The sequence below is a fragment of the Manacus candei genome, unplaced genomic scaffold (assembly GCF_025592945.1).
Source record: "Manacus candei isolate 608988 ecotype Guabito, Panama unplaced genomic scaffold, ASM2559294v1 h1tg000141l, whole genome shotgun sequence".
Lineage (NCBI taxonomy): Eukaryota > Metazoa > Chordata > Aves > Passeriformes > Pipridae > Manacus > Manacus candei.
Window position 1 is genome coordinate 12,937 of NW_026138189.1, and position 72,089 is coordinate 85,025.

A 72,089-nucleotide genomic window follows, 5' to 3' on the forward strand; every position below is an offset into this window, starting at 1 on the left:
TATTCTCTGCAATTCCAAAGATCAGATCCAAATGAGTGGAGTGTTGAGGACTACATCCTGTTGCCACCGGCTTCAGCAAGAACTTGTCTAGGCCTTTTATAGTTCACAGTATTTATTTTAGATGGGCCACTGGAGTAAGGGATGTGGGGGTTGCAAGAGGAATTAAACTGTTAAAATGCTCATTCTAAGGGAAAAGGGATTAGAAGGATCCAATTAAATGTACCTTGAATTCTTTAAACCATGCTAATTTGGAGGCCTGCCAACCTTGCAGTGTTCATTTAAACACATCCCTCTAGACCCTGAAGTATTTTGATCAGTGTCTGTTTAACTCCTTAAGCTCTGTGCTGACACTATTAACCCTTCACCATTGAAATCCTAACTGCATCTTGCTAAGGGTGTTTTGAAGGAACACTCAAGGGACATTTACAGGCAGAGAAGACACAAGGCCTAAGGCTTGATCTTCCAGAGCAACCAGTTGACTCAGCAGCCAGAGCTGGGAGTGATCTAACAGCTCACAGAAATGAGCTGGAGCATCTCAGCTCTGTCTCCACAGGACTGGTGAGCTTCCGAGGGCTGAACCCAACAAGGCAGGAGGGCGAGACATTGTTGGAGCAAAGCTGAGTTCAAAGCTGTCAGTCTTGCCAAAGCAAAGGCAGCACTACCATATTCTCAACTCAAATAGTCCTGCATATAAATTAGAAATGCAATTCATGGTGGAATTGAATCACCATCAATAACAACAAGAGAGAGATTTGAAAATACATATTTCATAGGAGGGTTCTGCTGTATTTCCTAACCAGTGCTTAACTCTATTTCTTTTTAAATTGAATAATACAAAGTAAATCACTATCATCAGTTTACAAAACAGCAGTAGTTCTAAACATGCTGATACTGTACAAGTAGGTATTTTACATTTGACAGTAAGTGATTTTAGCAGGACAGCAGACAGGTCCACACTATCATTTGCTCATGAGAATCTGATATGAGTGTTAAGAGCTACTTAAATTTGCCCATAACTATATATCAAATATGCTCCCTATGCTCATTTTTCCTTTTGATTGCAGACAGGGAGTGTCAAGCAAACTCCCTTGAATGACTCTTCTGGGCATGTGGAACCCTGTGCTGGGCAGAATAGTGTTCTCACTAAGATTTAGTGAGACAAGCCAACTAAATAAAAAGAACAAACAGGAGCAACGAGGAGCTACCAGTTCTAGGCTATGGACAGATAAATGGGTGAGAAGACAGAATAAAGATAGAATTATAAAAGAAACTGAGATAAAAGCTTGGGATAATCAGGAAAAATGCAGTCAAACCGTGTTTCTCGCTTCTGGTCGACTCAGCTCCATCACTGTGAACGAATAATTTACAGAAACACCACAACCAGCTCTGTGTGTGCCAGCATGGGCTCAGCAACAGTTCAGCAGCTTTGTCAAGCAAAACAGCTCTCTGGACCTCCCTGATGGCAAGGGGGGGTTGGTGACAGGCAGAGGACATGGATGATGACTCTGGCACCAGTCACTAGCTCTTGGGGTTTATCCTTTGCCATTCATTTCATGTTTGAGGACTAACCTTACATGTACTTTATTGTTATCTGTGTGGTTTTGCCTTATATATGCAACTCCAATCAGCCATTACCTTAAGTTGAGCATGTATGTTAGAGTGGATTAGATTATTTTAGAAAAGCCAACAGAAGCCCCAGAAGAGTTGAGGATGACTTTTGGTCTCAGCAATATGACAACAGCAAGCAGAAAGGGAATTGCTTTTCAACAGTTTAACAACATTTGCACAGCTGAATCTGTGCAAATTAAAAGATTTTGTTTTGTTTTTCAAATAAGGGCAAGGAGAGGGAGTTAAATGATATTTTCTGTGTCCATCAACTGCTTATAGTTCAATACTGGCATTCTTTGCCTTTGAGACTAAACCTGGAAAGTAAATAGATTTAACCATTTAATATCTAAATTAGGCAGCAAGACAGAAAAAATGTTTTACTTTTTCCTCAATGAATAGCATACTATACTATTAATCATACGAGACTTTGAAAAGTTTTGCAGAGATTAGTGACAACATGCCAGGCAGACTGCCTTAAAAGGCTCTGATCCACTGAGTCAGCTGTGAAAAAGCCAGGTAAACACTTTGGAAGGGAACTATTGGAGCGTTTATCCTCCCATTACAGCTGATTTACAGTGAGGTGCCTCAGAAGGAATACATATTCCTTCACAGTGCTTATAAAGTGAGGAATCAAGCAAGGTATTTACTCAGCAACAGAATGAACACTCCTCAGAAAAAAGGATTTGGGGACTGTTTGTCTTACAGCTGACAACAATGAGAGTCTCAAAGGTTTCACATACGTAAAGAGAATAGAGAAAAAACGTCATATACTGTTTTCTGTGAAAGAGAAGTGATCTCCTGGCATTTAATTTTTAAAATAAAAAGACAGCTATTTAATTTTTATAAACATTTCTGAAAATGACTTCTATGTTCTAATCAGTTTAAAACACAATTTCCCCTCAGATGGCTTATAGCCCTAAGCCCTACTATTCTGAGACGTTCTTGTGGCACTGATACAATTCAGTGAAAAAAGCAATGCTTGGATCTACTTACCCATTTTCCGAGGGCAGAAGGATGTATGTGACCAAATAACACACAGGAAATAAATTTATATTTCAAAGTCTGACAGTTGGTAATGTCAAAAATACCAACATTTTAAGAGGGATAAAGGGTAGGTAAATAACTCTTGAGATGATCAAAAACAAGTAAATTAACATTAAGAGCCAAAGAGCAATTCTTCTGGACATGTCATTATAGGAGTATGGAAAATAAAATTTCTTTAACACAAATAAGGAATTTAATGGCAGGCTTGCATATCAATTCTTGATATACGCAGTATTAAGAAACATGATATAAAGGAAAAATAATCACTTTATCACTCCAAGATGGAAAGGGAAAAAAAAGAAGCATTTTTCAGCTGACTGATTGTGGGAAGTTAAGTAGAATCATAGAATGTTAAGGGTTAGAAGGAACCTTAAAGACCATCCAGTCCCAGACACATCACACTATCCCAGGTTGCTCAAGGCCTTATCCAACCTGGCCCTGAACACTGCCAGGGTTGGGGCATCCACAGCCTCCCTGGGCAACCTGTGCCAGTGTCTCACCACCCTCACAGTAAAGAATTTCTGCCTAATATCTAATCTAAATATTCCCTCCTTCAGTTTGTACACATTTCCCCTTGTCCTGTCCCTACAGTTCCTGACAAAGTGTCCCTCTCCTGCTTCCCTGTAGCCCCTTCAGACGCTGGAAGGTGCTGTGAGGTCCCCACACAATCTTCTCCAGGCTGAACAGCCACAACTTTCTCAGCCTGCCTTTGTAGGGGAGGTGCTCCAGTCTCCTTATCAACTTTGTGGCCTCCTCTGGCCTTGCTCCAACAGTTCCATGGCCCTCTTGTGTTAGGAGCACCAGAATTGTGCACAGCACTCCAGGTGGGGTCTCAGGAGAGCAGAATGGAGGGGGAGAATCCCCTTCTTCGACCTGCTGGCCACGCTCCTTTCTGTTGGCTTTCTGGGCTACCAGTGCTCACTGCCAGCCCATGGCGAGCTTTTCATCAACCATCAAGTACTACTCAGAATGTGTGAGAGACCTTCCAAAGATTAGAGGCTGCATAGGCAGTTTGGACAGAAGCGAATACAAGTGAAAAATACCCATAGGATCCTAAAGACAGAGGCAGAAACCAAACGAGACCATCCTCCATTCAACCTCCTGTCAAAAACAGGGTCAGCACCAGATAGGTTCCTCAGGACCTTGTCCAGTATCTAGGAATATCTCCAAGGATGGCATTCCACCCTCTGTTTATTAGTATTTATTTTAGGTGCATTAAGGACATTGAGATGAACTGAAGGAGAGCATTGGCTAAACAAATCTATGGCCTATGAAATATGAAAAAGTAAGCTGTTAAAAGTTTTGCTGATGCTTTTCTCAGCAGAATATTAGGAATTCTACAGAATACAAGTTAGCTAAGATGTTCCTAAAAAATTAGTAATTCTCCATGATTAAATGCCTAGGTACCTAAACCACAAAAGTTCGAAGCTAAAGCTGGAAAGACATACTTTTCAAACTCCTCCTTTCTTTTTGAGAGGGGAGAATAAACAGAACATCTGAAAGCTAAAACTTATTTAGCTTTTACATTTTCTCTCTCTTTTACATTAGTTCAGTTTGAGTTTCAAAGAGATGGGTAATTAAACTTGGTATGCTAATGAATTATAAAAATGAACAAAACCAGTCTCTCAAGTGGAAGAGATGTGAAGGATGACAGAGCCCAGGATCAGCTGAACTGGCAGCTGTTGGCCAAGCCAAGGTTCAGTGTAGTATATCCACCTGCAGCCCAGCAACAGGTGGGCTCCCAGCAGGACCAGACCATGGGCAGAATGGTGACAAAGCACCCAAAATATTTGGGACAGGATGGATTTCGGTGTTACATAACAGAATGACCTGAATACTTGTTCAGCACTGCTACTCAGCTGTTCAGTGCCCATCTCCTCTCAGAAGGCTCTCACAAACTGCTGAATGTGCTGACACATGAGTGCTCGTGAGCCTCAGTGGCTTCCTTCATTCCTGCGGGGCCTGACCGGCACTGGGCAGGGATGAGCAACACCACCTATTACACAAGAACATCTACACACACTAATGTTCTACATGCCTATTTCTCTCCCCCTAATAATGGCCTAATCAATAAATTCAACTCAAAGTTTTGAATAGCTTCCCAGTCAAAAACTGTGCATGGTATTCCTCGGTGACCAGAATGTAACTGCATGATTCATTTTTATTTCCCACAAATGCTGTTTTCCTTCTCCATATTCCAAATTACTTTAGACTATCACCTCCCTGCCCAAACCCCAAATGTTTGAACAGTTATCTGGTTCAAAAGCATAAATTAAACAGTGTAAGTGAATTAAATGAATTGCAATCAGACTGTTGTATTTGTATCATACTCCAAGTATCCTTCCCCGACTCTGATTCTCCTCTAAAGCGTTTTCAGGAAGTACTGAGTAACAAGTCTCTTTTTTCCACAGGCAGATACCTTTACATTGCTCAAATCACATCACAGCTGTGCAGAACAAGTGTTATTTATACAACAGCCATGCTGATCAAATAAAAACAAAACCCCACAGATACTTGTACATACATTAATATTTTACTTCTGAATAACAAATGCATGAATTTTCAGTACAATTCTAGTGGAGGCACATTAATAATTTTAACAATTCAGGCTTGTAAGAAAAGAATATTTAAAAACACTATCTGTAAAAATCTACAGGTTTAAAAGAACTTAGTTCTAGTAACTAAAATAGTCACATTCTTTACATGTTCAAATGCCAGCATTTTCCACTGTCCCTTGATATTAACTTTTTAAAGATATAAATGAATGTGCTGCTTTGAAAATCTGAGATACCTAAATACATGAATCCTTCCTTTAGCCAAGTGTAAGTAATTCTTACCTACTGCAGTAAGTCCTTCAGATATTGAGGTCAGAATAAGATGTGAGGTTCCAAACTGGTAATGAAACTCATATGATCTTGGGTCAGACATGTCAAAAGTGGGTAATAAGACTGGCTTTTGATATTGCTGAAAAAAAGAGTATACATTCATAGAAAATACAGATATTACCACTGACTAATGTTAACATTAACAGATGACAGAAGAATGATCTTAGAGATTTTATGATATGATAAATTTAAAATTAGTCAATGAATCAGAACATTTATAGAGCTAAAATATTTTCCTGTCTTCAGTAGATTTCAACTTTTCAAATTTATCATTGGATGTAACTTGCTATCAGTTTAAAATACGCTCAGGATAGTCCAAAAATGCTACAGTGCTTCACCATCCAACATGCTGTCAGTCTGGGAGGAGCAGGATAATGTTCTGCCCAGGACTCTGGGTATAGCTGACCTTCTGCAGGAAATCTCACTAAGATTTATCATGGATTTCCCCAAACCATCTCAGAGATAGACTTTTTTTGCTGCTTATGTGAGCTCCTATAACAGCCTTTGCTCAGGCAAAGACACCTGCTTGAACGCATCAGCCCAATCCAACCCGCATTTTCCTCTTAAGGACTCTTGTTTCGGGAATTAAGTGTTGGGTAGTTGGGAATGTGCAGTTAGGCCAATACACCAACTTTAATTCAGAGCAACTTTTCACTTCCATGGACTTTCTTTATGTGGTAAAAATAAATCTAGGTATTAACAATTTTTAATTATCCCAGATTTGTCCCTTCCTGCAAGACAGTGACAGCTCTGAACCAAAGAATCATGAAGAAAAAGGCCCAGTTCAAATTCAGGCTGATATTACTCTAGATCTGTTGTCTTCCCATAAAGAAGTGGGAATATGGTATACTTTAAACTTTTCCATTTTATGGGGAATACACGGTGACAATTTGCAGATTGAAACTAATTGCTGAGTAGCCGGATATATGAGGATGCTTTACAGTGCACGCAGACAATGAAATGGGTTTGCGAGTATAGAAAGGGAAAAAACCCCTGCATTTCTCTCTTTTACAAGCCTAGTGAGAGTTCTGGAAAAGCTCCCATTTCACAAGGCACTTCAGTCATACCTGTGTTTCAGATGTCACTATATAAATAAATTCAAGTAATTGAACTGAAAACTCTGTTTGAGCTGTTCCGGATCCCTCTGTCTCATTATACCAATACAAAGCCTGTGGTGGTGTTATTTCACGTTTCACATAAAGACTCCCAAGATGAGAAATTGCTTGCTAGCAGGTCACTGTGGGATACTGAAAGCAGCGTTTTGACAAAGGCCTGAAGTACATTGTCAAAGTGGTTGTCCCTGTACAACTTGAAGATGCCGAAGCTGACAGAATTTCCACATAAGGCAGAGTAACAGATGGAAATGCCCTTGAGTTTCAATGGATAAACCCGATCTTTTGACAAAGTCCCAACAGAGAGGATCTGATTAGCTGTTTTCATAGAAAGAAAGAAAGAAAGAAACTTAAATAAGCAGCTGCAAATCTAAAATATTTTGATGGCAATATCTAAAATTATTTTTGTCTTTATTTTCATTACTATTTGGAAGAAAAATTGTTTCTGCATTTGATGTAAAAGATCTGTTAAGTAAGCATGATTACAACTTAAAAGTCATTAAACAATTAGTATGCAAAATTTAAAATACAGCTCTGGAATTCCTATTATTGACGTACGGCCAGATCATGACTGGGTCTATGAGCATGAATTCCTTAATCTGAACAGAGTTGCAAAACATGGTTTTATAGTTTCTCAAGCTGCAGCAAAGCCTGGTTTTGATCCATTACCATAATGCTCTCTTGGGATGCTTGCTAGTGTATACACACACCAAATATATTCCTCAGAAAACAAATATGTTCATTACAAAAGCCTCTATTTTACCAGTCACAGATGGGAAAAACTTTTTAATTCAACTCCATGTTTATAATGTAAAAATAACAGCTACTGGTAAATATTTGTTGTTGCTATTAACAGGCAATAGTAACTTTGGACCCACCATGCAGCAGAACCCACTGCAATCCCCTGTACAAATCTCCATGTTCACAAGGTCTCATTACCAAGTTTTCTAAGTATCTTTATAACAACTTAAAGCTCATCTACACAGCACCCCAGAGTGAGTTTGTCTTCCTGACAGTTTTTTTAAACCTGAAGCAATTAATGACAGTGAGCAAAACAAGTGGTATGAGCCCAGCAAACCGAGGCACTTGTCCTGCTGTGACACAGCCTGGCTCAGCCCACCCCACCTGATGCCAATCTTGACAGGCTTGGCCTGCACAGAACCCAAGTGCCAGGTCTTTGCTTTGTTACTACTCATCATTCCTGGTAATTTTAATTAGTGGAAAATAACACAGAGCTGTACATTTTAAAAAACATTCCTATAATCAACAGCACAACAAACGAGACATTTGACTCGTCTGCTCTCAGCGTGTAATCGCCTTGTCCTGGCTCTGATCTCAACTTGGATCAAGGAGCAGTGAGAAAAGTGAGCATTACGTGTTTACAATCCAAACACTGCCAGCTGGGAAAGGGAGTTATGATGGTGCAGTTTTGATTTGAGGCAATTAAAAGAATGCCCTAAAACCTTGCCTGAGATGGCACAGATGTAGTATCATTTAGGACATATTGAAGCCTAATATTAAACTGGGTCAGTCACTACACAGCTCTCCTTTCTACCCATGCAAATTTCCACTTGCACATCATCTTCCTAACTCATTTTAATTCTTTTCCTTAATTCTACTGATTATCAGCAATGATGACTTTACATCATATAATTAGAAAAATGAGGGGGAAAAATCTTGTTTCTAAACACCTAATGCATCAAAGTACCACCCATTTGGTGTCATTTGATGCAAGAATGGAAAGACATAAGTTACTGCTTAAAACATTCATGTTTTTCACCACTTCTAGCAAGTACAAGGTAATTTATCTATCAGGTTGTAAAGGAAAAGTAGATTTACAAAAAAAGACTGGGAGCATGATTGGGGATTGCATAAAAGAAGAAATTAGGGTCTGTAAGAAGACAGAATGGTGAATTAGAATTATGGAAGGGAAAAGAAAAGCAAATATTTAGCTAGGAAAGGTGGTCACTTAAAATCAAAATCAAAATCAAGCCTTCTTAATAAAACAACAAAAAATTTATTAATGAGAATATAGAGTGGTTTTGACATTTGTAAATGGTCATGCGAGCACCTCTCTTACCCAAATGCTGCAGTGTAACTGGGGAAGAGGTACCATCCAAGTGACTGGTGATGCACAGTAATTAGCTCCAAATGGTGTTAAATCTCTGTTATACTAAACAGGACTGGTATCCAAAACATCTTTGAAAAGTAAAAACATAGCAGAAAAATAAGAAAGTCTCCTAGTGTACCTGGATATTATTTTAATACTTTACATTACTGCGAAATTACACTTACAAAAAATTAAATTCCATTTAGCTTTGCACAGTGCAGTATTTTAATATATCCTAGACAGATCATCTTAATTAGCATTAACCTTTTTGACAAGTCCTGTTCTAGTTATTGAGAAAAATCTGTGAATTCCAAATTCTATGAAAAAAATAAAATGAAATACAAAATTCTGTCTGTGAGATCAAGTGGGAAGGCACACACTGTTTTTGGAAACCACTGTTGAATGGTACAATTCTCAGGGCACAAACGGGACAGAAAGGTAAGAGTGCTGTAAACTAACCTGAGCTGGTCTTCACTATTAAATTCACTGCTGCAAATCCCAACTTCATTAACACAAACACATACCTGGCTTCAGAAATGACCAAAGTTCTGGATCCAAGAAAGGAACAGCCTTGGGTTTGTAGCTGAGCTGTCCAAGCATGACATCCTACAGTCCCTGGTCAGTCAAGTACTTGCTGTAATAAGCAACAACAGATGGCAAGAGCTTAGTAGTTTGTCAAGAAGGCAATTATGTACTTAATATGGAAATTAACTGGAATTCAATGTGAAAAATGGATGATGAGAAAAGAAGCTGGAAAAACCTGAGGAGTCCCTCAGCATGGGAACATGAATTCTAGGAGGTATCCACTAGTGTTCATACTCCATCATTTTTATTACTTCACTAAAGCCTCACCCAATAATTAAAACCCACTGATGAGCACAAAGGACTGACTGTGGGAAGGCCCAGCCCTGGCAGTGGGGGAATTCGAGGCCTGTCCCTCCTCAGTGAAACACTGAGCAGAGTTTGGGTCTAGCGTGCCATTAAAAGCTGTTTTTTGCAAGTGGACAGAGTACACAGAGAACTGTGCTGTGTTAATGGACTCATTTTAAAAGGGCTTAAGAGTGGGAACTGCTGATTTCAAATGAGCAGCAGAGGTGAAAGACCAGGTGGTGCCGGGTCCCAGCGCAATGCAGAGGTTGCAGTGCTCCAACACAGTAGTGGTTTAGCATTAGTTATTGAAAAAAAATATGAAATAAAGTGCCATCCTTGACTAGATAAAAAAACAATGATCTACTTGCAACATTTAGCAAGAGCTTCAGGGGAATATTTTTACACACTATGGATACTACTGAACATAAACTAATTTACTGAGGTACTTGGAATCAGGTCAAGAACAACTCCTCAGCTACTGAGGATACGCTTACATTTATAATCCCTGTAGTGGAAGACCAAAATATATTTTTATAAACTGTTATTGTTAAAAGAAACAATTTGAAGAAATTAAATCAACACAAAAGTGACATTTGACATGTTGAATTTAAAAATTGTGTTTGAAATCCATAGCTCCTGTCAAAATGAAAACTCTGTAGAGACTAATCAGGGCAGTCCCAGTGTTACTACTGAGTTAAAAATCACACAAAAAAATCCAGCTTGCATCAATTTCTTCTCAATGTGGGAGAAATTGCATCACACAATCTTAAAACATACTGACTTTCAAAATTCTCAATAATTTCCTTTAATCCAACTTTTTGCCCTGCATTTGACAGCAATGTCACTCACAAAAATTGTGTACTCTGAGCCTCAGAGGTGATACAAAATTCTGACAGGAATAAGAAAAGGATTTTTAAAGATATTGGTGAAACTGCTGGAGAGGAAATATAGTCTTGAATTTGGCTGTGAATTTTAATGAGTTAATCACTGAAAGACTCCTTAGTACAACCAAAGGAGCTGGAAAAAAAGAAGTGTGCATATGCAGAGGGAAGTACTGAGCCAGCCAACAGCAGGCTGGGCTGCTCTGCCCGCAGAGAACACCCCCACGGCTCAGCACCCCACAGCTCAGCACTCCAGGGCCCTCCCAGCTCCTTCTCTCACTCCCCCCCAGACACGGGAGCACGTCAGGACACACAGCTTTCCTTTCAGCTCTCCTCCTTAATTGCTTTTACAGGAGAAGCTATAACACAAAATGATTTCCTTATGGCTGAGTTTCATTTCAGCAGGGCTTGTTCTAGACTTCAGACCAATAAGCACTTTAGATAATAATACAACTAAATCATATTTTAACATGTGTGAATTAGACAAAGACTTTGGTGAGATTAAACAAAGGTTGTGAAAATGTATCACATTTATAGAGAAAAGTGGTTTTTGCCTTTTCCCCTTTCCTATTTTTATTATTCACCACTACCCATAAAGATGGTTGAACATACACCTTCTAGGCATTTGGAATGCTGGGCAGTGCAAAGAAGGGGCCAGACAAAACAGGAAAACGTGAATTATAAAGATGAGAGCTTCAAGAAATGATTTTTTTAAAGCTTCCACAACAACAAAATGTGCATAAACCCTCTCAAATCAGCCCAATGAGCACACCCAAGGTAAATTTGCCAAAAGAAACTGATTCCAAAACATGAGTCCGTAATGAAGTGCAATATATTCTGGAACCACTGTCACAGGAGAGAGGAGGGCAGACAACACAGCTGAGAGCACTGAGCACTCCACTGTCAAGCTCAGCTGCTGCTGAGAAATACCTGTTAGACAGCAAGAATCAGTTTAACCAAAATTTTGAAGAAGACTCGTTATCTTATGAAGTTGGCACTGAATGGATTACCACACTAAGTTTTGAAATACATGTTATGGAAGCAATTTAAAGCTCATTAGAAATAATTGTGTCTGGCTGCTGGAAAATGTGGTAAAATTTAATCCACATCCAAATGCTACCTGGGCTGTGAGCACAGGAAATTGTTTTGTGCTACTGTGGCTAACCTCATCGCTGACCCTGAGCAGTAACTGCTACAGCAGCTGAAAGCTGAAGCAAAATTAAAAACTTACATCAAAGTACATCATGACAGAATGTAGATAAATAAAAACAGCATATTGAAAATATTATTTTTATGTCAGCCTCTTCTAATGAAAGGGAAGAGGTTTACTAAAATGTAAAGAAACCACAAAACAAAAATGGATGGTCCCAACATGCATTGCATCGTTCCTATACCACTGGGAGTTCAAAAACATACAGTAAGGAGACTTTTACACGCAGAATTAAAAGTGAAATATATTGGGGATGAAGAATAGGGAACTACACTATTCCAACTCCTTTCAATTCTCTCCTCTCAGATATTTATTTTAAATCACTCTATCACTCCCTCAGACCAGCTCCAGCCGTAATGGATAAGAGACAACAGCCCTTGCCAAGAAGCTGTGGAGCCCCAACGAGGATAATTGTCTGACTAAGTGCTTCCTACGCCAGGCTTCCCATCTTTTGAACAGATAGCATTTGCAAAGGCATCTTAGACCTGTCTGCAGCACTGTATCAGTGATAAATGAGCAGGAGAGGACACACTGATCACACAGCAGAACTAAACACTCGCTGAAGTGCTCCTTTTCAAAACTACAAAAAAATTCATCTCTCAAATTTTATTCCCTGACAACTGACAATACTTAGCATATCTTAAAAATCAGCATTGCGGATTTTATTTCTGATTTGCACTCAAATATATGAAACCCCTATATGCTAGTCTAAGGAGAAAAGAGGCTACGCTTTAATCTAGCATTAAAGATTTCAGCATCCATACTCACAAGCTATTGCCTACATTCCCACCCTCAACACAGTTCTACCTTTTTCTTCTCCTTCTATTTTCAGCCCAAGCACAGACCTCACAGCTCATAGAGAAAGGAACTGGATGTAGCACTCAGACACAAATAGACATCACAAACTTGGGCAAAACTGAAGATGGAAAGTGGCACACTAGATGACCAAATGTTTGTTTCAGAGTCATTTCCACAGTAATTTCCCACATAGAACAAAGCCACATATAAATTCTAGATGATTTTCATCACCTGAAGAATATGTGTGAAGTATCTGTGTGTTATCCAAAACTGCTTGGATTGGTGTAATCCAGGAAGAATCTTAGGAAGAATGATGTCAGCAATCACCACTGTGCCCTGATGTGGGTGAGAAGAATCACCTGATGCCACCTCACTTCAGACACTAATTCCTTGTCTAAGTATTGACTGGACAGAGGCATATCTCAGATCACATTTTTATGTACCTGTAGGTTTACATAGTAAGAAAACTCCCAGTTAACTTATGACTTAACCAGACATTTTTGTGGTTTATTTGGTGCGAATGAAATCTCTGTAAATACTTTTACGTGCATTTTCTGTATATCATTACATGTGAGAGAGGAGGAAAAATCCTGTTCTAAAACAAATTTAAATTTCACTTCCCAATGAAAGCACAATACAATTAAGCCATATTTTTGTTTATTGATTTATGTTATGTTCTTCTCAAAAAAAGGAACAGCCAGGCTAGGCTGTCTGTAGGAGAGGGACCAAGTCTTTCCCTACAGAGCCAGAGGCTGGAAACTCTCACTGTCAAGGGCACAGTAAGGAGGAGAGGTGAGAGGTAACAAGCAGAGCTGGAAGCCTGATGTTCAGACAGGAGTTTGCCAAGAGGAGCAAACACAGCCAGGTCTCCAGGTGGTGGAAAGAAGAACTTCTCAGGGATAAGAGGAGCCTGGGCAGAGTCTATAGCAACCCACTTGGTCAGTGGACTGAGACAGAGACTGAAAGGAAGGATCTTCCCACAAGGACAGTGTGATGACAGAAAGAGATGTTCACTTCTATTTATCCCCCTCTGCCTCATGCCATCACTTTGTGTTTCTCTCAGTTTAAAAAGGTAATTATTATCATATAGATTTCAGTCAAATCTATTCTGAGTTAAAGTGTCTCTTTGATCAGCTCGGAGGAGCTCATCATAAGCTGCAGGCATATACAAGAGGTCTGTCTGACTTGGTAAGATAAATGGGCACATACTGTCTGTTGTCATCTCCCGACATTTGCTGCATCTTCTGTTCTCTCTTCTAATGCTTCAGCCATAAAATCATGCTGAGTGAGAAAATCTCAACTATTTATGCAATTTTAAGTTACTTGCAGGAATGGTACAGAAGGAGACTTGAAAACTGAGCCCAAGGATTAGAAGGCATGTATGGATTAATTCTTTTATCTGAATCACACAATTTTTCAGAACTGGAAAATTCTGGGGCTGGAAACATTGTTCAAGAACACAATTTTATGATCATCATTTGTTTTACTTGTTTAGTTTTCCTCAGATGTCTGCCAAGATTACCCAGGCTTAAAAGACAAATAAATTTTAAAAAGGGTATAGAGTATTATGGATTACAGTTTTCACTAAAAGAACAACTATTAAAGATTTTCAAGAACGCATTTGAAAAGAATGCAAAATCCCTTTATATCAGTATTTTTATAGGAATTTGTATGTTCAAAAGATCATACATAATTAATGAATCCCTACAGTTGATTTCCAGAAGTTACATCTTTCTGTACACTGGAACAAAAATCTCATAAACTACTACTTGGTGATAAAAGCTCAAAATGTTAACAGCAATTATTCAAAGCTGATCAGTTGTAGGATCTTGAAATACTCATAGTGGGCAGTAAAACGTTCCCAGAGTGTGAGGCAGTGAGCCTTCAGCAGCAGGGGCAGCAGTGACACAGGGCTGAGCTCATTGCAGCGCCCAGAGCTGAGCAGGGGCTGGCCAGGCCATGCTCCCAGCTGTGCCTCCAGAGCCAGCTGCATCCTGAGGAATCCCTGCTCCCACTGAAGGGCTCACAGGGACTCTCCAGAGAGGCCAGTCCTGGGATAAATACTGCTAACCACTGAACAGAAACCCTAAAGAATATCTCTAAATGTCACACCTAAGCAGAGGAAGGATCACTGATGGGCCCCTTTTGGACACAGACAGCAACGTGCATGTGCTTTAAAAGCAAAATACCCCCCCTCCCCCAGTTACTGAATGGAGGCTCTCTCCCACATCTCCATCTTTTCTCCACTCTTAACTGATAGCTGATTTTAAAGGTTTCTTCTGGAGCACATTAAGTACAGTTCTCTTAAACCTGTGCTGAGTCACATCCTTCCACAGGAAAACAGTTATGAAATACATGGAATAGAAGCATGAGAGAAAGCTCTTATGGAATGATGGAGCTGAAGATATCCTTGCTCACTGCAGGGGGGATGTACTGGTGACCTTTAACAGGTCCCTTCCAACCCCACCCAGTCTACAATTCTATGGCCACTTCAGTTCTTTCTGTGGCACACATCTCTGGGGAGATGCTACACATTCCTAAGGATCTTTCACATAATTTAATGAAGAGGGTGACAGGAGTTTGGACATGGCTCCACAGCTCTGCTGCTTGGTTCTAACTCTTAGATCTGCACTGGGCTGAGAACCCCTTTTGTGTTGCACAATTAAATCCCAGCACGAGTCAGAAAATGTTGTCTGGTCCTTTTGTGCAAGAGTTACCAATACTTTAAGGCTGAGAATTTTATGAACTTCACATACACACCATAAAAGCTGTAAATGAAAGCTGAATGGGTTTTTACAAAGGTTTTTTTGTGGGTTTTTTTAGGCATGAACTAGAAATTAAGCAGGTTGAAACCAACTCATTTGGTTTACTCAGCAAGGTTTAGAAACTTGATGCCAACAACTGAGCTGAATAAATGCCCAGTAATATAGTTATGTTTTTCCTAAGTGCAGAAAGGATGACAAAAGCTGAATGAAATAAATTAAAATAAAAAATTAAAAAGGAAAATATGTCTGCAATGGGATCAGGTACCATAAGACATGCAAGGCTGAATCATCATCATGACTACATTTGATTTCTTTTTAATCATCTAAAGATTTACTTTTTATCTTTTCATACATTTTCAAATCCTATTTTTATTTTGCTTAATTGTTCTAACAAATTTTGTAACATGCAATTTTTAGACCCAAAAAGCAACCTGAATGCAGTAAAAGTAAATTTGACGCACCAATTTCTTTCTTTAAAAGAAACAGGCCATCTATGGCTCTTCCTGTTTACATGAACTACAAATGACATTTCTCTACAAAAACTTGGTAATGTTCCTTTCAAAGTATTTAGAAAGCACAATTGTCAGCTACAAAGTTAGTTGTAGTGTAATATAAAGTGCTGGTGTCAGAGACCTGTTGCAGTTGCCTTCATGAGTGGGAGTAGTAAAATGCAGCAACTTATTATAAATACTTCTAACAGTGCTTCAGGGTAAAGCTGTTATAGTCCTATTATGTTTTGGAACTGCTGGAATATAATTTGAATACATTAAACCAACCCACACCTATCTATCAGCAGCCTAGATCAAACACCTCATGAGTATTTGTGTCTTCACTGAAACACATTTGCAGCTGCCAGAAGGCCTTCAAGTTAAAAAAGTGACACAAGCAACAGTGGTACATGAATGAACCCTGAGGTAGGAGACGAGAGCCCCCTGGGCTGCCCCGGGAGCTCTGTGCTCCCAAGGAATGGCACTGGCAGCTCATTGCAGACCTGCTACAGATCCCACAACTCCAGCAGTGCTCAGCAGCTAACAGGATTTTATATCACAAGGCAAAGAATTACAAGTCAGAGGAACTGTTAATGAATACCTACTATACGTACAAATCATTTTACTGGCTTCTCTGAAGAGCAGAATTCCATTTGGAGATGATACATCAAAACTTAAACCCAGCGATTTAAAAAAGAACAGCAAAAATATTCAGATGGTCATCAGAGCACAAAACTGCTATGGATTCATTCCTAAAACAAAAGAAAACCCCCAACATTTGCAATTACAAAGTACAATTATTTGATAAACTAACTCTAGCTTTCAGTCCATGTGTTGCTGGAGTAACAATCATGTGACAAAAGACAGAACAATTTTAGCCAGGAAAGGTGACAGGTAATACATACACAGTTTTCCATGTCTGGGGAATGCCTTGTGGCCTGAACACAGTTCAGAAAATCCATAACCCAAGTGGTCAGGCTAACTTTGGTCTGCTTTTTCATCTGTAGGGTTTAAAAATAAACCAATCCCAACTGGTTATTTTGTTAGCTAACATCTGTGGCAATCCCAGGGCAGTTCTCCATATTTAAACAGTAACAGATGCTTTCTAGGAACATTCAGACCTGAAGAAGACTGCTCCATGTTGTTTTACCCAAATCACAGGTACGAGCAAAGCCAACAAGAACCACTTTATTCCCAATCTGGAAACACAAGAGAGTCCTTGCCAAAGATCCTTTGCCTCATTCCGATCTGTTTTTATGATAAGGAAGACTCCTAGTTCAGGACTAAAAATTAACTTCTAATATAAGTCTTAAGCTCCTAAGTAACTTTAGAGAAACACCCTTAGCCTTTATTTGGACTGAAAGGGAAGGGAATCATCATTAAGTGATGTAAAGCACAGCTGACAATGCCAAGGTCACAGGATCCATCCCTGTATGGGCCATTCACTTAAGAGCTGGACTCGATCCTTGTGCATCCCTTCCAATACAGAATATTCTGTGGTTCTGTGACCTACCTAGTCTCATCTACCTCTGATCAACTGTGCATTCTGCTGTCTCCCCTATCCCAGAGACCAGGATGAATCTTCTTTGCAGCAAGTCTCATTTATTGGTGACTGAATCCTTATTTGCAGAGTCCTTTGCTACAAACTCCAGAGTAAATCTGGGTGTTTATGAATGAATAGAACATCCCTGCTATAAAACATCCGTGTATTCCATACATACAAAATGATAATGGCTGGCAGAGGCAGAAACCCCAAAGTAGCCCGTTATCTCCCTACCAGAGGGGCATAATGCACAGTCTGATACTCTCAAACATATTTTAAATGTGTCACAGTATACTGTGTAATGTACCCCAACCTGTACAAGCTAATGCTTGTGCAAACACCCAGGTGATGTCTGCTAAAGAGAACAAAGCAGAGTCTCTGAAGAGCAGTGGGTAGGAGAACACATGAACAGGGAAGGTGGCTTGAAGAGCTCTCTCTTGCCTAAGAGTTACTGCACTAGTTCGTCCTGGATTTTGTTCACTGTTACTTGAATTCTGTGTTTATGCTTTAACAATCTCCTCCTCGAAATAAGCTGCAGCACTATTAGAGTGCACAAGCAAATAAAAACAGGTTAACCTTTTACACTACTACTACCAGGATAAAATACCTAACTGGCCGACACAAAGCAAAGAGGGAGCCACAGCAGGGAAGTCAACACAAACCACACAGGGGATTCTATCTTACAGCTTAGGCAGTCACTCAGGGACTAAGTGCACATCCTACACACTGGTGTTTGACTGGCAGCCAGGTCTGAACATTTAGACACCAGTTTCCTGTGGCTTGATTAAACTCTTTTTTTTTTTTTTTCAAATTTCAAGTATTTCACCGTTTTCCATGTGAGTTTGACTTACAAGGCAAAGTGAGAAACGATACCTCCTTGCTGAAAATTCCAATTACTTTGGTCATGAAGATACACAACACAGAGACTTTATTTATCAATTTTACATTTAAAAATCTGTTTTTCCTTTGGGCAGGATACCAAATATTTCCGAGTGTAATGATTATTTCCCAAAATAAATTGATCTGTTACCTGTGGTAAACCAGGAATTTTGTTCTAACTACTGTAATGTCAAGTATTAAAATCACCTCCCAAATCATGCTGAGGCCCTTTTGGTGAGCCCACAGAGGAGAGTTGAGATGCAGGAGGTGTCACTACATGTTGATTATAAATACTGCTGTACTACATACTACACTTTCCCTTTTTTGGCTGGAAGAGTCGAGTTGCAAAAGGAACTGCGAAGGGAGTTGTGGTTTTACAGGCACATATGTGTGCTGCTTGGCTTAGGAAGAAATTCTGCCTGTAGCACACCTTGACAGCAGACATTTCCTGATATTTAACTATGTAGTCAGTATTTATCCCTGGTTAAAGTATGCACTTTCACTAACATTGGATATAAAATCACAACAGTCTCTCACATATTCCTGTAACTAACCCTGACCAGCTCATTTTGTACCATCTCCCACTTCAGTACAACACCACAAGGACACTGAAAACTGAGTCCTGTTTGTGAGTTTTGTTCCAAAGTACAAAAGGAACAGCCTTAAAGGCAAGGTCAGACATCATGAGGATAAGCAAAACATAAGAATGGAACAGAAATCACACACCCTTGCAGTACTCATCACTGATCCAGTTTTCCCGTGTTTCTTACCTGTTTTGCATGACTTCTGCCACCAGCTGCAAGATGAGGGTTGTGCAGGCTGGTTCATGGTCCCACAGCTCTTTGTAGGACAGAAATGTCCGTGGGGATCTTCACCAGATCAAGTCAAAGAGCACCGTGACAAACTCACAGCTCCCAAACCACTTCCCTCCCACGGCACCACTCCAGGGGGGGCAGGCCAGGCACACCCTAACAGCTCCTTCCAATACAGGCACTGCCAGAACCTGCACAGTCAGGCAACTTTCAGCTTAGAACACTAAATCCTTTGGAAACATTACTGGTTAAGTGGGAGAGAGTTAATACAGCAGGAAAAGGAAAGAAGTTTGTAAGAAGCTAACCTATACATATATATATATTTATATATACATATAAAATTAGCTCAGATTTTTACGGAATGGCCTAAGTCACAAATGGCAATTTAATTTAAAACATATTTGCAAATCCTGGACCCCAAATTTCAGTGCCACCTGATATATATTTGGTGCATTTGATTGTATGAAGCTGTTTCCAGAGCATTCAAGAAGAGAATTAGGCCAAACTGTGTAGGGGAGACCAGGAAAGTTAGATTTCTAGGAACTTTTTCAGAAGTGTTGTTTGGTCATCAGCACCCAGAAGAGCTGTTCTTTCAAACTAGGATTTCAAAAAATGCACTACAGGAAAAAATAAATGAAATGGACTCTACAATGTAATTATAAAGTATTCTGAGTTACTGACAACATCAAAATACTTTATGCATCAATTTGATACAAAGCTGACCCCTAGTTTTCCCAACATGTTGTAAAAGAGTTTATTTGGACAAGAATGCAGACTGGTAAATGGAAATATGGCAGCACAGCCTGGCAAAGAATTAAACAGGTTTTTTATATGGAACCAACAGATTTGGTTGGTTAAAACATGATCTAACTAATCTAGTCAGTGGTTTTGTTTAATAATAAACTAATTTTAAATTTTCAGCTTTGTCTCTTGTCATATAATTCTGTTTTGTTTAAACAGCAGAAATGGTGACTATCCTTAGGAAAATGCCATTGCCCAGTCAGCCAATAAAGGCTGGTCAGTCCTGTGCCAACTGCTCGAGGCTCTGCAGTGGGAACTGTACAGAGTGGAAGAGGCTGACATGACTTCTAGGCCTTGCTTCTTGCTCCTTTATGGGGTTCTTTATATTGCAAATCAAACAAACTGGAGTTAAACATACCATGGAGAGTTGTCCAGCAATAAACTGAGATTTAAATTCAAATCTCACTTACCTGTAACAGCCTCAAAGGGCACAGATGACCCATGCCACCTCACACCTTTAAAAACTCACTAATGGCACTTACATTCTTGCTGAGGTGGACTCCCAGCCCAGCTCACTGTCAGCAGAGGATGGTCCATATTCTCCAGATGGAGCAGATGCCACCTAAGGTACAGAACTGAGCTGTGCTACTAATTCTCCTAAGTCATCCCTAATCCTCAACCTTCCAAGTAGCCCCAGGAACACTGCAGGAGATGGTGCAACAGCCCCACGGTGGACTGTCATGGGACAGAAAGGAGTTGCCTTTTCAGATCTCATGGCAAGGAGAGTAACTTGACAGCCAAGCCCTCCAAGAAAAAGCCAGCAATATCAAAGGCTGCTCATACACCCAGTATGATTCACTATCTTAATTCAAAAACTTAAAGTATTGAGTCCTATTCATTGACCAGGAAAGACTAGAAACTATAGTCAAATTTTATAAAAGCCGGGGTCAACAGAAAGGCTTCGGCAATTTATTGTTTCTTTTACAAATTGAATGAAATGGAATAAATTGGTTTCAAGCACAGTATAATTTTTAACCACAAAATTCAAGGAATCTGGCTAAGTCATGAACTTAACCTGAGCAGTCAGTTCAAGCTCAAAGGAATTTGAACTGCAAAAAATAATACTGAGGTTTGAATCCCTGCAAACAGGCAATGACTGCTCTTACAAACAGATTACTGCTTCATGAGAAAATGCATTCTCTTCTTGTGATTAGGAAACTTCAACCTCTACAATGGTTTGGCTCTTTCAAGATTGTACCTAATCCTGAACAGCTAAAATACATGACTTAAAAATTTAGTTCTTCAAAAACAGAATAATTTTGAAGAAGCCATCTTATTGTTGCCCATGGTTTTATTTTGTTAAGAAATATGATATGAATTTGGACAAATATGTAACACTGGTAGTTTGGCAAAAAGATTTTATTGCTTATTCTGGTGATCCACACCTAGAGCAGCACAGGATCAGCCAACCCAATATCTAGGTCAACTGGAACTTTTAAATGACCACTAGATGAAACCCCACTTTTCTCTGAGCTCAGTGTCTGTATGTCTATAGATGGATATTTTCTATAGGCAGTTTCATACATTCACCCACAGATATCAGGTGCTATTGAGCTGACTGCATCTCTGAGTAAACCTAATAATTTAATTCTTGCAACCCATTTTCTTATTGCAACCTTTTTCTTTTACAGACAACAGAAATCATTAAATACTAAGAATCAGCTGGGAGGAACACAGGAAAAGATTGCCTATGGGTTACCATCTAACTGTAAGAAACACTAAATGAAAGGAACAAAAAGGTGGATATTACCCTGAACTCACAATTGAAATCTCCATGGACATGTGGACCTCTGACTGCAGTCTGGTGTTAGTATGGAAAAACTGGATTAAACAATCAACATCTTATCCAGGCAGCCTGGCAGTAAATAGCAGAATAAAATATGTAAGGAGAAGCACCACTGTCAGGGAAAAAGAGGTTTTGACTCTATACCAGTGGGTACTCAGAGTTTTCCAGGCCACACCTGCTCGCTCAGGACTGACCTACAAACTCCAGAGTCCACATGTTCTGCACACAAAAGGCAAATAAACTTTCTCAAGCTGTGGTACTGCAAGCGTCATTGACAGCTTGACATATCAATATTTCAGGAAGAATAAATGACTTTCATATCCAGGGGTTTGGGTTTTTTGTTTTGTTTTCTTTTGTTTGTTTGATGGGTTTTTTTTCATCGTTCATTACCAGATACTTTGGGAAGATGCTACACTTAAAACCTGAAGCTGCTTAAAATATTTGGAAATATTTTAATGAAGTCTTTTGAGATATCACCTAATACAACTTTAAAACAAATTTTACTATTATTATAAATATTTTCTCTTCATCCCTTGCCAGAGGAAAACTATAAATCTTGTCTCAGCTGAATGAACACCATTTATCATATTCATTTTCTTGTCAATACAATTATGAAAAGCCTTTGGCCTTTTTCCAAGGAGCCTGATTTGCTGGAGAAACTCAATTAGTATAAGCAAGGCTGCTACAAACCAGCCCCACTTGGCAATGTAGCACAGCTCCAGCATACCTGACAACACACCTCTAAACCACGAGCCATAACTCAATCATAATGGTAAAATACAAGATACAGCAGTGTCCCCCGTGCCTCCCCTCTCCCTGCCCTGGACCAAAAGGACATCAAAGAAATTATTTCTGCTCATTTTTGCCATCTACTGGACAAAGCTTAAATCCTAAGTGCTGCGATCAGGTGAGAGATTACCCAGTGCAATTTGTTTTGTTATGGACAGGCCTAAAACACAAAATATTTCCTGAAATCACTTGAAAAGTTTATCAAGACATTCTTCTGCCAATGATTTACAAGTGACTATTTCTGACAGTATTCAATACAGAATAAACATCATCTTATATTAAAAGCTTAACTTTTTATCCCTTGCCTCTTTGTATTGTTTATTTATTTAACAAATATAACTAGCAATTTATTTTCGCTAATATTCTGTATTTGCCATTTTCAATATTGAAATACTAGGGCCCCAAACATAACAGAATAAAACATCTTTGTAAAACAGCTTTTCTTTGCTATTAAAACCATTTTCTGATTATATATTTGAAACTACAAAAGAAATGTGTTAATCAAAGGGTATTTAAACTAGATATGATAGAACTGGCACCTGATCCTCCCTTCCCCTCCCGTTTACCTTTCTGTCTCTATCTACAGTAAATAAGAGTTGTGATTATAGCAGCTCATTCTGCTGTAATGCTTGGGATCAATACCTGGATGCAGCTGGGTTCATCCAAATGAGGAGAAATCCACTGATCAGAAACATGCACTTATCCTTTACAGCCAAAAGTGAGGAAGAAAATATTTTGTATCTGTACAAGGGAAAAGGAACTGAGAAGGCCTGAGCTTTGAATTCCACACAAAGCTACATTTCAATCTATCTTTATTGCAAATATATAATAATGAAATCCAAAAGTTGGAGGCTGTTTTTCTTTATTTGAAGTAAACTTAATTCATAAAGTATAAGGAATAAATAAATTAAAAAGAAATCAGGAGAGGGTCCAGAGGATTATATATCCTGCATCCTTCTCTAAAAAGCCACCTCCATGGACGCATCTATTTTTTTCAAATGGAGAGGAGGTAAGTCTCTGCTGCTCCTCCCACAGCTGGAGATCTGCAGTTCTGCACAGGAAAACAACACTTGTGCTGTACTAGGAAAAACAAAGTAAAACCAATTTGAAATGGGAGCAGCACTGATCTCCTTTTGCACATCTTCCTGTTTTATTAAGTTTTAGGGTAACACAAGCACGAACAGTACTAACAAAGTTAAATGTACCCAGTGGTGCCCACTAGAAAATGAGATGCTAATTCACAGCCTGGCTGCAGGACTTGAGTGGTTTGGTGGTGGTGGGGCTCTTTCTCTTTAGTCCTCTAAAGCGGAAAATAAGGGATGCTTTCCACGGATTCTAGGAGAAATAAAGATTACACTGCTTTCTGTTTTGGACTTACTTTCTGCAAGCTGAGCCTGCACACAGATAGAATCACTGAAAGCTTGTGAAGGTCTTTAATAGGGCTTTTCTGAATGGTCATCAGGATCCTAACTCCCCACCACCCGAGGATGGCTTTGCTGTACAGCCTTTCAGTCCTGAAAGGGTAATTTCCTAGTTGCAATTGCATTTCTCTTTCTTAACCAGGAAGATTATTAGTGAACAGTAGAGCTTCATAATTGACTTAAAAATATTTTTAAAAGCTTGATTTCTTGTAAAGTGTGTAATTGTTTGTCATTAATAAATTTTATGCATATAAGTGCTATTTGATTATTCTTAATGGACTAAAACTAAAACTAATTGTTCTTGAATGTTATTTTTTCTGTCCATAAAACAAACACATAATTAATTTTTATAGTTTTGTGAGATCTAAATTATAAAACAAAAATTTTCACAACGTGTACTTCAGCAGTTTATTACCAATATGACTGTGTGCCTGACAGAGAACTACAGCCACTGTTTTCTTAAAAATACAAAACATTTCTCTGTAGTGTTAAGAAAATACCCAGGAGTATTATTATATGTGTCAGCTTAAAAATGTATACAATATTTAAAGCAAACAGAGTTCATTATCACTACCTATTGAAGAAAACTACAATGTAAAGATTTTGGTTTTGTTTTCAGATGTCTGTTTTCTTCTGGGTTAAGATGACTGCAAGTGTTGTGATATTAATAGAGCTGACATAAATAGAAAGTAACTGACTAAATTAAAGACATGATTCATACCAGAGAAAGAAATCTCCCCAGATAGCACTTGTATAGTATTTTTTAAGCACTTCTGATGTTAAACCAAATGTAGGTACATTGTGTTTGGAATTAAAGACATGGCTTTTTTTTTTCTTTTTATGAAAGCGTTAGGGAATTATGAAGGAAAGAAACCTCCTTGGATACGTTTGCTAGATTAGCAGTGTAACACAACAGAAAAGTGACCTCTGCGTGGTCCTTCCCAGTTAACTGCACGGTGTCCGTTGTGCTGTAATTTCAGCTGATTACACATTAGTTCATTTAGCTTTGTTTCCTCTTCCCCACTGTGCCACACTATTAAACTAATGCGAGGGGCCTGGCATCCCCGCGTGCACAGAGCGGGCATTGTGCGGGCACAAAGGACATCCCCGAGCAGGGAGGAGCTGCTCTTTGTGCTCGGCCCGGGCGAGCCCGCGGGCCCGCCAGCGTGCGGGGCCAGGGCGGAGGGACCCGGTAATTGATTTTCACGTTAGCACGCAGCAGATGGGTAATAATCAGCCAATGATGACCACAGACCTGAGTTTGATTCATTAGTTTAAATGTCTCGCTCAAACCTTTTTTTTTTTTTTTTTAGAAAAAAATCACAAAGATCCTTGGACAAACGATTTACACAAGTTTTCCAGTGCTAACACTGGCAAAATGCTTAGGAAATGCTTTGGACTATTTGATATGCTTTCATAATGAATAACGCATATTAAAATATAATATATGAATACGATGTATTAATGTTTAAAAGTGCTTCCTGTATTAATATATTTAAAGTAATAATAACAATAAAATGTTAATTTAAGCTTGTAATATTTTGAATGAGGTGTAAGACTAACTGATACTCAAAACAAGCTACAATTAAGGCTGCACTAAGACTCCCATTGTACTGTTATTTTAACATACCTTTTGTTGTTCTGTTTGGTTTTCTTAAAGTAATTTTCCAAGTTAGGTTTCTTCAAAAAACCACTTTGTTTAGAGAAGACTATGCAAATCTATCTGTGTTAACATTAGTTCTGAGAAGCATTTTTTCCCCTTTTAATGACTAAAGTGTGGCTTCAGAGTCCTTCCAGCTCAAATGCAGTCAATACTGTAAGCATAGACAATTAGCCCCTACTAACAGGATGTTTTCAGGATGATTAATAGACATCAATAAGAAACACTAGTGAATGAAAAATATTTTAACAACATAAACAAACTTTTCAATTTACTCAGACCTAAATATTCTTTTTGACAACTCAGCAGTTTTAATGAATTTTATCCATGTGTTGCAGGTGGGTTTTGTACTTCTTTTCACAATAAAAGGACACAGTTCTGCAGTCTGGAAAAAAAAATAATCATAGAAGCATGGCAAAAAAATCAGTAAGGAGTTCTCTCTTTAAACCCAGAGTTTTCAATAATGTACTACCATGTGGTGCTAACACTGTAATATTTACAGTGTTGAGAAATACAGAAGATAAGATTCACATATTCAGTCCAGCTGAATTGGGTGGCACACAAATAGATTTATCCCAGGACAAACTGAGTTCTCTAGCAAACACCAGTGAGATAGCTGGGAGTATTTTAATATTTGCATTTCCTTTCTGTTGTGCATTGAAATGGCCTGAACTTGCAAAGATGCTCAGAGGTCTCAACTCTCATTAACTTTAATGGGACTCTGAAATCACTAGAGAGGAAGTGTTCAATACTGAGAAGATGCAATATAAAATTGTAACTTCATACTCATCTGTATTTTCATACTTGGTGGGTGTGCTGCTTTGTCCACACAGAAAATAACTTTAGCAGACAAGGTGGCCAAAACATAAAGAATTAAAAGAACTCAGAAGCAACACTTGATACTTCTCTCTCATGGGAGAGATGCAGCAATAGATACAAGGGAGTGGAAATATTCCAGACTGATTTGGGTTCCTTTGCTCATTCCAGCCACAAAAAAGGAGATAAGCAAGGTTGGACAGAGGAGGTCTGGAGCTGGGAGAAGGGGAGCTACAGCCCCTGGCAAGACATGGACTTGCCTTTGCTTGAGCATGTGCTCAGGGAGAAAGAGCTCCCCATCCTAGTGTGGCTTAGAATGTGGATTAGAAAAGGACAACCCAATCCATATTCCTCCAACACGCTTATTCTATCTTTATAAAAAAAACTAGTTGCAAGAAAACGCTTTTGCAAATAAGAGTGAAAAAGGAACAGTTTGGTTGTGAGACTTTAAAAACTATTAATAAAAGTATATGTGCAACTTCCTTTAAACTCTGGCCCCAGATTTCTGAGAAGCTACAAAAACACCAGGCAACTTCAGACACCATTGGACCTCAAACTCTAAAGAAAGGCGACCAGCTACTATATAAACTACATTTCTTGGTTTTCTACTACTTAAATTCAGACGCTGTTATTAACAAGCCCATACCATTCTTAACCCACACTATTCTTAATAAATTACCTCAATTTACAAGGCACCATAATATTCTTGTCCTGTAAAACCCCAGCAAACCAGTGGTTTAGATGGGATCCATCAGACCTCAACTGTGTAAAATAACACTGCCACAGTCGGTGCCAGACAAATAGCCCATTGAATAGCCTCTAGAATCCTGAACAAGTCCTGATCCATTTAAATCACCGGTAAAAATATCTTTAAACTCTAATAGAAGCAAAAATCACCCTAGATTCCATGCTTGCTTAGGTCACAGTTAGCAAGAACCTTCCCCCTAAAACCCTAAGACAATCTAGTTTTAGTCCACTAAGAATAATCAAATAGCACTTATGTGCATAAAATTTATTAATGACAAACAACATTATACACTTATACATCTACTTTTTGTGTGTCATCCTGTGGCATCTGGAGTGCCTTGCAGACTCACCAGCAAAGTGAAGAATACAAGAAGCTACTGTGTCCTTCCCAGCTGCCCCCCAGCCCTTCCTGGGGCAACGGGACAGGGAATGGCACAACCAGCAACAGCCAAATGAGTGAGATGAGAAGTGAAGAACAGTAAATACAAGAAAAACAGCAAGAGAAGCTTGTTAGGAGCATGGGGGTTTATACACTACTTTTCTTGATAATGAAGGAATTTTGTTCAGATTTAATTTTTGAAATATCCTTCCCTGAATGTCAGTGATAGGTTTACTTAAGATTTAATTATAACAAAGCCCTTTTAAAAATAAATTCAAGTATTTTGTTTCAAAGTCCAGAATAACATTTTTCAATGGATTTTTTCAAAGGAAAGGAGCTGAAGATTTAAATATCTACAGAAAATCCCCTATAATTTGCCAACATGTGCCAAGCATCTGACTAAGACAATCTAAAACAGAGGAGCCTCCTCACGCCCCCCACCCCCAAAATGGGGCTCGTAATGAAAAGTCTGACAGACCCTTAACCATAGTGGCACTACTGGGTGCAGCTATAATATTACCCTCATAATTCTACTATATAATAACAACAAAGGAAAAAAAAGGTGAAGGGTCATTGTGCTTTGTCTTTAGAATTAAGATGGCTGTCTTCATCCTTACAGCATACTCTTAATTCTGGAGACACATCTTAATAACCTCTAAATAGTTCCAACAAAAGAGCCGTGTCAGAGGAATGAGCAGGCCCCAAGGTGTTTCAACTGGAGTGTTTTCATCTGCCTTTATTGCTCTATCCCTCTCCAGAATTAAGGCAATAACCTGTGATAAATTATTCAGGAACTGCTACAGGGATCAAAGCAAAATCATTCTGTTAAAGTGCTGTTTGCAACATTTGGCACTTAGTGTGAAAACTTTTAATGTGTGCAAGCTGAAAATCAAGGATTTTAAATAATTTAACAGCATGGAGTTTCTACAAACCAGCTAAAGATAGCAAGTTGCTATTTAACTGCTTTTTCTTCAGATCCTTTTCCCAGGCATTTCTAGCAAATCTGATGATGTCACAACTATAAACAAAGTACTACTGAGATTCCAGCTGCCCAGGCAATAGATTGCTTAACCACATTGTCAAGAGAAACCTGGATATTCTTAGGAGAAAATTAGGCATTGTTTTACTACTGGAAATTCTTTCTATTAATACAAAAATGTGAAGAAGGAAGTAGCAAAAAAAAAAAAAAAGGAATAAGAAAAGAGGAAAGCAACACACATACACACATAATTACTTCAGCCATCCTCAATTACATTTGAACTCTCTGGAAAAGAAACCTAAATATATGCTTTATATGCAGATGTAATGATTACAGATATATTTTAAAAAGAAAGAGTTCCCTTGTTACAGTTGTTTTTCAGTGGTGTATTTCAGAAATATTAAAAACCTAAAAAACCACCTACCCAGTAAGAAAGTCCTAGTAAAATCCACAAATTAAATGAGTTTGGCAGTCCTGGACCATTTTCGTAGTGATATTTTAACAGTGTCATCTCCCCATGGATTGTAATACTAAGCATTTTATTGAAGAACTGAACTGTTTTTGTTTTTCAGTACGTGGAAAATGAAGTACCTGAAAGCATTTTTGCATGTATTATTTATTCATTATGATAGAAAAATAGCTTTAACCTAATAAATTGTGTTTAAGGTAATTTAGAGCAAAAGTTTTGTTTATGATAAAGCAACAGATTTAGTTCTTTATCAGTAGCTTAAAGCACCAAGTTTTCTTTATACAAATTAGACAGATGGTGCTTACAGTAGAATTTACTAAAGGTCTGTCACAACAAATGCAGCCAAGCTGCATATTTAATCACTGCAGAACCTTGTCTACCTGCAGCTGCCAACTGCTAATCCAATTTCCCTGATAAATGTGGCAAGAGACACGATCAGCAATAAAGAGCATCTAACTCCATTTTCCTGCAGGGCGTCTTTTGATGAACATTTAGGACGGAAGCAGGAGTGCACTGTGTGGCCCTGGCTGGTGGCAGCTGCATGCATTTTGAAGACACAGTTCTCAGGTTACTCACTTAATTCTGCCACTATCATTATGTTGCTATTGATCTCAGTAGCTCTTGTCTACACAGCATTACTCTAGATGAAGCTGAATCAGGCAGTTATCATGCATCAAACTTGCTCAAAAGCCTGGAGATTTCCCCTTAATTACTTGTGATTTTATTTGCAAATACCGTTAAAGTGTAATCAAGCAGTCACTTTCCAGGGTCGTTAAGAACTTGCTAGTTTAGGAATATATCACTGGCACTCCATTAAAATTTCTCTACTAAGAAAGTTTCAAGCAATCCAGACAGGGCAATGGTAAAATTATTTTAATAAATTGAATCCTCACACAGAGAGGAATCCAGTTTCCTCCAGAAAGGGTAATGCTACCAAATGACCTCTCTGTTCTAATTCTTAGGATTTATAACTTGAACACATGAGAGATGGATTGAAGATGGATGAACCGAGTCTATTTTATAAATAAAAAGTGATTACTATTAAACACATAAAGCAACAACAAAGAAGGAAACCAAAAGTAAATAATTATTGAAATAAACCTTAGTACTATTTTAAGAAAAATATTAGCTTAATTCAAGTGATGACTCTGAAATGTGCATCTTTGAGTAATGTCAGTGATGTACTGCAGCCAAATTATTTGCCAAATACTTTGAGCATATCTGTTTATTTTCTTGTGAAAAAAATGGATAAATTTGATGATGCAGTATTGCCATTATATTTTAAAACAGCAAATTAAAAATTACTGTTAGGGTTTCCTCAAGACGACCCCGTGTAGCTGAAGTGAGCACTCCAGTGAGCACTGTTAACTACTGATTCAGTGGTGGCAGAAGGGGATCTCTTTAATGCAATAGTGCTCTAATACATTATCATTCCTGATGATGCAGCTTCTATCTAGTAAGTCTTTTTCTTCCCTAAAATATACTGTTGTTTTGACACAAACAGCTTGCTACACTTAAGGATTTTACTAATAAAACATAATGTTGTGTTAGATGTTATGACTGTTGCCACAGCTGAACTGCCTTGTCAAATCAATCCTAATATGGCTCCCACAGGCACATAAAAACCTTATTTAGCTATCAGTTATCCTAATCACTTTGTTCAGTTTAAGGGTGCCATACTTCAAGACCCGTTCCTATTTATACATATATGCCCAGCCATTTAATAAAGTCTTGATTTATATAATAAATTCTTGTTTGAAAAAAAAATACTTTAAAGCAGTAGTGTTTTATCAGTTCTGTTACATGCCTTCTCATACCCCCAAATAAATATGTTAATATACACAAACAGGACACTTGCGTGGCAAAGGGGATATTAGATATGGAACAGATAAGCTATCACTGAAGAAAAATTTGTCCCTTTGATAATAAATGAGCTTCAAATGGGGTCATTTGATCTGCAAAGCACTGGAAAATCTCAAGGTCCTTATAAAATCTTTGTACAAAGTTTATTTAGAATAGTATTCATAGCCCTTGTATCTCTACTGTCTACATTCCTAATTAGATACATGTACACAGGTATATGTGTATATAAATCCATATGTATATAAGTATACAGGTATGTACAGTCAAGGGAGACTGATAGAAAAGCTGCCAGACTTGTTGCTGAATCCTTGCCTCACTATTATTTTTTCCCATCAATAATTTCTTCCCCTATACTTGAAAAAAACCCTACCTTTTGCTTTTTTTTGTTCAACACTACTGTTGAGTATCTGAATCACACTTTCAAATGAAACTTAGAGGGGGAGCATGAAGTTCTCAAACTCATACCCATCTTCACCTACAGGAAAAGAAACCAGAAGAAACCAGCAAAAGCATTGCACACATCATCCTCGCACTTCTTCAGAAGGGTCAGGCTCCGAGGCTTCCACAGAGAGATCTCACTGACATCCCAGAACTGCAGGTGACCTACAGGAACAAAAACCTGAGGTATAATGTATTTTTACTGAGCTATAAACAAAGAACACAAATTGTTGATTCCAAACAACTTGTGTCTGAGACTTGCTTGTCTCCGCATTTCACACCTTTCTCCTTTCCATATTTCTGTTTCTGCTGTTAACCTGACATTTATTCACTGCCCTATAAGAACATTCACGTAGGAAAGTCAAGACTCAACAGTTAGAAAATGGTAAATTTAAAACTACAATAATAAATTAGGCTTTTCCACATGTGTAGTTTGAGTATGATATTTAAATCACAATCTTTTATGCTCATATGCTATTTTTCCTGCCTCTTACCTATCTGGTGTACACAATGAAGCTGCCCTGGAAATGAATCCAGACTGTGCTGGGGTCATTCATATGACACTTGCCTCATTTGTTTCAGAAGGTGTGAATTTAGGATAAAAGAAAAAAGAGTGAGTAGGGAAAAAGAGATCTCGTTTGTTAGACAGCTGAAAGATATCCTAGAAGTCTGGATTGATTGTGCTTTGTCATGAAACTGAATCAGTAACCATGAACAACGACTCTTTAGAAATGGCAATTTGCATGAGGATCCCTCCTCACACTACTTATCTTTAGGCCCTAATGAGGGCAGCCTGCCTCTCACAGGCTGATTCCCCGTGAGACTAATTCAGAGTAGGAATTTAATTTATGTTCTTTAAAGAGCTCTTTGCTATAGGGCTTCTTTCCCTCCTCTCTTCATCGGCAAAGTCTGGGAAACTAAGTTGCAAGTGAGGTTAGGAGGAAGCTTTTGTGTGTTAAACTGGTTGTGCAAAGTTGGTGTAAGCTTCACAGTTTGATTTCCACACTTAGAACAGATCTAATTCCAGCCCCTTATTTTTAGGGATGCTGCTCAGACCAAACCAGTCACCCAGTCACCAGTGGAAAGTAAGAATGACAGAAAAAGCCAAGAAGAAAAAATGCCAAGAAGAACAAACAGTCACGACAGAAAGCAAAGAGGGGACTGACAAAGCCAGGCAATAACACAGAAAAAAAAAATCAAAATACTCAGTGGCTTTTCATGAAGCTGGAATGACACATCTTCTGAACTGAAAGAGTCAAACATCCTCTGAGAGATATAATTGTGATCCTGCAATTAAAACTGCCTCGTAACAATGTCAATATTTACAATGGAGAGGACAGTTGCAGTGACAGTCCCAACTCTGGCATTTCCTCAGTCCTGAATACCTGGCTCTGTGACCTGAACTGCTCCCCTCTAATAAAGGGCTTTCCAGATTTTTTTAAAAGCAAAGGAAATACATTCACAGTAACTTCTTGCTGCTGCACTGTCACCTCAGCCACGGAGCCTTCAAAGTGCCATCTATGCCCAAGAGCTTTCTTAAACTAGTGAAGGATCTGCCCAAATCTGTGACCTGCACCTGCAGCAAACCCAAGAGGGTGAGGGGATTTGTGCTGGATTTCAAAGCTACTGAGGAGCAGCAAAGGTGGACTTGGGAAATCCATTCCTTTCCATCTTTGCCTGTTTCCTCTGCTCCTTTCAACTGGAGTCAGTATTTTTATTTGGCATTCTGGATCCTTGTGTCTTCTTCCAGTCCAGCTTTTTGTTTCCATCTTTTCCCTTTGCCAATCCAGCTCCTCAAGCAGTTCCAATATACCATTAGTTTCTGTGCTCCCCATCTCTGCTCAGTCAGCATCAGCTTCCTCTTACACTCCTGTTTCTATGTGCATTGCATTTCCTGATGCTTTTCTCCCTTTAATTGCTTACCAGATTTTCCTCAGAGAAAAAAAAAAAAATAAGGCCCAATCATTTAGAAAGAGCCCCATGGTGGTGTTGTCCTGTGCCAGAGTACAGACTAACAGGAGCCATCTGGATCCTGCCCTGTGCAGGACCAGGGCTCAGATGCCATTTACAGAGTTCTCAGGAGAAACATGAACTGTCCCAGGACAGGAAAAGTCACACTCCACCTCTTCTAGAGTGCTGTATACCTTTGGAAGAAGGTGTCCACATCCAAATTCAAGATTACTCCTTCCCAAGGCAGAATCTCAACCATACTTTATCAAACAGCTGAGAAAACCAAAGAACTACCAGCATGTCCAATGCTGATTGTGACCAACACTTTAATGCCAAACCAGCTAGTTTTGGGAATTGGGTAAGGGAAAGTTTAATGTGCTAGGTCTGTTTTAAATTTCAGTGTAGGTAGGGGAGAAAGAATATACAATTAGGATCCTCTATAGTATTGTCCTATTAATAAAATAATGTGGAAGTTTTAGAAAACTAACACAAATTACTGCCTATACATTTCTTTTTCACTCCTGAACAAGCCACATCACATCACCTGAACAGCACAGTATTAGTAAGGAAAGGAAGAAACTATCCTAAACAAACCTCCCATGGTAAATTGTTGTAAGCTTGTAAGCTCCTGGAGGTATTTCCTACAGTTTACATCTACTTCTTTTGGTAGTGCAGAGAAAAAAGTGACTAAAATTTATTAATTATTTAAACATAAATTTACCAATGTTGTTCTATTAGGTTTTTTTTCTGTACACTTCACACAAAACATCTTGGACTAAGGATCTTGGACAAAATTATGCAATTCTAAATGCCACAAAAATATTCAAAACACAACCTGGGACACACAAGGAATTCAAATTCTTATTATATTCATATGAGGTTTAAGTAACTCAACACAAATCAAAGTGCATTTTGAAGCAAATATCAATATCATAGAATCATACGATCACGACCGGACCAAGTTGCTCCAAGGCCCACCCAAAATGGCCATGGCCACTTCCATGGATGTGGCATCCAGATATTACCATTCTTTCCCACTAAAATTAAATTTTGCCAGTCACACTGACAGCACCTAACTTAAAATGGAAATATTCTCAATTTACTGTATTCAACTAATCTCCAAAAATGCTTCTGCATAATTACTTAAAACAACCCCCACCAATAAAAATTAATCTTAGTTTTGTTTCCATGTAAATTATTTATCATTCATATAAAAGGATTTTATACAAATCTCTTCATTTAATTTGAAAAAAAAAAACCAAAAACAACCCACATAGAAAGCCCAGAGAAGACAATTAGTACAATGCTTTTCTGTCTAAAAATGCCAGTTTTCATGGTTTGAAAGTACCTTTTGAATCACAAGGTAAGAACACTGTGATTTAATGCTTGCACAAGCACACAGAAAGGACAGTTTGTGTACACCTTATTTTTAAAATTTGGATTCTAAAACACAACTTCTACCTGTTTGTATCTCTAGCTGTGCTTTTCTGTCAGTTTAAACCCAAACACATTTACTCCAGTAGGAACACGAAGGACAACAGCCACAGGACTGATGTATGCTTTTTCCAGATCTTGTGGAGCTGTTAATCCAGAGGAATCACAATGGCCTTTGTCAGCTTATAGCCAGTCTGCATTTTGTCTGACACCCATTTATCCAGCTTCTACTTTGAGAAGTAATTTTTAACACCTGTGATGTTGTTTTTACCAAATCTCTTTTTCCCCTGTAGGAAAAATTACTGAACCTGCATGCACAGCCCATTTTATATTATAAATATGCCTATGTTATACAAATCTGAGCCAGTACTGAAAGCAGTTTAGCTGCAAGGAAACCCAGGTCCCGCTCACAGGTGCATTCTTTAGGGAAACACTGACCAATGTGGCTCCATTTTGCCTTGGAATTCCCTGTTTCCAGCAGGGTTCAGCAGTAGATGGGACAGGCACTCATGATCAGCAAGAGCAGGAACAATCACTGCTGGCTTATGACTGTCTTGACTATCAGCTTCTTTAAGACAGGATTTGTCTGGGTGCTCATTTTGCCAAGCCCAGCCTTCTCTGTTTGGACAACAGAGCTCTAACCAGGCAGGCAAAGCTCTGGGGACCAAGGGCAGTGCCTGGACTAAGTTCATCACATCCAGCTACTAAAGCATGCACTGTTTTTACACCTGCTAACCTCTCTCATTCGCAAAGGACAACTCAAAAGGTAACCCCAAGTGCAAGTTTAAGTGCTGCTCCCTGTACTGCCAAACTCTGGTCAATGCTTATTAAAACTCTGAAGATCTTTGTGTATTGGGAACTTGCACAGAGAAGTGAAATAAAAAACCTTCTGGCAGAAGCTGGGAGGTTCTGGCCTGGTCAGTATGTCACCTGGAAATGCAAAACACTCAGGCACTTCATATTGTAAACTTTTAAGACAATACAAAAAATAAACTCATGATGCTTATTTCTTCAAACAGAAGGCACCAAATACAGTGTTGCTGCTCAATGCCATAAATCTCAGGAGTCAATAGGCAGTGATTTAAATACCAACTGTAACATATTTACTGTATAAATAAACTGCTGTTTGATTGGTTTAATAACCCTAAAAATTCACAGCACTACACAAGGCAGTGAGGTACCTCAGGGACAAGGGAGATGACCTTACCTAAGCCCAGGAGAAGCTGAGTGAGCCAGTGTGGAACACTGTCCAGCACCTCGGGCCACTGAGGCTCAAATCCTCACTGACATCCAGGAAAGGGAAGTGCTTCCTCTGTCAAAAAATGAGTGTAGGAAAAGTTAAGTGTTCTACAAAATTTACTACACACACTTTTTAACATAGTAAGAAAACTTACTGTGTGATTCTGAAGCATAGATTTCACTGTCTATTTTCACAAGCTTTTTCAGGAGACTGTACATAGCAGGTGTTAAGGAAAAGCAGCCTTGCAGCATTATAATTACACAGGCAGGCTGGGAAAACTTTCAGGAACTTTTAGGGAGAAAAAAAATCCTGAAACAGTACATTAAAATAATATTTGAAGTTCATCTACAAATATATGTAATACAGATATTCTTTAGAACATTTTAGACTATAATCTGATATTAATGAAAGCAATTACTTTTCACAGCATATGTTCTAATCACAGAAGAGACAAATGAACTAAATGACTTTTACAAATACACAGAAAGTTTTGGATAATAAATGGTGTTTGTTCCTCAGACAGATCCATGTCATCAGCACATAAAAAAAGTGGTTTTGCAAGTGCCTGCGTTGGAGCTGATTGGTACTTGGCAATGGCACTGCTGCAGCCCTGAGGTAACAGCCTCAAAGTCACACGGGTGATCCTCCAGACCCATCAAAAACCACAATTTGTTTCAGTTACAACAGATAAAAATACATCTCATGCATACTAAGCTATGCTAAACACTTAACCAAAGTTAAGATAGAGCAGTGGATGTTGTCTTCCTCAAGTCAGCAAGGCTTTTGACACTGCCTCCCATAACATCTTCACAGGTAAGCTCAGGAAATGTGGGTTGGATGAATGGACAGTGGGGTGGATCAAGAACTGGCTGAATGGCAGAACTCAGAGGCTTGGGATCAGCAGAGCAGAGTCTGGTTGGAGGCCTGTAGTCAGTGGGGTTCCCCAGGGAGCAATACCAGGCCCAGCCTTATTCAGCTTGTCTATGAAGGACCTGGATGGAGGGATAGAATGGCCTCTCAGCAAGTTCGGTGATGATACAAAACTGGGGGAGAGGCTGATGCACCTGAAGGCTGTGCTGCCTTTCAGTGGGACCTTGATAGGCTGGAGAATTGGGCAGAGAGAAACCTAATGAGGTTCAACAAGGTGTAACAGGGAGACAGTCGAACGGAAACCACTACACTGTTGAAAGTTCAACAAAACAATATTTATTACAAACAAGTAACCAACAAAACAAGAAACCAAGAGACAGGAAAGAGAAGGGAAACAAGCCCCCAGGGTAACCCCCCACTCACTCAGGTGTTACTTATGAGGTTGTCTTACCGACCCCAGTATGCTTAGAATTCCCCATAGCAGAAGCTGCATCCCCAATGCATCAGCAGCTCACATGGTAACAGGCGTTCCTGCCAAGGCATTGCTGTCCTCCACGTGAAGCCTGAGTTTGCTCCCAGCAAGAGCTCTCTGCTTTTTATACAATTAACCTGTGATGTCTACCTGGGCAGGTGTGGCCAGCACCGCCCAGCCAGTCCCTCCCCCCGTGATGTAAGTGGTGCCTCTTCTGCACACACGTGGGTACTCTGGAATGTCTCTGTGCCCTCATGCTATGCCTCGGGGCCTAAATGAGTCTGGGGGATTACTTCATCCTCCTCCTCTTCACTTTCTCCTTCAAGTGTCCTTGGAGGGCCGTCAGCCAACAGTGAGGCCCCAATTAACTTCAGTTTATACAAGATCCTTCCTTCAAGGACGATGTTCTCGTTTTTCGGTGCTTGTTTTCACATAACTTGGCAGGAAAAGAACAGACTCTCACAAGTGGCTGGGCCAAACACAGACTGAAAAGTAACAGCACCCAATTAAGCATGAATACACAAGGGCAGGTGCAGGTCCTGCAGCTGGAGAGGAACAACCCCAGGTAGCAGTACAGGTTGGGGACTGACCTACTAGAGAGCGGCTCTGAGAAGAAGGACCTGGGGGTCTTGGTGGATGACAGGTTGATTGTGAGCTGGCAGTGTGCTCTTGTGGCCAGGAGAGCCGATGGGATCCTGGGGGTATCAGGAAGAGCATTGGCAGCAGGTCAGGGAGGGGATCCTGCCTCTGTGGTCAGGGGAGGCACATCTGCAGTGCTGCCTCCAGTTCTGGGCTCCTCAAGACAAGAGAGACACGGAGCTCCTGGAGAGAATCCAGAGGAGGCCAAGATAATGGAGGGGTCTGGAGCATCTCTATGATGGGGATAGACTGCAGGAGCTGGGCCTGTTAAGTGTGGAGAAAAGAAGACAGAGGGGATCTCATCAATGCATATAAATATCTACAAGGTGGGTGTCAGAGAATGGTGCCAGACTCTTCAGTGGTGCCCAGAGACAGGGCGAGGAACAACAGCCATAAACTAAAACACAAGAAGTTTCATCTCAATGTGAGGAAGAACTTATTTACGTTGAGGGTGGCAGAGCACTGGAACAGGCTTGTTCAGGGACATCATGGAGTCTTCTCTCTGGAGACATTCCAAACCCACCTGGACATGCTCCTATGACACTTGCTCCAGGTGACCCGGCCTCAGCAGGAGAGTTGGATCTCCAGAGGTGCCTTCCAACCCTAACAATTCTATGATTCTTTGAAAGTATTTTCAGACATGTAAGATCTGAATGGAAATCTCCTACAAGCATACAGTCTCAGAGCCATAGCAAAGTCCATACCAAGAGGGTACAGCTGAGAATTTTGGATGTATCAATGAGCATTTCCACGGAAACTCCAGTTTCTCAAACTTGATAAAGCAGAAAGCAAATTAACTGACTCCTGCTACGCATGAACTGAAATCTTCCACTGCACAGCTGGCTAACTGGTGACAGCCCAGGTAACTGCAGCCTCACCTGGCCTCAGCCACCGCACTGCTACCCACGGGCCCTGGGGAAGGGCTGCTGGGTACTCTGTACATTGATCAGCCAAGGCACCTGACCCCTGGTCAAAGCTCCTGGCCCTGGTCGAGCAAGATGAGCTCCAGTGTGTCTGCACCTGCCTGGATACCAAGGACCCAGGGAGCTGCACACTGATGCAGGAGCAGTGTATCTCCTGGACTGCAGTAATTCTGCAGATCACATCTTCTAGGTACTTACATATGACAAAATAATATTTTTCTTAAGGTTTCTTTTTAAAAGCACAAGAAATCATATTAAATAAAAAGTTGAGTTCGCAAAAACTCTGTTATAGAAGCCCTTAAATCAGATGGTTCAGACCTGTTCCTACAATTCAAATCCTTTCCTAGCTCTGTGAATTATGACATCTCTTAACAGCATGGGTACACACACACACATTCCCTGTCTCAGATGATTCAAGCATCTGGGGCTGGATACAGGCGATAACCCTGTGTCTTGCAAAAAGAGCCATGCTGGCACCTTTGAGAGTTTCTGCACTGAAGCAGCAACTGTTGCGAGCCACGTTTGCAAAACAGGAGCACGAGAGTGGCCAAAACAATGGCTGGGATTTTCTGACTCCTGCTTCTCCTTCATTTGACATGAAATCCCTGTATGACTTACAGAAACTCAGTTAAATTCCACTGTCTCAGTTCTGCATCTCTAAAATGGGGATATAAAAGGTTTTGCAATATCCCAGTACATCAGTGCACTTTCTCAGAAATGCCATAGAAAAACTCAAACTTCAAAACTTCAGAAATATTCCTAAGCATGGAAGGCACCAAATGAAGAAACTACTTACGGGCTTGTATATTCTACAATGAATACTACAAACACAGGACTCAGTAGTTCACTGAGCAATGTTGCTGGCACTGATGAGCTCATAAGCAACACCCAGGATGTGTTCCTGCAGTCCTGTACACACAGAGACTTCACAAATACCCACAATACTTACCATTGTTACTGGGGGTTTTTTCTGAGTGCTTGCTTCACTCTGCCATTCCTGCACATCACTGACTAGAGTTCAATAACTTTTATGGGAATAAACAATTTCCCTTTTCATTTTAAGTAGATTAAATTCTTTTTAAACAGGTAAAATTGTAAGAGCAGATTTTATAGCTGCCTTCTATTGGAAAATCTCCTAATCAAGTTTTGAGAGTTGTTTCTCTTGTCAATCCATAACATCCGACATGGCATTACCTGGTTTTATATTGCAAAGCTACAGAGTTGGCTCCCTGCCCTGTTACAAGGCAGAGCCTTTTGTAACACAAGGCTAACAAAGACAAGGATTAAGAATGTTTGAGAGACTAAAAGTATTTTATCCCAAGTTACTGTACAAAATAATAATGAAACTGTATTTATTTTGCTACAAAAATATACAGAGGAAAAGTTAATTAGTAGAAAGAACTAAACATGTATGAGGGAGCACTGTGGCTTCACAGACATAAAGGAACGACTAACATATTCCATTATGCAAATGAATTCAAAGATATTTCACAACTGATCAGCTAGGAGGGACATAATGATTTATAATTCAAATAACTGAGCTTTGAAATCAGATTGGACTAATACATTTCGAAATATGCAAACCTGGAATAATTGTGAAAGCAATGTAAACCATGACACCAGCCCCAATCATTTGTTGTTGATACCTTCTTATGGTTTTTCTTCTTTTTTTCCTGTTATATATTGCAGTTGCTGAAATTATGTTTTGCTTTTAATTCTACATTATCCTTTAGAAAAAGATGATTATACACTTAAAAAAAGAAAAATACTGATTTCTAAGACTGTGTAAAAGCTGATTATGTACAGGAAAGTACTGAAATGAAATAAATTATTGTTGTAACCTTTCAGGCTAGCCACAATTTAATCTATTTCAAATACTGAAAATTGATCCACTGGATCTAGCTTCTTAACAATACTCTATTTCTTTCAAAGCAATATATACTTAATGTCTTTTAAAAAAATCCTAATATAATGTGAAAAGGCCAAAGTTTGCAATGCCAGGAAGTAGTTATAAACTACTTCATATGTTTGAAATAAAAAGTACTTCAGTATTATTATTAAAAAAAACCCCTATTGGTAGAGTTTTTAATAGGAAAAAAATACATATCTTTAAAAGCCAAAATGACCAGTGAAATTAGGTTGTACATCATTTTCTGGGAAAAAGGAAAAACCGCCTCGACAGGTGTAATTTATCATTTTTCTGATTTAATACCAAAGAAATATATTAAAATAATAAAAAGAATCCTGAAATCCTCAAAATTTGTAGTGATAAATAGCCCTCCCTGTCTTTATTGCATTATGCCTACTAACAGAAATATTGCATGGTGGATTTCGCCAGACAAGAACGATTATTTTCCAATAAAAAGTTGCATATTAAATTCCAGCACAAAAGTGGGTGTCTAATACTTTTGAAATCTTTTATGGTTTGCCAGGGAACACAATTTTAAACTTAACTAATACAAGATCACGGTGAAGTGAAGCAGCATTAAAGCTGCCTTGGCACAACCCCACCCCTCTATGCAGCAAAGTCACCGTTCTCAGAGCTCCTGTTTGAATCACTGTCATTGAAAGTAATTGAATACATTTGGGGTATTTATGTTTCTAGCTAATCTCTCTTTTTGCTAGTCTTTCAACACTTCAAATTGCTGTTAAAGATGTGCATTTATGAGGGCAGTGCTGCTTTACATCCTGAGTATGCAGAAGGGTCTAAAACCACTCTGTCAGTAGTTAGCCAGTTTCTGCAAAGAAAAACCCCACAATGCTACTCTTCAAGAGAACTCAGGTTATTAAATATCTACTTTTTCATCCTTTCTAGGTCCCGATATCATTACATCTATTTCATGAGCAGAAACTCATTTACTGCAAATATAATTTAAGTAATCGGAACACTGAAACTATCCAGACATTTCAGCCTTGGAAAGTATTATTTGCACCAATAGTTTATCCTGACCCTACTTCTGGAGAGCTCCCACAGGAATACATGCCTTTGCAAGCCTCCAGAAGACAACATGAAATGCTGAATGCTTGCTGGCTTTAGGAGCAACACAAGGCTGATCCTGTCAGCAAACACACAGAAACAACCAAGCCCTCCCAGTTTAGGTGCACTCATGGGGATTCTGAAAGTGTTTTGAACCCTAGCGAAGCAATAAGTTTCTGGTAGAAAGCAGGAGAGAGCTCATTAGTTCCTTCATAAATCTTGTTAATGAAATAAATGTCTCCCCTTCTGTTTTTGTCAAATTCCTTTGTAATGTTTCATTTTCATCTCCTTCCCAGTCTCATTTCTGTGATGCCATGAGAACATAAACAAATGCATATTTAAACTATCAAGTGAGCTGCTTAATGGTATTTGAAGTAAACATACACAAGTACACCTTGTATGGTTTTCATTAAATAAAATTCACTTGTGGAATGTGAAAACCCACACTCATCTTTCAACCCAAGGAAATATATTATTCTTACGTGATTAGAGTTCTATGGATAAACAAAATGATACCACTTGTCATATTCCAGGTGTGTTCCCCTGTGCTTGTGTAACAACCTCCTCTAGAAAATTACTGAAAAGTCAGTTTTATTTTAAAACAGCTAAGGATTTCAATGTTGAATGAGTTCATACACCCTGGTGGTTTATTATCTGTCATATACCTTTAAATATTGTGTCACATCGAACACCACTGCTAGACTGGGTTTTTTTCAATCTTCTTGCTCGATTGATTGAAAATTCAAAGAGCAAACATTCTTCTCCAACTCATGGTAAGTGAATATTAATTAGAATAAGACACAAAAGGTTTGCAAATAGATAGCAAGTTAGCATCCATGACTGGGTAAGAATATTACAAAAATACTTGAACCCAGACAAAAATCCACATGCAAAGGTCAGGTTGGTTTATCAGCAGTAATGATAACAGTAATGATAACACTGACACAGTGAGGAACTTGGAATCAGACAACAAAACATGTCAAAAGGCTTTTGTTTGAAATCCAGCTTATGCTTCATACCTTAGTTGACTCAACCTCCAAGTAGAACCAATCCTCTTCTCAGCTGCCAACAGAATCAGTCCCGTTCTCAATATTGTTGAACTCATCAACGGTATTGACTTCAAGAAGATTAGGACTGGGACAGATGACCATAAGCAACTAGCTATATGATTTGTCTTTTGTTGGTAAAAGTAGGTAGAAATAAGCACACCTTTTAAAAACTATGCATAGAAAAAATAAACCAAAATTAATCAATATTAATATCCTAATTGGTTTAAAAATGTGGCATATAAAACCACAGAAGTCTCATATTAATTTTTACCTTATTATTTTCAAATAACATGTTGTGCCATATCCAATAAAAAGGATATCCAACAGAAAGGTCATTTGGAAACTGAAGAGTTCTTGAAATCATGGGCTCACATCTTCCCCAGTATTTAATGTTCGTAACACTAGAACAAACAAAACAAGAACAATGACATTTTATAACAAACTTTCCTCTTTTTGAGAAGTGCAGTGTAAAAGCTCAGTGTATAAACACATGGGTTGACAAGAAGCTCAGTGTGTCCCAGCTGGCACCCAGAACCCCCCGTGCCCTGGGCTGATCCCACAGCGTGGGCAGCAGGGCAGGGGGGATTCTGCCCCTCTGCCCCCTCAGCTGAGACCCCCCTGCAGAGCTGCTCCAGCCCTGGGGAACAGCACAGGGAGGACATGGAGCTGCTGGAGAGAGTCCAGAGGAGGCCCTGGAGATGCTGCCAGGGCTGGAGCCCCTCTGCTCTGGAGCCAGGCTGGGAGAGCTGGGGGGGTTCCCCTGGAGAAGAGAAGGCTCCAGGGAGAGCTGAGAGCCCCTGGCAGGGCCTAAAGGGGCTCCAGGAGAGCTGGAGAGGGACTGGGGACAAGGGATGGAGGGACAGGACAAGGGGGAATGGCTTCCCAGTGCCAGAGGGCAGGGATAGATGGGATTGTGGGAAGGAATTCTTGGCTGTGAGGGTGGGGAGGCCCTGGCACAGGTTGCCAAGAGAAGTTGTGGCTGCCCCATCCCTGGAAGTGTCCAAGGCCAGGTTGGACAGGGCTTGGAGAAACCTGGGCTAGTGGAAAGTGTCCCTGCCCACTAGGGGGTGGAACGAGATGATTTTTAGGTTTCCTTCCAACCCAAACCATTCTGTGATTCTATGATAATATTACAAATGTATTTCTGTGATAGGTCTTGGAATTTTCCATTTATGAGACAGAAAATGGTACAAAAACACATCACGTCGTTTTCCTGAGCAAGGGATTCAAACTTTTTTGTAACATCATAACAAATTAATTAGTTTTTTAAAAATCCATTATCTGTCATAATGAAATATATTATCTGGAGGTTACCCTTACTTATATTTATCTACTCATTTTTCATCACAATATCTGGCCACTTAACTTCTGCAGTATTTATCTGCCTCCTAATATTTCACAAGACAAAACCAAATTGCTATAAAATCCCTAGGAAAATTTCCACAGGAGAAAAGGGGCACAGAAAAACTATGGGCACTACTGCTATATCCAATTCCCAGTGATATTCCACCTTGAAGTTCTTGTACTATTCCATAATTCTCCTCTTCCCTACACCAAACACTTAACTAAACTCAAGATGTATAGGGGATACTGCATTTCCCTAGCTTCAACCCCTCTCAGACACAGAAGCATACTCCGATTAACAACCAATGCATAAGTTATGCTATAGGATAACACTAGTCCTGTTATCAATTCTTGGGGAACACCATATCAAACCACTTACCATTTCTGACAGCAAACTCAGTCAGCCTTTAGTGGAACCATGCAGCCAACACTTCCTCTACAGCCTTCCCCAGGTTGAGGGTGAGATGTGAGCACAGAGCCAGGACCCTGCACAGCTGCTGCTGGGTGTGTGGGTCAGTGCAGAGACACGCGAGGGGCCGGGGATGGAGCCTGGTGTGTTCACCTGCTTGGTCACCAGGAGGTAAGAGGAGGAACTGGCCTTCAGATGAAAGGGGTAAACAAGCCAGTACAGTGAAGGAATATAATTTTTGTTTCAAATGAGGTTACAGAATCCCAGAATGGTTCAGGTTGGAAGGGCCCGCAGTGGCTCATCTGGTCCCACCTCCCTGCCCAGCAGGGCCATCCCACAGCACATGGCACAGGGTTGTGTCCACACAGCTCTGCAAGATCTCCAGTCAGGAGACTCCACACCCTCTCTGCTCTCTCTCCAGGGCTGGGTCACTGCCCAGCAAAGAAGTTCTTCCTCCTGTCCAGCTGCAACTTCCCAGGCATCAGTTCCTGCCCGTTCCTCTTGGGCCATTGCTGGGCCCCCCGAGCAGAGCCTGCTCCAGCCTCTGCCCCCTCCCTTTGGATACTAGCCCATTCAAACAGAAAGGCAGCATGATTTCCTTGCTCGGAAGCCCTGGCACCTATTCCTGACCACAGAATCACAGAACATACTGAGTTGGAAAGGACCCACAAGGATCATTGAAGTCCAGCTCCTCTGGCCCTGCACAGAACACCCCAACAATCCCACCCTGTGCCTGACAGTGCTGTCCAAACACTCCTTGAGCTCTGCTCCATTTCATACTGTGCCCTGGGCAGTGAGGGTGTACCTCAAACTGCCAGTCAGATAAGTCTACTCAGCTTTGTATGTCTCAGTTTCCATGTCTGTAGAAAATGTACAGTGATTCTGACTTTAAGCTGTCAGATCTATTGATGACAGACAATGATGTAAGAGGTGTCATCAGTACCAGCTATGTACCACTGGGATGCAGTAGGATTTCAGTCTGGGGAATAGAGAACCTGAAGCAAAGATGCCTTAAAATCAGCATTGATTATTGATTTTACATATTCATGGACTAAGGAATGTATACAACACATAAACCAAGTTTCTTTTTCAGGAAGTTATAAACTCAAGAATGCAGTTTAAAGCATCTAACTGTTTAGTATTATTTACTCAGGAAAAGGCAAATAACAGTGCAATTACCCAAGCAATTCTTCAATGTAAATTTACAGACAAATATTGATTTATTTTACACAATCTCTATGAATAGCTACAGAAGTTCAGATTGCCTTAAAGAAATAGCCCATTCTAACAAGTCCATAATTCACAGTTTATCCCTACTATGGGGAGTTCTGGAGATGTTTATAGTTGCACTAAATCCTTAACAAGTATATACCATACAAAGCAATAAAAAGGAATTTGAACTACCCAGATTTGACATCAATATCAAAATAATAAAAAGGCTATTTTGCAAAAGAGTAAAATCTTTGTCCTTCAGAAGTCAGTTACAAGACATTTAAAGAAAATAAGAAGCCACAGTGGCTGATTGAAGAGAAAATTAAAACTGTGTAAGAAAGCCTCTTCATCCAGCATTCAGGGTACTTTCATGTACATCTGTTCTTTCAGTTCACGGTTGTATTTGGATGCTGAAAGATGGAGCAATAACATAAAAGCTAGAAAGTACTCGTGAGTGAACAGAGGCAATCTTAGCAATTCCCATCTCTGTTTCTGCCTTGCTAATATCAGGCAAGATGAAAGACACATAAAATGTAGTATTTTAAGAAACATTCACAAAACTTCATAAGTATCTGAGAAAATTTCTAAAGATCTAGAGAGGAATCTCATAACACAAAAAGCAGTTTTCTGGTATATAAGGAAGAGAAGCCAAGGAATGAAAGAGGAGAAAAATTTACAGCCTTCGGAGAAATCATGGCAAGACAGCACTGAAATCCAAGTACCAGTGTCCCTGTCTCTTTCTTGCTCAAGTGGTTTAGTGATTTAAAAGATGAACTAAATGAAACAGAGGAACCAACCATGAAGTTTCAGATGAGTCACAGAACACAAGAGCTTCATCAATAGCTACACCAATGCCAAATTTGCCAAAACATCTATGTGAGATGAGCACTGAAGTACAAAAAAAGTGGGAATAAAAATGGTAGCATATTTCCAATTTTGGTAACAGTAACAGTATCAAAATACTGAACTACTCACAAACATACAAACCCAAAAGAGCAACAGTAACTCTGCTCCATGTTGAAAAGTTACAAGACATTGAAAAATCTAAATGGAACAGCATTAAGAATTCAAATATTTGCTTTTAGTTTGCCTTTAGTAAGAAGAAAAGAATAAAATCCAAGCTTCCAAAAGCTGCACCAAAGCAGCTGCCCAGCTTACTCTGAGACTGTGTCACCGTGACGCGGTCCCTTCAGCACACCAAACACCTCTGCCCTCAGTATAGGCACTTAAAAGTAATATTTTAAGAGGCTGTGTATTTGAACCTAACATCTAGAAGGGGAAGACATAAAATGATCGTATACTCCAATTCATAATTCTCTGGGAAAAAGGTTACCATATAATCCACAGAAAAATCAAAAATCCTTGCACATTCCAAGTCATTAGTGTATTCAGCCAGGTAAAGAATCAAGGCAAAGATATCCACTTCCAGCCTCCTATATCCAATTAATGACTTTTTTGCCCCTCGAAACCCTTCTACTGTCCTTAATTTCCTGTCTAATCCCCAGTTTACAATTCAGAGACTCACCTCTTCAGACACAAGGACTATGTGTCACTGCTGTGACACAGTTTACAGCTCTGCTGGTGCCCAGCACAGGACAGTCCCTTGGCAGCAGTGGATGGGAACTGATGTGGGTGAAGCACAGCAGTGGAATGCTCAGCCTCAAAGAAAGAACTGAAAAACTGATGCAGTGCAATTTAAAAATGAAAAATTTAGGATCAGGGATGCAGGGGAGAAAAGCAAAAGCAAAGCCCAGTCAGCACAGCAAAGGGAGCACTGGAGAGTGGGGATACACTGTGTGCAAAGAGGGGGAATCCATCTGGTCACATGGACGGTGGGTACCTTCTCCATTTATCATTGCATGCCAAGGTCTCAAATGTGGCTTACAGGTCATTTTTAAGTGCCTAAAGAATTCATCCATCCTCTTTCCAGGAGGCCCTGAAGCCCTTCTCTGAGAGGTGACAACAGGCCACAGCACAGCCAAGGAATTCTGGGAACACTGCACTACCTGCACATGCACAGGCTGCTGCGCCTCCGATGCACAGATCTGGGACTGAGCCAAAGAAGCAGTTGCAAACGGTAAGTTGCTACCAGCCAGAAAAGATGACAACTGCCATAAAGAACCACGTTTGGTGAAGTGGTTGTTTTTGTTTTTTGTGTGATGAAAGATGGAAAAAAAATCACACATTTCAAACAAAAAATTTCAAAGCTTTCACAGCTGCTTCATAGCTGCTGGGCTAGCCAATTCCCATTGGAAGAAAATTCCAATTCCCAGTGCAAGAAAAATGGGCCCCCAAATCCCCTGAAAAGACTTTGAAAATCTCTTCCTTATGTGGTGCAAATAGATGAGCCTTGTTTTTGTAACACAGCTAAGAGCACTTTAGATGACAAGCAGATTAGAAAATTCAGCTTGAGGGTAGCTATTCTTTCAGCTGGCCTTTCCCCTCCCACCACATCTCCCATAAGGTGGTGGCCAGAGCATGCAAACACTGCATGCTAAAAGAACCATCCCGCAAAATTTCTGGTAAGACTGTGATGGAAATACAGGCACTATTGGATATTCTGGCTACATAAAACTATGTCCCCTCAAAAACAGTTTAACAGGAATTCCGTAAAAGGCACATCTATTAATTCCCAGTGGAAAGGTATATAAATGGTCTAGGATCTGATGTGACAGTAGTACTTGGAACTACAGTCGGAAGGTCAAAAGTACACCTATTACACTGACAAGTCTCAAAATATTTCTGTATGTTGAAGAATATCTATTCCACACAGTCTTTAATTCATTAACTGAACAGAGGCTACTGCAGCTACTAGTAGCTATGACACAAGTATTTCAAATTGTTTTCTGTTAATTAAAGAATTCACTGAGTTTGACCAATAATCCTCCACTGCAAAGCTGCTCCTAAGGAATTTCAAAGAACAGATTAAAACTATGTGACAAAATGCCTAAACATTACTGAGCTCACACTAGACTTTAAGAAATTAGAAACTCCTTGTGTCAACCAATAAGTAATCACAAGTGATGCCCTTTGAATTTTTAGGATTTTTAGCTTTTTGTAGATTTTAGAAGTAGCTGTGTAGTAAATGTAGATTTTTAGCATAATTATATAGTCTCTCACACTTTAGAATAGTAGTTAAACACTCACTAAACCCTATTTCCCCATTTCATATAGAATTCTCCAAATTCTTTAGAATTGTTTAGACCTCTTTCAAGGCAGGCCTTCATTCTGTTTAAGAACATTTGCACCCCAGGCCTGAACAACAAGACACCATCATAGTCAAAGCAACCTTCAAGCCTGGAACCTTGGAGAAGCTCCAAACACACTATGTGCTGTGAAGAAGAAGAAGATGAGGAAGAAAGGGGTCCTAGAATCTCCGACTCAATCTCCAGGGAGGCGTGCCTGGGGGCAGATCCGGGGGCGGGCAGTTCTCGGATCGGACACAAACTGTGGAACCCCTGGACACAGGGTGTGCACCCCTTTCGTACTCCAGTGGCCTGGAGGCCTTCAGTAAAGACCTGCTCTATATCTGATCTCTATACTAAATTTGCTTGGAGTTTTTTTGCTCCCAATTCTTAAGGCAACACAAGAAGAGGTTAAATCAATAGTAGCAAAACAAAAAATAATTAATATGTCCTGGAAGACTACGACTTGTTTCACTACCATGAACTCATTTGCTATGTTTACTCCTCACACCGGGTACAAAATGCTTCCTGCATGTATTCTGCATTGGAGCCTTTAATAGCAAAGTGGAAGGAAATAACCTGACAACGTCTTTTGATCATCCCACAGTGCTAATGGCAGGCTACCATAAGGTACTTTCTCCAACACTTTGGGATTTGAAAGACTGGATGCCATTAGTCAGGCAAGAATACTCTGTCAAGTGTAACTCCTCTATCTTACATAACCCTTGGCATTAACAAAGCAGGAACTAGATGGTCTCAAATGCTGTGAAGTTACTACATGGGAATAAAGCCACTCAACAAAGTGCAAACTAAGAATTCCCTAGGGCTTCCTTTTAACCTATTGTTAAGGAATAACATCTTATAAATTTCACCTACTCAAAGAAAAACTGGATCTGTAAGGTAAGACAGAACAGTAGACTAGTGGTTTTCTCAAATCCCCATGGTTACAGTGACTCCATGCACAGGAGAAGCAGGTGAACAGGCTCACAGCCAGGGATCCTACTTGCTGCTGGTACAAATGTGCTCAAAATGTTCTCAGTAACAAAGCACCAGGAATGCTGCCACACTGGATTGCCCCATCAGACTGTCAGGTTTGGATTACATATCAATATGTTATGATTTCACACCCGGATTTTCCACCTGGCATGCTACCACTGGGAAGAAGCTCGTTTATTTTAATTGACACAAACACGACTGTGTTTCTCCAGCAGATTCACAGCCACCTCTTTCAGCCACTGACTGAAGTGTCCATTTCAAGCTGTAACATCCATTCTGTCAAATCAAATGATCTTCAATCTAGTCATGAACGAATCATGGTTTTAGGAAAATACAGTAAGCCAGGAGGAAAGAGAAAATAAAACTACAGTGTGTAATCTAAAAGCAGCACTGATTTTTGCTTTTTACGTACCTTGTTTTCTTTTAAAAATCTTCCATGTAACACTCAAACCTATTAACACTAAATTTTATAACACTAAAAACCTATATTTTTTGTTAATTTACAGTAGTTTGCAAACACAGCCTTCTCCAATCTAAACACGCGTAGATCTGCTCATATAACTTGTTAGATTATATGTTATTTCTTCAATTGGCAAACATAACAGAGATTTCCTCTCAATGGCAGCAACAAGTAGAAAGAGAAGCAAACTGATGCATCTGTTATCCCTGATGTTTCTGTTATCCAAAGTATAGCCCTCTTCCTCCTTTTTCCACAGTTGTTCAAGTTTCACTGCAGCCTTGCCCCCTCACACCACGGCATGAGCTACTTCCAGAAACCATCAATATTTTTCCATCCATTGCCCTCCATTTACCTGTCTTCAAAGCATACTCCAGATAAATGTCAAGGTTGTATGGGTGCTCTTGTTATTCTAAGGCAAGATATAACACTCAGCTTCTGCTTTTGAGGAAGCAAAGCTTTTATGCCTTGTTTTCCACAGAAAAGTTAAGTCATATTAGAAAATGACCTTGTTTTAATTGCTACTATTTCTCAAGGTTGGCAGCCACAGTAGCAAAGACAAGTCATGTTCAATACCATCTAAACAGGTCATGGCCAACCTGGTGACACCAGCAGAGAGCTTCCTCCAGTATGGCAAATGTCTACTAAAGTATTTAAAGGTCCTGTAAGTGAGATTTAGAGGACAGGAAATAAATGACAGGATGCAGTATCTTCCTCACTGTAGAATGAAGAGGTAAGATACTTGTTTCTTTCTCCAGGCACACACAGACCTCATCGTCTCCTGGGGACTCTAAGATTTTTTTACTGTATATTCACAGTTTTTTAGAGGGATCATTTTGTTTTGCTTGAAAAGCAAAACTGAGTTTAGATGAAACTCTTTTCGTGCCAGGAGAAAGTAGCAAATCTCGTGAAGGCCATACATAATAAAAGACAAAATCCTGGTAATGCTGCTGGTAGCCAAGGAAGGCAGCTGCAGCAGAGACACAAGAAAAAGGTAGGTTCTCCAGTGTAATTTTCTAGGAATATTTTTAAGAGAGAGTATTGAAACACTTATCTGCCACAATAACATACCATCTTATTCTGCCAAATACCGGAGATGTGAAGGCAGATGATGCTAACCCCTCTTGTCTCCTTCAGTATGAGGCCTCCTTTGTGAATCTGTATTTTTAAGACAACAGATTTTGCCAGATCTCGAATAAAAAAAATCCAAAGAAGCCTCCCCAAAACAAAGAAAGATTAGTTTAACTTGGTCAGTTCCCCACTTCTAATTGCCATGAAGCTTTACAGGTAATTCCATGGACACCTGAGGGTGCAGGAATGGAAGGTGGGAGGTATGGGGACTGCTCTCATCAGACAGTATGTCTGTGACATCTCAGCTCCACTGTCCCATATGCCATTTTGAGAAGGGACACAGGCACTGTGGGGGAAATATTCATTTAGAGGCCTGCAGTACCTTCAGAAAATAAGATACGAGTCCTTCTGAAAATAGTCATCACTTACTTCAAATAGTTCAAATTCACAGAAAATATTTTTCTAGCAAAGAGCAAACTTAACAACAAAATAAAATGTGGATTTTATGTAAAAGTTAAAGACAAAAGAAAATACGTACAGAATAGAACCCAAGCACAAACTTACATTTTTGTCATAAATGCTTCCATAAATGGTTGTCACCTATTATTCCCAAGGCTTCTGACATTTGGGCATAGACCTGGAAATAAACATTTCAACAATAACATATTACAGATATTTACTAGTACCAACATTTTCGGTTGCGGGAGAAAAGTACAGGCAGCAGCGCCTGTCCATCCAACCCAGCTGGAGCACCTGTAAGAGAGGGCTTATCCACTCCCTGACGGTGGCCCGTGATCTGGGGACTGAGGCTTTTACTTGCCCTTGCATACATTTCTTCCCAGAAAGGAGATGTGAATTTTCACATTAACCTCATCTTGTTGTTCACAGAACAATAGTCTCCATTCAAAAAACCTGGTTTATGATTAAAAAATTGCAAAGGGATGGAATAAACATCCTTGTGTTGGTCTATACTCAGTGGCATGTGATTCAACACTGTTCTTGAGCTTCCAAGTTCTTGCACCGCCTGTCATAAAATCTGGTAAATTCGGTACTCTTCAGACATTGTAAATTTGGTACTCTGAATTCAGACATTTGTTCTCCATTCTTGAATGGAGAACAAAAGCTTTGGGAGCCAAATAACTTGCAGTTGTGTACTTCTTCCCATCATTTCAGATTCAAGACATCTATTTCCAGCAGGGTTCTCCCAGCACCCTGCCTGCCAGACCCAGCTGTGGTCAGGATGCAGTTACAAATGCACTGTGCAATCTTCATAAAATTTCCCGGTAGTTTTAGTAGCCTCACATTTAGTTCGGATAAAAACATTTCACTGGGTTAAATCTACTCCAGAAACAGAAAGGCGACATACAGAATAGTGCTTACAAACCCTGCCAGCTCAGCACACCCTGCGCTCAGACCCCGTCATGTGCTCAGGCTGAGCCACCACTCAGGGGTGTCATTTCAGCCACTCTAACCTTTAGTGACACTAACCCCAGTATTACGAGCTCCATGTAATTCTTCCCTTTGATGCGATCGAGCCAGGCAGCAGCGCGGTGTCAGAGCCCCAGCCCAGCCCGGCCGCGGCTCCGGCGGTGAAGGGCTGGTGCCATCTACTGCCAGCTCCCGGCCCCGACACCCGCAGCCCCCCGCTCCGCCGAACGCGCCGCTGCTGCCTCCGCACCCACACCCGCTCCTGCCGGGCTCCTTCTGTAGTGATGTAACTCTGTCACCTGGCTTAGACACCAATCCACCAGTGTTCTACCTCTGAGGAAGTTAATAATTGTATTAACAACAACTAGTAACAACAAAAAATATCGTATTTTCATGTTCCAAAGACTTTAAATTCCAGCATATTAAAGGCACAAGTAAACAAACTTACAGCTCTAACCAGAAACTCCACCAAGATGAAAGATAACTTAATTTGTAAGCTAATCTATCCTTTTATAATTGTATGAATGTAATTTATGGTGACAAAATCAGCAGTGAAAGGACAATCACAATATAAAAGAAATAATATATAATACAATCCTTTAAACGTTGCAAATTACTGCATTCAAACTATAAATGTGAAGTTATTGTTTACAGTAATTAAACAGAGCAACAATAATATATTAAAATATATTAGAAAAATCTTCCAATGTAAAAAAATCCACTCCCTAAATAGTGCACTGCTGAAATGCTACACCAGCTGCAATTTTAGCAATGTTTAAGAATTTCTGTGTTTGATATAATGACAAGAGGAAAAGCGACAGCAAGGAATGCAAAGCCATCAGCAGCCACCCCTGTTTGTTCCAAGCCCCCTTTCCTGCCGGTGGGAGAAGGGAGCGGGAGCCAGCCCGTCTCTCAGCATTGTGCTCTGCTGCCAAACCAGGCTCTCCCCACATCAGAGTTTAACAAATAAAATACTAAAACAGCAGTCAGTGTTGACAAAGAGCAGTGCTTTAATCCACAATTATCCTTGTAACTCTTACTACTCCTTTTATTATCCATTAGCTTTGATTCCCATTATCCCATCAAGAACTGTGTCAACGCTTTTGTCCCTGGGGATTTCCCACACTACTAGGATCTGACAGCCAAGCCTGAGTGCTAAGCAGGATCATTACCTCTTAAATCCACTTATCTGATCCACTGAATAGTAAATTGAAAAGCTCATTAACAGCAACAATCTGATTTGTTTTCACGTGTGACAGGGTCATTCTAAGTCAGCATGAATACAGCACTAGCAATAAAAACTACACCGGTAGTGTGACAAATTTTAAGCTGAAATAAATGTGATCCTTTAAACACCTTCTTCAAAATCATTTTCAAACCCACACACGCTCTTAGCATGTAAAAATAGAAAAGTAAACACCCCCCAACCACAGCAATGCAATGCCCCTGGACTTTTAAGTGCTATGAAAAATTAATGATAAAGCATTTTGGACATATAATAATAAAACACACTTCAACAACAAAGGCCTTGCTACATACTCAAAAGGCGGAGAAAAACCCTGATGAAAGGAGTCAGAAAAGGCTGTGGAATCACATGTGGAAGTGATCTCATCGTCAGCTTAGGTCCCACATGGAGCCACAGAGGTAAGGGCAGCAGAGGGCTGTGGCACTCAGCCACAGGTCACTGGGGCTCCACCCTTCACACTCCTCCTTCCTTCTTCCAGCAAGGAAAAGCCCAAGGCTTATGTTCTTACTGCCCTCCAGACACTTCCAGTAAGGAGCAGGGAACTGATTTCCAGTAGGAGACAACTGGTTCAAGACTCCTGGAAAACTGTGACACAATTAGTCCCAAATCCTTACAACTGCAAGTTTTACAACTTCCAAAAAAATTCCTGTATCAATACAGTGCTATGTGACCAAGCCACGGTATGGCCAAAAATGTCAGCTAACAGTAGAATAGCCCACCAACACCACCTCCTCCTCACACAGCTATGAATATCAGGGAAACATCCACAGAAGAGGCAATCTTAGGCTACAATGTTCCAGGAGCTTCACAGGCACAGGTACATATTTGGGGTCCTCCAAGCAAACTGGAGCTGGTCCCACCACTGCACTCCAGGCCCAGGTGGCACTGCTGTGTTCAGAGGTGACAGTGATGGTCATGGCAGTGAAGGGGAAGAACAGACCAGCAAAATACCTTCAATAATAATCAGTAACAATGTCAAGTATACTGAACCAAGTTTGAAAGCAAAGGATCCAGTGATCCTTGTTTTTTCTCTTTGTACTGTTATAACCACCTCAGTGGAGTCAGGATGCTGAAAGAAGACAGCAGGTTCACAAGTGCTGGTGCCAGCGAACTTTTTATGATCTAGCAACTTTCATAGAATCACAAAAAGGTTTGGTTTGGAAGGGACCTTAAAGCTCATCTTGTTCCACCCCCTGCCATGGGCAGGGACACCTTCCACTATCTCAGGTTGCTCCAAGCCCCGTCCAACCTGGCCTTGGACACTTCCAGGGTTAGGGCAGCCACAGTCTCCCTGGGCAACCACTTATCACTTGTTCAAGTTAGATAACCATGTACTTTCCAACTCCTTGAACTGTTCCTGCTGCTTTCCAAAAGGATAAGGAAATAAAATTGTAGAAACAATGTTCTATAAAGCAAAGTACTTGCACGTAAATACAGACCAAGAGAACAGAAATAATTCAGTAACCACACCAGAACTTTATTTCCCTGTCTTCCCTACTCTTTGGCCTTAGATATGCTTAACTTTGCTTTGCCTTTTCAGGTCTTCTCTTTTTGGAACTATCATTATAACTCTGAAGAAGCTAATTATGTCAATTCTTAAATGTGAAGCAGATTACAGAACTGGGAAGCTCAGAATATGAGTTCCTAAAGGTTGTATGGCTCTGTAATGACAGTCACAGAAATTCAATAACAACACTGTATGGAATGTACTCAAACGCACCCCATGAAACAAATTAAAACAGAGCAATGAATCTCTCATACTGTGCAAATAAGAATACACAAGAAAATGTTGATTTCTGTATGTTTCATAAGGGCTATTATAATGAATAAAGATTTTGGATAATGAATCTTCAGAAAATTACAGTACAGTTATTACCCGTAGGCACAGTGTAAATGCTAAAGTTATTGTAACTTCCTTGAAGCTCTTCAGGCCTCGCTGCAGAGAACTATCCTTGAAACATTAAAGTATTTTGTCATCAACACTGAGGGCAAAATCAGACCTTCACCACGTTTACCCCAGCCTGACAGAGCTGAAGCACATGTAGCATGCCGAGGGGAAGCCCCTCCACCCCACGGTCTTTTTGGGAATCCAGGCAGTGCAAGGGCGACTGCCACAGGGTTCTGCCATCGCACCTCTCTGACTAACACCCCTGGGCAGCACCCACTGAACCTCCATGCTAGTTTATAAGTGTTGTTCTCACTGTCAAGTGCCACAGCACATTTTGTAATTTCCCCCGCTTTTTAAATCACATTCAGGTTTTTTGAATTTTCAGCACTTAAAAGCTCCATTACAACACAGCTTCCACAGATGGCTTCAGAAAATGGAACTGAATTCCCTAATCAGACTATCAAGGCCAAATCATTCATCTTCTGATCCAATTGAGGGCTTCAAAAGCCCTGGCTTTTCTCTCCTCTCCTTAGCAGAGGAAAACCTTGGTCACTTCCACTCCGACCAGCTTCTCTTAAAAAGATGAGATCCCAAAATACCCTTAACTTAGAGCCTAAGGCAAGAGAATGAGGTAATGTGTTGTTTTAGAGTAAATTCCCTAACTGAAAAAACTCTCCAAAACAGGCCATAAGGAAACATCTCAGTTGATTCAGACAGGATCTCTGAAGATTAAGGTGGGCTTTGAGCTACTTTGTATGTTGGCTACTCTCCCATCCACACAGGTGTGTCTGTAAGCAACCAGAGGACCCACACCAATTACACAAATGATACACTATTTATTGTCTTACCTATAAACCTAGTTTAAGTAAAATATTGCATAAAGGCATCCTCAATTGAAAGAGACCTACTATAAAGTAACATTTAAAAATTAGGGTATTATTATTACAACTAAGTGTTCTGTTGTATGGGAAAGGGTAGATCTGCTGTGTGGCTCAGTCATTGCTATGAATGTTATTTCCCTCCTAGTCTGTTGAAATACTCTGTCATCACAAGCTCAGACAGTAAGAGGCATTAACAGTTCCCACAAAGGCTGTTTGCCAGGCCCTCTTCCCCAGTCCTTCCCTGTTAGCTCAACTGAGCAAGAGAACTCAGAGGAACCTGGGGTGCCCGACTGATTAACTCCCCGCTTCCTGCTCCATAAAATGCCCATGAGGTGCCAGCATTAAACCTTCTCTTACATGGAAATTGATCTCTATTTCAATGACTTTCTCTCAGCTTTTATTTACTTATTTATTTATTTATTCCTTTCCTAACCCCTGTTTTCCATAAATCTTGAAAGAAAGATTTACGGTTCTGCTTAATTTATACAGGAGTCTTGCTATGAACTATCTGCTCTTATTACCGATGCAGCATGAGAAGCATTCTCTGGGAAAAGCAGAAAAGAAAAAAAAAAGAAATGGGTTTATCTGCTAGGTTTTCAGTTAGCCATTAGTTAAAGGGTGCTTAGCTTTAAAAGTCTTGTTTAGACTTTCATTTTTGTAAAGCACTGTTAGAGAGTTTTAATTCAACAGTCTCTGTTTACCTTCAGGGCTTAAAGAACAAATACTATAGTGGAAACTGAGAAATACTATTAACAGCTGTTGCTTTTTGAACATCTTGCAGAAGATTTTTAGCTTTCGAAGCACAGTGCTGGGCTGCACTTTCCATCAGAGCTATACACTGCACTGCAGAAATTTGAGCCGTGTATGCAGTCAAGTATTTGCTTAACAGGAAGTCAAAATGCTGCTTTAGAATCCTCTCATGATTGAAATGAAGCACTACTGTACACATTACAAGAGTAGAGTTGTGCCAGTCAGAACACTCCAAAAGATACAATATTACAGGTACTTCAATACCAGTAATCAACACTGACTTGCCCCTGTAACTATTACAAGTGTTCAGCTAAATTTTATTCAGATGCTTAATTGTATCTAAATGAGTGGCCCACTCAGCATACTGATGTGCAATTAATCTCATTGCTAAAGCATCAACATTAGTTTGGCATTTAATAACAAGTAATAAAAATCAGGGCTACTTTGCATAGCTCAAAAATTTCTCTGTCCAAAACTATTTCACTGTACTGACTGACATCACTGCAGGTGTTCCACATCTCCAGATCAAGCCCCAAGCACATGAAATTTAGCAGGATCACGTATTTTGAAGAGGTTTTGCACCGGGGTTGTACATGAGAGCGCTTTTGCACATTTATCCCAGGGCATAAGGAGAGGTGTTACAGCCACCACAGCTAATACCAGCAATTTGAACAACCTTCTTTGGCAAGCCAGAAATAAGATAATTGTTCAACATAGGCCGGCTCCTCTGAAATACTGGCAGCATTGCCTGTAATTATAGACATCTGTCATTGCTAGCCACTCAGTAGTAACCCTGACATCAATATACAACTATAACACCACACTGCCTGCAGGCACGGCAATGGGAGCCAGATACGAGAGGCGGGCAATCATCTGCCTCATCCAAACTATCTGTCAAGGGTTCCCAGCCACAAATAGCTCTTACGTTTTGTATCCTTAGGATAATATGTTGATTTATTTTAGATTCTCTAATATTTACAATCTAGGCCATCTACTAAAATAAAGAAACAAACCTTATGGCTAATGGAGGCAGTTACCGTTCAAAATCATCACAGAAGGTCATAGCTCAGCGCTCCGGCACTAATACCCACGGCTGCCTGGAACATTCACCTGTGTCCAAACTTTCCCTCCTCCAAAATCATACATGCTCATCTCCAGCTGCAGGGCACAGGTATTGCTGCGCTCTCATCAGTCCAGATACCAACCCCAAGAAATATTTACAGTTTGAATCTAGAGAATATCTGTGCCAAACTGAGCCCAGTAAGCTCCCCGTGTCAGTACAGAAAAGAGAAGCTCTGCAGAATTATCTTCAACATGCAATTCTGGAAAAGAAATTGCATGAATGCTATGAAGTATAGTTACAGATTAAATACTTCACCACCGCCTAGAGGCAAGCTGACATATGCTGCTAACCAAGAAACAGAGTTTCCTGAAATTTACAGATAAAAATGGATACTTTCTTTTTAATTCTAAGGTGAAAATCACGCTGAAACCCTCAGCCTCTATTTTTTGTCTTCATTTGAAAATCCATCTCAGAAAGGGGTAAAAAAGATTGTAGGTTTAAACTAATTAGGAATTAACATCCGTACAATTATCCTAAATTGCTTTTAACAAAACCGAGATTTCTTAGTATGATTCACAACAGCCTGTGCTGAAGAGAAACTATTAATTACTCAACAGACAGTTAGCTTTCAAGTGAACTGCATTTTAAAAACCTCCTTTAAAATACAATTGCTAAATGCCTTACAGTGCTGTAATGTGAGACAGGTTCAAATCTTATTACTTCACTGAAATTAAAACCTAAGTTTTAATACTGTTCAAGTCGAACAATGATTCCACACTTTATTGCTTTTGAAATCCCTTGATGATCATAGGAAAAAATGCCCTCGAGAAAAAGAGACTCTGTTTTCGATAAACAGAAAATACAGTTTGCACTCTTAGCCTCTTTGTCATCACAAAAAAGGATTTAATGCCAATTCTTTAAAAAAAGACTTTTTTCACAAAATGTGCACCTTGTGTGCCATTTGTAAAATCAGCTCACTTTCTTTTATTTATTACTGCAGCGCGGCAAGGCAATAAAGCAGCTACTGATAGCTAATAAATTACATGCCTTTTAAAACAATTCTCCAGCTACAAAAACTTGTAACTACAAAGGCTTACATTTACATGGTACATCGTGTGAAGTGTCTACATTTATGTTCTATTTAACCACGTAAATAAAATCTGACCCTTTATTAAACAACCGAGTATGAACCAGGGGCGACATGTGAGATTAAACAAAAGATAACTTTTTAAGGCATTCCTACAGATTTACATAACTAAACATAAAATTTGCCTCAGCAGTTCAGGTGAAAAGTATTTTTAAAATAAATCGCACCTTTAATTAATGCCCTTCAAGCTACCTTCAGGAAAAAAAAGTGAGCAGCATTTTTCACTTATTGCATGATAACACTGATTTACACCTGAATCTAAAAATTAAATAAGGTTTTCAATAATAATTGCAACATATTACTGTAATATAAAACCATAACTCTCCAGCACATACCATGCAAAACACGATTTGTATTTTTAATTAAAGTAAGCATCAGAGCTTTGGGAAAGCATTTTTTTGTTAAAACAGATTTAAAACAAAAACCCCTGCAGACTTATGCATCTCTCCAAGAAAAGCTTTAAATTAGACATATCTATTAAGCTCACTGAACTGCTCTTAAATATTTTTGCTCCATGGCCAGCCCAACCCTCACAGCTGATGGCACAAAGCACTGTCTTTGCCTTTCTATCCACATTATTTTCAGGCTGATGTGCTCAACTATTTTCATACATTTGTTCCTTACAATTTGATTGTCTCATAAATCATTAAACTAAGCATTACATTCTTTTTAATTGTCTCTATATCATCATGCATCTAAATTTCAGATGTGTAGTTGTAATATTAGTTTCCTCCACTTGCAGCGATTTTTACAGTTTCTGCAGCTTTGGTTTTGCTTTGCTCACACAACTTTTCCTCTGTAGTTCCAAAATGGCAGCTCTTTAATTGAGCATGAAAACAAACCTTAACTCCCTACTCATAAAAATGTTCAAGATGCTGCTGCTCCCTTGGAAGACAACACCCCTGCCATGTCAGGAGGACACGGCAGGACTGCGAATTCCTGCCCCAGCCCAGCACCCCCCACCATCCATCACTCTGAATGGAGATGCTGTGGGGCACATCTTTCACTCTGACTGAGCACTGCTTGATGCAAAATGAGAGGGAAAATAGTTTTCAGACACTTTTCCTCTCCTTTAATCCTATGGCTACCTTTCCCTATGGTAACCAAAGGTTTATTTTGATAATATATGTTTTCTTGTATTTTGCACCAGTGGCTAAAATACCAAGACAAAGATGTTCCTTATCTAAAGCAGAAAAAAAAAGAGGTTTAACAAACCAGGTGCCTAGGACAACCAAAAAAGCAGAGCCTGTAGTCTCCTAATTCAGGTTGTTCTGTCTACTTGTGGGGATGAAAATACAGGTGCTATTTTAAGATGGTAGAGAATAAAGAGTGAATGAAGCCTGGTGTGTCTGTACCAGGAGGGTCCTTTGAGGAACAAGATGCATACAAAGTGCTGCAGAGTGGCAAGAGAATTTAATAAGACCCTTAGAAACTACAGTTTGGTTCAAGAGGAGTTACAGACATTTTTAAATATAAAAACACATAGTGATACTCAGACACTGAAAATTCGTGAACTCCTAATTTCACTCAAGAATTTAAGATAAAACACAGGACACTGAAATCAAGCAAGACCTTAGGAGAAAGGAACAACCTGGTCTATCCTATGAACACAAAAAAGTATTTGAGAGGTGTATTTTGAAGAGCCACTTGTCAATATTACCCTTTTGCTGAAATTAAACAACTAAAAATATAGTCAAAATTTGACAGAGCATACTATAAGTCAAGGAATTCCAAACACAAATATGCTGTACAGATAATAGATCCAACAAATATGCTGTACAGCAATAGATCCAACTCTGGATCACCAGCAGGGAGCAGAATTATAGTTACGTGAGTATTTATCAAAAGGCTTACAGAAGTAATAAAAACTAATGAAACCAATCAATCAAAATTGGTCAAGAAACTTGATCAATGATTATTCTCAGTAACACATGGGAAGTTTGAGACTGTAGCCTCCGAGGTTAAAGGCAGAAACAAAAGGGTGACACCTTGAAGTCGTTCACAGAAAAACACACGGCCTTGTCTCTGGCTGGAGAAACACATCCAAGCTAAGAGAGAAAAATGCTGGACAACATAAATAATAGTCATCTCATCCCACACCTGGATGAGGCACACAGGAGTGAATACAGCAAAGGCTCATGTCACAGTGGCCATAGGCAGCCCCAGGTGCCCCAATGTCCTCCACACACTGATGGCTCCTGCAGGACTGGCAGAGTGGGCACATCATCTGCACGTCACCCCTCATGTACTGTCATCTAGTTACAGTATGATGATAGCAATGGTCTTTAATAACACACAGAGAGTATTTTGGTTCATTCTGCTGACATCTTAAGCAAACACAATAATGACATCTATGCAAAGATGACAAAAACTACCACAACACTGTCAGACACACCTTCTCTCAACAGTTAAGGAATCTGAAGCACCTCAGAAGCAGAGCAAGTTGGAAAGGTGGATGTGCCATCAGCTGCTGACTCACCCCTATCTTATGGGATATTGCAAAACTAATTTTTTAGCTCAAACAGCACACATATTGAGATGTTAAATGTTAAAATTATGATAAAATTATGTTAAAATCTATATAACAATCTAAATGTTACTGTTATTCAGCAGATTAGAATGAAATTGGTTATTAAAGAAAATGCATAAACTAGAATGGACTTGTGCTGCTAAGAGCTCATTCAAGAATTGTCTATTCTATTAAAGTTACTTAAATCATCTGTTTCTCTGCAGATTCTTACACAATCTAGAATACTAGGATTTTATATTGACTTTTATATTTTATATTGACATACCAAAGTTTCTACATATCTTGCAATAAGCCACATCATTGTGTAGATGATATCTATACAAATCATTTAATACTTAAATTGATATAAAACCCTGCTTCAGAAATAAAACTTTTGTTCCCAGAAGACGTCTTTCTCAATAGAGCTACATGCCTCAAGAAACAACTCGTCAGTATTGAGAATGCTCTGGAGAAATAATATGGAACCTTCCTCATGGCCTTCCTAACTGCAGTTCTTTTGATCCAAACTGATGCCAAATACCAGCTCTTCCAACAACGATGATACAGATGAAACTTATGTGAAACAGAACACTGAAATACTGGGGGTTTTTTTGCCCCTCCTTGCCCAGAAGAAGGGCAAGTGGAAGAGTACAGATTGCCTTCCTCTGATGTTAAACAAAAGCACATTTAAGTCTAAAAGTGTACTTTAAAAATATATTTGTGTATGTGAAACAGATCCATTACTAACATTTTTTGATTACTCTATAAGCAAACAAAAGCAAATGTCAGAAAGATCTCTACATAGCCTGATAAAAATAATTTCGAGAGGATGCACGTACTTAATGAAATATGAAGCATAGCCCAAACGCTGTTTGTTCTGCAAATTTGATTTCAGGATATGGAAAATGGTTATAGACAAGATAACAGTCTCCACTGCCCCAGCCTGCGCACTGCCTGGGTGAGACCACTTATCACTGCTCCTTCCTGGGCAGATGCACAGACATGCGCCAGCTCTTCTGCCTTCTACTAATCCAATTAGGTATGAAAATCACACCCTGGTAGACACACAAAGTCTAACACAAACCTGAACCAGATGCTCTGGATAAAATATTTATTTGCGGTTTTGTTTTAACCAAAATGCATATTTTTCATAAGCGAAAAAATCCCAGCCCTTCCTAGGATCAAGCACTCCACAGACGAACCCAAGTTATACTGCTTTAAATATTAAGGTTGTGACTCCACCAGTTTTGAAGACATTACACACAAGCTAAGGAAGCCAAGTGGCTCCTGGAACATTTAACAATGAACGATGAATTAGCTCTTGACTTTGTTGTGTGAAAGAAAAGGCACCGTAACAGCTTTCAAACAGCTGTGAATAAAAGCAACAGTAGGCTGCAAGGTGTTCCACTGAGTCATCATAAACTATCTCAGTAATACTGAGAGAATGCTTCTCCTTTTCCTCACCCAACTTCATATTCAGTGCTTTTGGTAAAGCATGTTCAAACAAGAAGAGTTTCCATACTATTATTTATTACCTATCTTCACTTATCTGTTATCAACTTGAAGACAGCTACAGATTTTTTCCAGGGTGAAAGTGCTGCTATGATGATTTGTATTCTTAAGGACTGTTGAAAGAACTTTATGAAATGTCTTAATTCAGCTCTAGAATTATAGTTTAACATAGAGAGGGGGATATTTGTATTTTTGGCCCCAAATAAACAAATACAGACTCTTCTCATCTTGCTCCCCAAATCTATTCCCAGAACCACCGCCATATTAAGAATGAGCCAAGACTTATGTATGAGTAACATCACAGTAAAACAGGCATAACTGTAATGATCTCAGTTCCAGGCTGATGATCTCCAATCCCAGTTTGCATTGCACTCTAAACCCCAGAGTAAGAAAAGATACCAAGCTCTGGCATATGAAGGGGTGGGAATGAACAACAGTCTCATGCCACACTCTGCAGTTACAGCATATGTGATTTCAGCAAGGAGAGAACTATGCCTTTTAAGAACCATTTCTAGGCACTCCCTCCTCCTTCCATCAACATCACAATGTAATTTAAGATGGCTTTATAGGCATTTCTTACCTCAACATCTCAATGGTTTTTAAATGAGCCAGCAGCACAGAGACAAGGAGCAGTGTGTGGGGCTGCTGGGACAGAGCATTCCCAGCGGGTGAAGGGAGCAGATCTCTGCTCAGGGCTGAGGAGACACAGCCTGGCTCAGTGATACACTTACTGCTTCTTATAACACTCACTGTTAAGGTAGTTCTGTTTTAACTGTTAAAAGTTTTAAATTTAAATCACTGTTAACTCAAATTGAAATCTTATTTAAGTTTTTGCTCCGAGAATTATTTTAATCACTAATTTATGTGTTATACTTTTACATTAAAGATTAGGAGCCAGAAAACAAGGTCAATATGAATTTTTTAGTAATTGAAGATACACACAAATAAGTAAAAAGTGGTTTCTCCCCCCCGCCCCCCACCACTTTGAAGTAGATTGACAAGTAGCCAGACTTTACTGGAGGATTAACCCATATTTTCAGCTTTCTAGCACCAGTGGAATGGCCCAAAGCAATCAGAGCAGTATTGCTTTATCACTTCAGAAGTCTGCATTACTAAGAATAAAATTAAAGAAAATTAAAGAGAGGGAGGCCATTTTTTATACAGCTGGATTTTCAGTGTACATCCCTGCTTTAATTCTTGCAGCACTTTCAGCAGGACTAAGTAATCAGCAGCAGTCTGTGTCTGAGTGCCAGGGCCCAGCCCAGCACAGAGGTACAAACGCAGAAATGGTGCAGGGAAAAGACAGACCTACTGCCAGCACATGGCACACAACCCATCACACTACTCTCCTCTCACCACTCAGTCTTTGCACCAACAGGCTCATGGCAAGCAAATTCGGAGTATGGCAGGTAACTCCAACACTCCAGTGAAACCACACAACACAACTGCCTGCAGTCTGTGGACACCCAGCAGCTACACTGCATTGCTAATGGCTTACTTCAAATCTACTTTTGTCAAGCTCAGCCTCCATGCAAAATTTATTCCTTTATTTAAAAAAAAAGTTTTTCCAAAAAATATTTTAATCTTTATACAATGCAACTTTTAATATATGCATGGTAAGTGTTACCTCTTTCAATCTAAATACAATCAAATTGGGATAGATACGTCCTGATAAGCCCATCTATTGTATGTGCAAGAGCCAGCTACTGGAGCTGGTTAGTTTTACATTTTTTCTCCTTGCAAAATGCAACTCCATCAGTATTAAAGGATTCATAGGAAGTACCTGGGTTGCCCCAAAGCCACAGCAGCAGCCGGGTTCCTGCTCGGCAGAGGCTCCTCTGTCCTGTGCGATCCCAGCTATCCAAGGGCACGCAGCACATCCCCGCACCCTGCACCACTTCCAGTACGGGGAACGCCACTAGAGGGCTCACATATTACTGTAAAATTCCACACCATTGCTAGGTAGGATGGAAGTTTACAGAATCTGCAATATTCCATTACTAAAATTCTTCTAAACACAGAAAACCTTGTTGCCAAATACATTATTGGGCCATGGTTTAACTGAAATATAGACTGAAAATGGTCAACAATCAGTTGTGTAGCTGGAGCGCTAAGCCAGCAGAAGGTAGCTGTATTTTCCTTGAAAAATAAACAGCTGCAGCCCTTGCTTTCTGTGCAACAGGATTCACAATAAACGTAGGTCAGTCAGTGTCATGGACTGCCATGTCACACTACAGTGGTATTTTTTTAACTGCAGGTTTTATTGGGATGATTGTATTCAGTAATTGCAAAAGAGACAGTGATGCTGTCTCTGAACTGCTTCAATAAGCAAGAAGCACAGACAACTCCATTCTGCTCCGTGCTGTGCCAGGATGGCAGCAAGTCCCACGGCAGATCAAGAACTGCCCAGCTTCACCAGTCTGCCTCTAAAGAAACCAACACCCAAAACAGCTGCAGCAGCAGAGTAACTGCTAGGACTAACATTAGTCTTCTCTCACAGACAGAACAAGAGGGGAGATCTGGCTAAACAGAATCAACATCAGGGAAAAGAAATATATTATGTATGCATTAGATACGTACAGCACATTTTTATTTCTGTCCACATTAAGCTGTGGCCTGAGACAGCAAACCCAATGGGAATGAAATATATCCATCAATTATTAAAGGAATTAAGTGGAAAATATTTTGATTCCAAGTGATAGACTAGACTATAAACATGTTTAATTTTAGAGCTAAACAGCAGTACTATACATTTTAGACAAAAATATTAGTTGACAATGCATCCTGTTGGGTTCAAAAATCAACTAAATAAAAATTAACACAACAGCGTGAGAACAAAATTAACAGTCTATGGCAGATGAATCCTCTATTGCACCTGTCCTCCACTGTGCAAGAGAACATCAGCCTGCCAGTGATTATTTCTTTTTGACATGATTTATCGCCTACTATTCTTTAAACTTGATAAAGCAAATTAATCTTTGATTGCAGGAGCCACTGGAGGTTGTCATTAGTCATGTAGTTTGGTGAGGCTGCATGTGTTTCATTTACCAGTCACAAAGAAATGAAAGCCCAGCAGCCATCACTGCCTGCTTCAACTGCCTTCCTGACCCACCCAAGAGAAAAGATAACAGAATTCCAGACATGGGATATTAAGCAGCTACTCTAGAAGTGACCCACATAAACAGAGCAGATTATTTGCTTTTCCAGAAAGAATGATGATGCCCTAAAATTGATGTTCACAGGAAGAAAATAGTTTCTAATGAGCAACAATTTGATCCCATTAATATATATTTCAAGCTAGAAGTCTACCCAGTTGTATCAATGACATGATTCGATGTATTAAAAAATGAAAATTGAATCCTTAAATAATTGTGTACTCATCTAGAAGACATACTGGAAAAATCTCAGGTAGTCTAATAAATGTGCACAAAAGTGAAAAAAATCCCTTAAATTTCTGGAGTAAGGCTGGACCATGCACATCAGACCCCTGAGCTCTCCCGCACCTTTCAGCTGTCTTTGCACACCATGCTCGATCTCATCACAGCTCTCTGCGCCCAGCTCAGATTGAGCTCCTCAGCAGTGAAAGCAGTTGGGTCTGAAAGGGGCTGGCCATGAGCAGTGCCTGAAGCCCACCCAGGAGACCCCAAAAGCCCAAGGGGTGGTTCTGGAGCTCAAGTAACCAAAATGAAGCCCTGCACAACGCTATCCAGGGAGATATCCCCCCAGAGAGGCCCAGTAGCTATTTTAGTGAAAAACATCAAGGAAGAAACAGTTGCCCAATTTAGAGGAACTGTTCCAAATCAAACTGTAACTGTGTCATGGGATCCCACTGTAAATCCAGCACTCAAGGAATGATTCCTGCAGCAAAGGTCGACTGGTTGCAGCTCCAAGATATTCAGTGACACTCCTCACAACAGAACAGTGTTTCTGATGCCATATGGGCACAGACACAACAGAGACAACATTCCTGTACTGGGCAGTAATGCAGCGTGGTAGGCATATCTTAAAAAATTGTCCAGCTTATTTATTTATACACATTAAACAGAAGCCTCAAACTAGCCCAGGGTCTCACCTTCAGCTGCTATTCCAACTGCCAGTGCTACATTTTAAAACAGTTTATTAACTGGAGACACTAAAGTTGCTACTTTTGAAACCAATCTGAATTTTGATGTATAAACCCCAAACAATCATGGGGCTATGCTGTATGCCTTCCTATAGTTACATGTTTAGAAAAAACAGTGTGATGTGCTAGGAAGTTCACAGACCTAGGAAAACAAAGGAATATCATCAAACAACTCAGGGTGCTCCTGAAATCTACAGTTGCCCTTATTATTTGTATCAACATTAATTATTGCTACTTTATGTGTTGAAGAAAAAGCTCGAGCTATTCTTTAAATCTCTATTTCCAGCTTGAAAATTAAATATTTACAAATTGTTAATTGTTGTGAGCTGCTTCATTTGATGCACTTGTGTAATTTTTTTGTTTTTAAACTGAGTAATTTGGAAGCGTTTATTCAAAAATTACATTTTGCTAATAGAGATGAGATTTGTATTCTAGAATTAACACTAACAAACACAGACAATAAATGCAAAGAAAAAAATCTTCAAAAATATAGCCACAGGATTCTCTGTTGATATTTGAGACAGCAGAATAAAGAGAGTCGCTGAAGTGTGAATTATGAATAGTAGTTTTCCATATACAAACCAATTTTTAAAAAGTGAAAATCTCTATAGTCAATAGATGTTCTGGTTTTTTCCTTAGTTGCAAAGATAATTTTATGTTTATTTAACAGAAATACAAGTACAATAACTAACTATTTGATATATAAATACACACTTATTGTTTGGTTCCATTGAGAAGCTATAAATTTCATCTATTGAACATTAGCTAAAAAAATTACATGTGTTCATCATCTGGATTATTCTCTGATTAATAGAGATAAATGACAAAACATAATCAGCACCAACTCTGCAACTTAATCATTGCATCTGAGCTATACGAAACACTTAATTACTCTCATTTACTAGGTGCAATCTAATGAGGAGACATTAGCCAAATGAAAAGAATGCAGTACAAACAAACAAAATAGTTATACCATCATTAAAAAGAAACTCTGACAGTGCAGGTGACAGCATATGCAGGATAAATTACCATAATGTCCTAAATGCTGAGCTGTCAGCACACTAATGCTGGGATCCGACACCCTGGGATTGTGGCGCTCAGAGCTGTCAGAGCCAGGGATCATCAATCACCCCTCTCCACTGCATGGCTCATTATCCCAGCTTTCCTAGGCAGGGTTCACAGCACAACGAGTGAGACAGGAAGGCAACCAGCACCCTTGTCTAACACTAACAGACAGCCCTTCCACAGCCCTACAGCATCCCGGCCCTACCTGTGCCCGGGCTCGGCTCCACAGCAACAGCTCAAAGAGCTTACGGCAGATTCCTGCCTTTTGCTTGGAACAAACAAAACCCAGCACATTGCCTTCTGCTCACACAGCCATCTACTACTTTTACACTCAGATTATTTGCACATATTTTTATCTTGGAATCTTTAAAGGAACACAGAAACCCAGAAGAGCCCTGCTAGAATTGCCCAGCTGAGCACACAGGTGTGTCAGCTCTGCCTGTGCTCGTCCCTATGTGTGCCAACTACCTGATGAGGGCAAAAGCATGTTTGTTTGCTTAAAAAACACACTTTTCCTCCAATACATCACTGGGAATATAATGAAAGGCTGAAATCAAGGAACAAAAAGGTATGTGTGTATGTCTAATACTGGATAATACATCCACTGAAGCCATCATCCAGGCCAGGGGACAGCTAAAGAACATGTTAAAGCAGACTCAAAATTCACTAGAACAAAAAGCAGATACACAGTGCCTTGGGCTATGAATATCTGAGTACATCTAGGTTAAAATACACTTCAGGACCTCCCTTTTTTTATTTACTCAGAGAGATGGGCAGATGTAACACAGTCCTAGCTGCAAGTGCAGATGAGGAGAGATGTCTTCCCTAGCTGGGTGTGGGGGCATGTTGGGCACAGCGCTGCAGTAGGACCTCAGACCCTGGGTCTGGAGGATGCCAACAGCAGGCGATAATAAGAGAACTTATGACTGCCTTGCACCTAGTATCCCTTAATTTCAAGAGTAGAATTAGATCAGAGGGAAAGAATTTTTAACTCCTCCTGCACAGCTTTGAAGACGCACCTAAAATCCACTAGAAAGCAGAGCCTGTGAACAGAGGAATTTACACTTTCAGAAAACATCTCAATAATGGGGTTTTCTGTGATCACCAGAGCTGACTGAACTCTCCAACATGCCAAGATTATACCAGGTTCTATTCAGGTTACACTGAAGAGTGTCCCTTTCAATGCACAGTGTAGCCAGTGGCCCTACCAGAAGGGGACAGTTTACAAACAAAGACTTCTCTTGTGTGATTTTTCTACCCTATTGTCTACAACAGAACACAGGTGTTTTTAACCACACCAGTAAATATAATTCAAGTATCTCAAAAACAATGACTGAGGATTGAAAAGTCCATTGTGAAGAAGCAAGTAAAGACATGCAGACAAACATGCCCGTTCAGTTTGTGCAGCAGAAACAGTCGGGTGGCAGTGACTGGTACAACTCCCAGCACAAGAACACTCTCAGGGGCTGTGGATAGAGCCTCTTGGCCACACAGAATTACAGGTGGAGGGTCAAATCTTTTTCAAGTAGTTGCTTGAGAGTTTGAGGTTGGTTTTTTCCCCTTTACCTTCAATCAGATAATGCCACTTTTGATCAGCAGTTTGCTTCAGATTGTTTTACACAGCACAAAACCACAGCATCAGTCACAAAGTTCTGGACTAAAGGATTATTTTCTTTTTTTTTTTTCTTTTTTGTAATACCAGTAGTGGTAGTGATGAAACTCAGTGGAATAATACCTTTGGTTTTCATTTGACCTTTCAGATTTGCTCTGCTGAGCACAATAAACATTCATTAAACTTTGAGAACTGCAAAGTTTCAGATACCTGGGGGTGGGTCCAGTTGAGAGTTCTTCCATACACACACATTCATCTTCTCTTGCCTTTATTTTGAGAATCAAGGTCTTAAGTGATAGAAATGCTAGAAAAAATGCAGTAAGTTTGAAAGATGAAACTGCTTGATCTGTATCAGAGCAACCATAAATCACTCTCCGATTGAGGGGAGAAATGAACTCTAAGAGTGTGAAGTGATAAACCTTAGAATTAAAGAAATTTTTAGGTTCCCAAATGTAAGAGAAGAGCTCCTATTATTAAGTAATTTGATTTTCAAGTTCTGTTGATTTCCATGGCATTAATACTGCTCTTTGCTTCCAAAGATTAGGCCAACGTGCTTTTCCATTCCAGGTATCTTAAATATTGTTGCAGAAGCACGACCCAGAAAATCCTGTCAGATATGGAAGATTAGTTTGCATTTTATACATTTATACTTCTGGAGGAAACTCTTCCCCTTTTCTAATCAAGATGTGAGGGGGGAAAAACCCCAAACCCACATTAAGGAATCCTATTATCCAAGATTCTGAGCTTGTGTCTTCACAAACTAAAAAAGAAACTGGAAGGTTTTTGTTTGCATAATACAGGTATCACCTATGTACAAATGTGTTTGAGAGGGATAATTATTTCAACACTGCCCCTTATAGTACTATTCAAGCAGCTCTTCAGAATATCTTTTAGCAAACATATTATAAAGTCATTTGTTCACCAGAAGGACAGAAGACAGAAGGGAATGACAGAGAACGAATTTTAACAGGCAATAAAATATTTTTGAATTGGTGTCAAAGATTCAGAATTGAATTCAGGAGCCATTTGGTGACCTGACAATTGGGAGTGGCAATCCTCTCTCACTGCTTGCACACAGCCTTTGAGGATTCTTTCTGGACACACAAAATCTAAACTAACAAATACTGATTTCCCTCAGACTTCAACATATCCCTTTGCTTGCTCACAGTATCCTGGAGCACCTCATGCAAACTGTACTGCCCTTCTGAATGACACAGAAGCCAGAGCTGCTTCCAGAGTTGGGGAAATACCACCAGAGTGGGCAGGGAACTTCTGCCAAGATAAAGTATGAAAATATACATTAAATCCTGATTGAAAACAAAATTAAATCAAATCATTTTCTGGGGTTGTTAAAGCAAAAACTTGTTACTTGAGTTTCATAGTTCAGGGGTTTTTCCCATGTTCTACACAAGAATCAGCAATTTCTTTAAGGAGACTTAAATACATTTTTTCCCCAAATCTAACAAGTAAGGATACAGAAAGAA

The 72,089-nt window shown here is 39.6% G+C and overlaps 1 long non-coding RNA gene across 1 annotated transcript; it reads right to left on the reverse strand.

Moving 5' to 3' along the window:
• Positions 1 to 5,222: 5,222 nt before the first annotated feature.
• LOC127462829 (uncharacterized) lies at positions 5,223 to 53,127 on the reverse strand. The gene is made up of 10 exons (XR_007900567.1): positions 53,066 to 53,127; positions 51,946 to 52,018; positions 51,382 to 51,468; positions 42,979 to 43,108; positions 42,678 to 42,877; positions 35,932 to 36,086; positions 35,745 to 35,849; positions 31,195 to 31,318; positions 9,284 to 9,393; positions 5,223 to 6,967 (listed from the first exon to the last, which is right to left on the reverse strand). It is a non-coding gene; the product is annotated as an uncharacterized LOC127462829 (long non-coding RNA).
• Between the last annotated feature and the right edge of the window lie 18,962 nt (positions 53,128 to 72,089).